General features: G+C 31.4%; 2 protein-coding genes across 2 annotated transcripts; one reads left to right on the top strand and one right to left on the bottom strand.

Moving 5' to 3' along the window:
- The first annotated feature begins 44,301 nt into the window (after positions 1-44,301).
- On the top strand, positions 44,302-53,866 carry LOC129285817 (DNA-directed RNA polymerase II subunit RPB2). Its single transcript, XM_054921734.1, has 25 exons — positions 44,302-44,728; positions 44,953-45,174; positions 45,273-45,563; positions 45,687-45,884; positions 46,021-46,085; positions 46,176-46,262; positions 46,341-46,461; positions 46,573-46,617; positions 46,701-46,838; positions 46,956-47,028; positions 47,518-47,594; positions 47,701-47,808; positions 47,893-48,009; positions 49,745-49,900; positions 49,982-50,086; positions 50,176-50,301; positions 50,379-50,456; positions 50,550-50,645; positions 50,732-50,847; positions 50,935-51,004; positions 51,085-51,138; positions 51,242-51,385; positions 52,075-52,374; positions 52,802-53,224; positions 53,364-53,866. The coding sequence occupies exons 1-25, from the start codon at positions 44,480-44,482 to the stop codon at positions 53,481-53,483; spliced, it is 3,579 nt and encodes a 1,192-aa protein (XP_054777709.1). The 5' UTR covers positions 44,302-44,479; the 3' UTR covers positions 53,484-53,866.
- A 1,856-nt stretch (positions 53,867-55,722) lies between these two features.
- Positions 55,723-66,493, bottom strand: LOC129286507 (uncharacterized). Its single transcript, XM_054922463.1, has 8 exons — positions 66,301-66,493; positions 65,911-66,079; positions 58,733-59,091; positions 58,441-58,609; positions 57,267-58,089; positions 56,952-57,153; positions 56,705-56,844; positions 55,723-56,595 (listed from the first exon to the last, which is right to left on the bottom strand). The coding sequence occupies exons 1-5, from the start codon at positions 66,491-66,493 to the stop codon at positions 57,966-57,968; spliced, it is 1,014 nt and encodes a 337-aa protein (XP_054778438.1). The 3' UTR covers positions 55,723-56,595; positions 56,705-56,844; positions 56,952-57,153; positions 57,267-57,965.
- Between the last annotated feature and the right edge of the window lie 5,596 nt (positions 66,494-72,089).

The raw sequence follows: 72,089 nt of genomic DNA, 5'->3' as shown, positions 1-72,089 counted from the left end.
TAACGTAGTGAAAACCTTAACTCCCTGTTCATTTAGTTTTTCTCTTCCCTTTCACGAGGCCGCCGATTGCTCTCCACACAAGTAACTCTTCTAGTTTCTCTTTTTTTCCCCTTAATCGGTTTCTCTTCCTGGCACGTCACTCATGTATATATACATATATGTTATATGAACACTCATAAAGCTGTCAACAATTTTCCTTTTCCCTGTAAAGTTGCCGTTCTTTTTTTTCCCTTAGTGATTATCTGCACCATGCTTGTTTGCTGATACAGTGAATGATGCCTAAGAAGATAATAATAACAATAGTTTTTCAATTGCTTTATCCTTTGGTCCCACGCACAAGGACTAAATCCTAATGTCTTCAATCTCTTATATCTGTAACCTAATAAAATAATAGTTTTAAATGATTTCATATCTATATTTGTATATATAGATATGAGAGACAGAGGACGTGAGAGTATGTATGGCCAAAGTCTTTCTTCTCTCCCCATATATATATATATATATATAACCTGATAAAACACATATATGTCACTGTCCCCTTCTAGCCTTCTGACGTTTATTATAGTTAAATATGTATATATATATATATATAGGCATATCATTATTACGTATTTCCAGAACATACCTATCTGTAGTATAATATTATATATACACACACATATATAAAAGTAGTTATAAAATAAGAATTTAGATTAAAACTTGAGACTTATAAGTTTAGAAACGTGTATAAGTGGATTTTGACATGAAAACTTGACTATTAATAAATTGATTAAATTATAAAGTGATATGAATTTTAAAAGAAAATTTGCAGCCCTCAAGGGTAGCACTAAAGTTTTGGAGTCATTTTGGAGTGACTTTTGGATAGCTGTAGGGAAATTCTTAGTAACTTTAAATTTTTTATTAATATTTTTATATGCACGTGATTTTTGAAGACTCTCACTGAGAGCTCTTCCTGCTTCATTTTGCTGCGTGGCTACTTGTGCTCAAGGAAAATAGGTAACTCAAGGTTTCCATATGTGTGCAAGTTGCATGTTTGATAACGAATGCGTATAATCATAAATTTAATTGTAAAAAATTCACATATTACTTGAATCATGTCAAGCATGCTTTTAGCTTGGCTCTATATGATTGTTACTATTTCTTTTCAAACATGCTTGTGAAAGCATATTAATATTTTTTATCTGATGGAAATTTTATATTATTTAAGAGTAGTTTATTTTTTTAAGCATGTTTGTAAGCTGAGTTGATCGAATAATATATTTCTATTTCTTTCCAAGCATGCTTGTTTGTGATATAAATGTTGTATATGTGCCGTATGCATTAATATTGGGGAATGGCTTGATAAGGAGATGATGATGTTGATGTATATATGATTTAGTGATCATGTGGTTTGCCTCCACTGCGTGCACAATGGTTGGCCTTTTTTTTAAAGCCTTGTTCCTTAATACTTACTTGGTTGAGTTGGTGAAAGGTGAATGTGGGATAGTGACATCTCCTAGTTGGGCTTTTCAAAGAGGAGAGCCATAGTCTGAGCTTGGGCTCTGTACCTTTCGCCAAGTATATCTTGAGCATCGGAGAAGCTTGGTCAATCCAACATGTGAGCCAAACCATATTTAAGCCTATGGTTTTAGTCAGTGGAATGAGGATGGATGGAGTAACAAGGGAGATTATTTGTATTGCATATTAACATGTTATGAGCTATATCTTGTAAAACTCTTGTGTCATAACTAAATGATTTTTATGAACTCACTTATATATTAGTTGTATAACTGTGTAGTTGTAGTTTGTACATATATGGTTAAATTTTGGGTTATTGAGATGTTAGTGCTCACCCCTTCTTTAACATTTTCGAGGTAAAGATCTGAGTAAGAATTAAAAGAAGGTGTCGGAGGAGTGAGCCTTTGACTCTTATACTCTTCACAGCACATGCAGAATTATATTTACTTTTTGCCATGACTATAAGACATTTTATCATTTTTGGACTATTACTTTTCTTTTTATTTGTCTTTATTTATTGGACTGTAGTCCATAAATTGGGTATCATGATGTCTATTGAGACTTCAAGAATTTATTTTTTTTAATTTGTGATGTCACAAATAATTATGCTTTGAATTAAATAAAGTAGGTGAGAGCCTTTGTTATTCAACAATTGTTTTGCTAAGTGTCCAGATGGTAGGAAGGGTGTTACAACATTGCCATGATATTTTCAAAATTTATATGTAATATTTTCAAAATTCATATATATTTTACATGTGATGTCTTTGAAATACATATATAAAAACTTGTTTTATATTCAAAATTTATATGAATATAAATAAGTTAATTATAGCGCATATTTTCTTCCATATGATGTGTGTTTGATATGTCAATATGATTGATAAATCTAAAGGGTATAAGGCAGCAATTTATTCAAGGAGAATAAGCTTTTTGAAAGCTCCGAGGGGCATTGTCCCTTAACCCTGTCTACTAACCGGCTAGCGAGATCACCATGGCTAAAGCTGTCAATTAGGGTCAGCCCTTGAAGGGCTAAGGCCTAAATGAGGTAGCCCAAATAAGCCCGATTACATGTCAAGGTTTCATTTTATAAGGCCCGACCCTAGCCCTCAGGGCTAAAGGGCCGGCCCCTATTTTTTTAAAATTATTTTTTCAATTAAAAATTATAAAAAATATATTTATAACCATAAAAAAAGTTATTATTCATAAAATTAAGTTTAAGAAAATAAATTCAAATCAATTTACACCACAACAATAAAGAAAACTAAAACATTTAGGTCTAATATCAAATAGCAACATCAAAGTGAATACCAATAAAAATTAAACTTAGCTAATATTATCAGTTAAATCTTAATAAATAAATGAGGGATGGATGAATGCATTTAATATGTTGATTTCTTTGAGTTATGTATTTAATCTTTTATTTTTTTATATTATAATTTTTAAAAAAATGATAAAAGGGCCCAAAAGGGCTGGCCCTTTTATTTTTGGGCTTAAATGCCCTTTTAAGCCTGATTTACTTTTTTAAAGCTAAAATAGAAGCCCGGCCCTCAATTTTTTTAGGCCTAAAAGGGCCGGCCCTACGGGCTCAACCCTAATTGACGACTCTAACCATGGCTAATTAATCATAGTGCAAACTAATTCACAATTTGTAGCTTTTCATTATATATGATTTGCTTTTAATTGTTGTTTCCTTGACTTGAAGTTGTTTGGGTATGGTGACAAATATGGCTTTATTTTTACAAGGGTTGTAATTTTTAAATACAGCCTAGGTGTCATGCCTCTCTCTATAAATTCCAAATGTGCATTCTCATCTCATCTCAATCCTCTCGTATGTATAAAAAGGTTTCTTTATGTAATTTATTTTCTTAGAGAGGTTCTCTCATTGGCTTAAGAGAACATAGGTTAGGTGAGCCATATTGTATCACGTTTAATTAGGCATTTAATTAGATCATAACATGCATAACTCTATATGAGAAACAAGCAAATTTTATTTTACACGATCTAAGCAAAATCTTAAGTCATAGTACCGTCAATTAATGAATACTTGTTAAAGTCTAAATTAGTAAAATGTAGGTTCCACTAAAGTGAATGCATCTGGGTTATATTGGTGAGACAAGCGTGAGTAATAGTGCTATTTATAAATACTCATTATTTTTTGACTTAATTGAAATTATCAAAATGATTTTAGATCTTAAGGTATTAGATGGGATTGAACATAGATCATATGATGACTGAATCCCATAAAGATCTTAGAATTACATGTGATGTAATTGGTGAATGAGTTATCTACCTAAATAACTTAATTTTAAGTGTCCTCCCAAAACGAACTTAAATTTAAGTAAAATATGGGTCTTAGCCCACTAGTCAATTTTGAGGGTTGTTAGTTTTAGTGGGAGATATAAAATTAATTTTGTGTATTTCATCATTATGGAATCATGTTGAATAGTAACATTGCTACACTATCATTGCGATCAGTCCTTGAGAAGGACAAGCTTAATAGGACAAATTTTCTTGACTAGTTGAGGAACTTAAGAATTGTTCTCAAGCAGGAAAGAAAAGCATATGTCCTAGATGAACCTATTCCAAAGGAACTTGTGGCCAATACTTTAAGAGCTTAAAAAGATGCTTATGTGAAGCACACCAATAACTCAGTGGATGTAGGATGCCTAATGCTAGCTACTATGACTCCATAACTTCAAAGAGATTTGGAACACATGGAGGCTCACAAGATGATTGTACATCTTAAGGAAATATTCCAATAATAGGCAAGGCAAGAAAGGTATAAGACCCCAAAGGCCTAACATTCTTGTAAGATAGCTAAAGGTCTATCAGTTAGCACTCATGTTTTAAAATTAAACATCTTGAAAGGCTTGAATTTCCCCTAAGCTAGGAGTTAGCTATAGATTTTATCTTGAACTACTCCCAAAGAGTTATGACTAGTTTGTTATGAATTATAACATGAATGACATGGTGAAATCCATTTCTAAACTACATGAGATGCTCAAAACTGTTGAACAAAACATTAAGAAAAAGTATAGCACTGTTTTGATAGTTCAGAAAGGAAAGCGTTTGAAAAAGAAAGACAAAGGCAATGGCAAGGGAAAGGGAAAAGGCTTAAATGGTAAGGCTAAAGGGTCAAACAAGACTGAAACCAAGCCTTTAGCTAAGAAGGCAAAGCCTCCAAAGGAAGGAGTTTGTTTCTTTTACAATAAACCTGGTCATTGGAAGAGAAACTGCAAGCTTTACCTAGAAGATCTGAAAAAGAAGAAGGATAGGATGGCTACTCCTTCAGGTATTTATATTATAGATATTCACCTTTCTACTTCTTCTACATAAGTATTAGATACTGTATGTGGTTCTCACATTTGTATAAATGTGTAGGGTCTTAAAGATAGTAGAAAGTTGATAAAGGGTGAAGTGGACCTACAAGTTGAAAATAGAGCAAGAGTTCCTGCTTTAACTATAGGCACTTATGAATTAGCTTTGCCCAATAAGCTTTTGTTAATTTAAACAATTGCCATTTTGTTCCTGCTTGAAGTAGTAATATTGTTTCTCTTTCTTATTTAAATAAGAAAGGTTATACTTCCATTATTGGGAATGGTAAATATTCTATTTATCGAAATGACATTTTTTATGTTAATGGTGATTTGTATTTTGGTCATTATCTTTTAAATCTCGAACATCTTACTAATGAAAAAATCTATAAAATAACTACCAAAAGGATCAAGTCGAATGATTCGAATCCAACCTACCTACGGCATTATCGTCTTGACCATATAAATGAAAAATACATTTCTAAGCTCCATCAAGATGGACTTTTCAACTCATTTAATTTGAATCTTACAATATTTTTGAATCTTGTTTATTAAGAACAATGATGAAAGCACCTTTTACTGAGTATAGTGAGAGGGCTAATAATTTATTGGGACTCATACATACAGATGTATGTAGACCAATAAGTACAACTGCCAAAAGAGATTATCTGTACTTCATTACTTTTATTGATGACCACAGTAGATATGGATATATCTACCCAATAACTACCTAATAAAACACAAATCTAAATCTTTTGAAATATTCAAGATATTCTAAAATGAAATACAAAACTAACTTGGCAAGACTATTAAAACTCTTCAATCTGATTGAGGAGGTGAATGCTTAGTCAAGAATTCATTGATCATTTCAAGAGCTGTAGGATAATCTCACAATTAACTCTTTCAAGAACACCACAATGTGAATGGCATTTCTGAGCAAAGAAATTGCACCCTCTTAGATATGGTTCAACTCGTGATGAGCCAAGTAGATCTTTCACCATCCTTTTAGGGCCATATACTAGATACAGCTGCATTCACCCTAAATTGTGTTCCATCTAAGGCAATTGAAAAGACTTATGAGATGTAGACTTGAAAGAAATCAAGTTTGTCTTTTCTCAAAATTTAAGGATGTGAGATATACGTTAAGAAACAAGCCTCAGACAAGTTATCATCTAAATCTACAAAGTTCCTTTTTATAAGGTATCTTAAAGAAACAAAGGGATACTATGCCTACAATCCCACCGATAACAAAATGTTTGTAATTCAAAACGATATCTTTCAAGAAAGAGAATTTATCTCTAAAAGGATCAGTGGGAGTAACATACTTCTTAAAGAAATTTGAGAATCACAAGATAGCATGAAGTTACAAATAAAAAACTAAGAAGACTCAAAAGAAGTAAGTGAGCCTATTCAAATAACACAAGGCCTATAAATGTCTAATAGGATATGACATCAGCTTTAAAGATTTGGATTTCTGATCAATGAATGTCATGATGTGTTGCTCATTGAACACAATGAGCCAACCACCTATCAAGAAGCCATAATAGGATAAAATTCTGAGAAATGGCTAAATACCATGAAATTTGAAATGCACTCCATGTATGATAATAAGGTGTGGACCTTACTCGATTCACTTGAAGGTATAAAAACCATCGGGTATAAGTAAGTTTTTAAGGAGAAAACTAACATGGATGGCAAAGTAAATGTCTTCAAGGCACGATTGGTTACAAAAGGATTCACCCAAACTTATGGTGTAGACTATGATGAAACCTTTTCCCAATCGCAATGGCCAAATCAATCAAAATTCTCCTTGCCATTACAGCATATTATGACTATAAAATATGACAAATGGATGTTAAAATAGTATTCCTTAATAAACGCCAACTTGATAAAGTTTACATGACATAACCTGAAGGCTTTATGCATCCAAAGGACCCTGGTAAGGTATGAAAACTTTAAAGATCCATTTATGGATTGAAGTAAGCATCTCGAAGCTGAAATCAACATTTTGATAAAGTAATCAAAGAGTTTGAATTCATTCAAAACATTAATGAACCTTGTATTTACAAAAGGGTTAATGGCCACAAAGTTATATTTCTAGTGTTATATGCAGATTACATTCTACTCATTAGGAATGACAATCCTACCTTGTAGAATGTCAACTCTTGGATAGGAAAATCTTTCTTTAGGAAGGACTTCGGTAAAGCCACTTATATCCTAGGGATTAAGATCTATAAAGATAGATTTAAGATAGGCCTAAGTCAGAGCATATACATGGACAAGATGCTGCATAGGTTCAGTATGCAAGATTTAAAAAAGGAATACATCCCCATGTCTCATGGCATTCATCTCAACAAAAACTAGTGTCCTAGTACACGTGATCAATGAGATTGCTTGAATAAGGTTCTATATGCCTCCGTAATTGGATCTATCATGTATGCCATACTGTGTACTTGATCGAATGTTTCATTTTCCTTGAGTATGTCTAGCAGATAACAAGTAGATCCATGAGAGGATCATTAGACTGCTATCAATAATATTCTAAAGTACTTAAGAAGGACTAAATATTTATTCTTGGTATATGGAAAATTAGATGACGAACTAGTTCTAACAGGTTATATAGATGCAATCTTCCAAATTGACCAAGATGACCTTAAATCACAATCAAGATGTGTTTATCTTAAATGGTAAGGCAATGAGTTAAAAGAACTTCAAGAAGAGCACAATAGTTGATTCTACAATAGAAACTAAGTATATAGTAGTATTGGATATAGCTAAGGAAGTTGTTTGGATCAGGAAGTTCATTACTAAACTAGAAGTGATGCCTAGCATCTCAAATCCAATAAATGTGTTCTATGACAATAATGGTGCAATTGCACAGAGTAAGAAGTAAAGGTCATACTAAAAGACCAGGCATATACTCAAGTGTTTTCACCTTATTAGAGAGATCAATGATAGAGGTGATATAGAAATATGCAAAGTAGTATGAGAAAATAATGTTACTAATCCTCTTACAAAACTTCTTGCACAGGCAAAGCATGAGCATCATGTCAGGATAATGGGAATTAGATAAATTAATGATTATACCTAGTGCAAGTGAGAGAATGTTGAAAATTATGCCCTAAGGCCAATCATTATACTATAAACATTTTTATTTAATAAATTTTTCTTTTGTTATCATATTAATTGCATGTTCACTGTAACATCCTGAATTTCTTAATCTTATAATTAGCTGTTAATCAGGGTAAAGTAGTAATTAGTGTGAGATTAGAGATTTGGATGATTACTTAATAGTTTAACTCATTGAGATGTTGTGAGAACAGATATGGGTGGAATGATCGTGTTTCGGGTCAAAGTGTGTGTGCATAGTGAGAATTTGGCAGCTAGTGCTACATGCACGGCGATGCATAGACAAGAAAATGACATCATAAGTCATAAAATTGGGGTGAATTTTAGAGAGAGAAATCAAAAAACACATAAAAGGAGAAGAGAAAAAGGGTTGGTGTGCTAGGGCAAGCCATTTCAAATCGTTGGAAGGCATAACTTATCGAGTAAGCTACATATAACCTTTACCTTCCATTCTAACCAAATTTCTCTGAATATGAGTTATAGAGAAATTAAATCGATGAAATTTAAGAAGTTTGATTCTCACCCAATAATAATAAAAAGGTTCTTGGGAGTTAAATTAGAACTTTGTGACTAGTTTATAGCTTTGAACCCATAGACTCAATTTGGCCCAAAATTAGAGAGGAAAAGGGGTGAAAATCTTGTTTAACTAAAATTAGACCGATTGAGGTGATGTAAAGTGGTAATCACATAGTAATGGACCTAGAATGGATAAATAAAAAAGAATAGATGGTTAAATATATTCATAAGTAGTAATTATGTACTTTTGGTCAAATTGGAATGAGATGGTTAATCGAGGTGACATATGCTATACTAATGAGGTTTGAAATGAGATATGTGGTATATGCCATGTTAAAAAATATATTATGCTTTACTTTCATATAACTATAAGTGATAGTTAACAATAGTGAGTGATTTCGTTACTAAGATTTTTAAGTTATGCCAAATTTGTGAAATGTGAAAATTAGCTGTTGAGGGGTCAAATTTTGATATATGTAAAATATATATATATATATATATAAAATATTATGGTTAATTAGATGTATTAGGTCCTTTTAAACTTAATTCAAGGTCTTATGTGGTCTAATGAGATAATAGGATCGATTTGAGTACTTGGGTGCACAAAATTCTTTGAAAACATGACTTTTTACATTCAGGTGTCTAAAATTTTAATTAGATCATTAGATTGTATCCAAACCTATCTTATTAGGTAGCTTATGAGATAAGCTTTGTGTAGGCACTTGAATCACTTCAATTGGATATCGTATGTGAAAACAGCGCACACCGAAAATTCATCATTTTTGTTATCAAATGACAATAAAAAAATTTAAATTGGTGCGCCATGGCGCATGGCATCTCATGCTGCAGTGCATGACACAAAAGGTCAAGCATATGGCTCTATGCCACATGCCACAGTGCATGTACTGCATATCGTGATGCATGGCCTAAATTCTAACCTTGTTTCTTTGTTTAAATGCATGCAAATTGTGTCATAAATGTTTATGGGATGTGTCCACTATGCATTATACAAATGTATTGTGACTGTGATAATTTTGCAAAACGAGTCTTAGGCCCAAACTTTTCAAACAAAGTATTTGATGTGATAAGTGTGGTGATTTGGTTAACCCTTCCTAATATCGAGTGAATATTGGAAACGGTTATATTCACTATGATAACTATATCCTTAGACAAATTATAGTGATTGTCTTAAATGTCTCTAGTCGTTCATCTATAAGGGATCATAGATGAAACAAAACTAGTATGATTTTAATTAATTATAGAGATATAAATCAAAGTTGTAATCACTTGAAAGGATTTGAGGTGCTAGACCGACCCACTATGGGAAAGTTGCTTGGTATAAATCATAATCTTATCTCATATGTAACCATACCATTAAGCCCTTTGACCTGAAATCGTCATGGATTTCTACATGATGACCATTGAACTTTGACCTAGTCAAAAGTCATCTTTGATCAGGTGATCATAAAGGCTATGATTGAGTTTAGTAATATTCCTGTAAAGGAATATGAGTGGTCAAGATAAAATTTGTCCCTCACATTAATTGAGAGATATTATTGGGCCCTTCACTGAGTAAGACTGAGAAAATATATGGCCATCCTATAATAGAAAGGGTTTTTCTATTGTTATAGTCAGTCCACTCAGAGATCGAGAAAGTAATGGTCAGCTAAAAGAGAATGACAATTTCATATCTCACACTTGACCGAAATATCACGTGACAAAAAGATGTGATATGATTATATAATAGGTCACATAGGATCATTGATCCCTATATAATTGGATAGTCACAATGTCTTGCTAGATATCACTTGTGACTTGTGGGCTAATAGCATTATTGGCCCACTGTGTAATGTCCGCCTTGACATTACCAGGACAATACTCTTACACACTGTTGTGATAATTAGGATTAGATAAAATCTTAAGTAAAAGTTATCACAACCTAAGAATTTAAGAGGTAATTAGTTTAAAACAATGGGATCTTAAGAAAATTCTTTTTTAAAATATTGTTTGAGCTCAAACCAAGTCTAAAATCAATCAAATATAGCAATAGAAACATGGAAATCAAATAGCACTTTAAAAAAAACAAGCTGATATAATGGAATTTTTTCAAAAAATTTAGCCTGTCCACCTCAACATGGCCCACACCCCCTGTGGTAAATGGCACAAAGGGACGAGTCCCTCAGAGGGCAATTGCATCATGGCACGCACTTTTTATCATGACAGCAGATCGCTATCATGACAGCACTCCAAACTTTCAGAGCGCGCCTTTTCTCCATCTAACGTCCAATTTAAATGGTTTAAGTGTCTACATGATGCTCTTCGAGCCCTCTAGCTAATAGCACTAGTCTCACACTCAAATGATCATCCGTTAAAAAGGTGGACACTCAAATCCAAAATAATTTGTTTTTACCTCAAAACACTTTCAAAGGTGTCCAAAACATACTACTAAATACTGTTGGCTCCAAAGTCACTTTGACCACTTAAATGGACCACACACAACATCACAAGCCAATTATATCACCCAAATGAGCATTCATACTCAAAATGGAAACCAAACTCCTAATTCACAACAACACAAAGGGGTGGATAAAACCTAAGACAAATATCATTTTGGTCATGTTGATACATAAATCATTTCAAATATATCATTTGTAATTGTATTTTAACCAAACACTCATTTGATCACAATAACATCAATCTTAGGCCAAGATACGCACATTTCATAAATTCTTATACAAGTGATAACAAAATCATGAAATGCTTCTAAGTTGGCATTATATTATAGCATATTCATTACAAATCTCAATAAGAGGAAAGAAAAGAGTTATATAATAATGCTCTTCACTGTTCAGTGACCCCTTCCTTCCCCTTGCCCCTATCTGAGCCCTCACTTATAAAATATAACCATGAGGTGAGATAAACATCTCAATAACAGAATAATTCACTACTACTAATTAAAATGCACAACCATATAGGAGTAAATCTTATATATATCAAAACATACTTTTAGCACAGTTCAAGATAGTCTTTTTCATAATCAATATTTATTTCTACTCTAGCATATTTAACAAATGCTTTTCATAAACACGAGTCATTTACTATTATATAATCATTCTACCATTCAAACCTCCATATCACCTTGACTGAAACCATAGGCTCTTAAACCAAGTTCACATTCATAATGGTCTGAGCTCACCTTCAATGGTAAAATCACCCAGCCAAAGGTGCCATATCCCACTTTCGAACTATGGTCTCCCCCTGTCACTCTAATACTGTATCATTGATACTAAGAAGTATCATTCTCCAATACCGTATCCTACATAGATACTAAGGAGAAAATCTCTAACACCCTACCTCACTAAATGCTAAGGAGATACATGCCATATGAACTTCCACTACTCCTTCCTACGGGTGAACTCACACCCCCTAACATGATCATGCTCACACTCACATATATAACACATATATGTTTCAAATTTCTTAACCAGTCTATATAAAACTTTCACAATTCTCATTATTTACAAATAGATTTACATGCGCAAAATCTCATTTTGCAATATTCAAGGTTATCAAATCTCAAGTAACTAATTAACATATCTACTCACAAATAGTTAAGCAATATAATCAAAAAGTATAAATTACTCTGTTGCCTCAACCCTTTATCAAGCAAAAGAGTTACCATGGCTCAACGTTAGCTCCGCACATTCTATATGCACGATAAAGCTCGAGCAACACTCAATCTACACAATCAAGTGACAATTGTCAATTATTACTCGGATAAACTCTAAATTCACTAAGTTCTAAGTACCCATAACACTCAAATTCCTTATCTAACAATACCAACCATTTTAAAATATTCTAACCATTCTATAAACATCCCCACATATCAAAATCATTATCCAATTTCCCACATTATTTCAAAACTTTCAAATTATGCTTAAGGTTCATCCGAACCCTTAACAAAAATTTTCAATCACCATAAAACTCATAAACTTAAGGTTAAAGGCTTGTTTTAACTCCTTAAAACCTTAAATAAGCCAATGCATTTGGTCTAAACTCAAGAAAATCAAGATCAATGCCCTCATTGTCCCAAAAGTCAGAATTTTTGCATAATGAGGAAGAGGGAGAAGAAAGGGAAGCTTACCCAATGATGATTTAAGCTCTAAATGTGTCTAAAATGGTCTAGAGATCATTCCCTAGCAAACATTGGTCTTTTCCCATCACCTCCTCGTGATTTTCTTTATCCCACTTTTGATTTCTAGTCTTTTTCATGAACTGATAAGTGCAAATTTTGCACATGCACCGCGGCGCATTGACACATGCCATAGTCCACTCGAACTTTGACCTAACCTTCTTCTAAGACTGTCTGAAGATCCAAAAACTATATTAGTCTCTCATAAATGTCATTAATGAATATTTTATCTAAATTGACTAAAATACCCTTGAAAATACTGATAATTCCTAATTTGAAAACTTAGGATGTTACATACTGCCAACTTCATATAGGCTTACAAGGTCACACACAAGAATAGCCAAATTCAAGTTCATTGAATTTGGAATGTGTCTAAGTTCAATTAATGTAATTTTTTATTTAGAGTGAATGAATTTTATACATACATAGATATATATATATATATATATATGTACTTTTGAATATTTATCTAATAAATATTTGTATGTATATTTATGCATGTATATGAAATATAAATTTAAAATACAATAATATATATATATATATATATTATTCATATGTATATATAATTATAATACATATCTGATGTATATTATATTATATTATATTATATTATATTATATTATATTATATTATTGTGTTAGTTTATGATAAATTAAGTTTAATAACTAACATAATATATGAAGATATCAATATGAGTTCTTTAATTTGAATGTATGAGATAAATTTAAATTAGATATGATATTATAGATTTTATTTATGAGATAAATTTAATTTAAATTTTCGTTGGCTTATTAAAGGAAGATTAAAAACCCTAATATATATCTATAAGGGTCGCACTTCATGAGATGAGTGAGAGTCAAAAAAGTCCTAATGGTAAAACATAGTGAGAGCCACAAAAACACCCTAGAGAAAAAGAAGTTCGATGTTTAAGAAAACGGACAAACGTTTCAAGTGCTAGCATGCCATTGGAGTTGGAGATCTATTCGTGTAGATATAGGTAGAGGGAGCTGATCTCGTTGTCAACTCTTGAGATCCAAACATTTGAAGGAAGGACTAAAGTTTGACATCTAAAAGGTAATTTTCTATCCACATTGACTTAAACTAGTTTGATTGGCCCGTGATCGTGATTAGGGATTAATTTTTTTTATTCTTCTACTGCACCTCCACAATCTAACAAAATTCTGAATAAATAGTTGTAGAAGAGTTATTGCATGTGAAACTAAGGTTTTACGACTGGTTTGGGGTTTAATAATGGATCCTTGAAGTTATATGCTCAATTTGACCTTGATTGAGAAGTTGATAATAGGTAGAAGCACATGATTAGTGTGTGGTGAGGGGTTTTAACCATTTTGATGATTTAAGGGTGTATGAGTGGGGTGAATGGGCTAAAGTGAGTCCAAAAGTATTATTGAGATAGGCATAGTGCTAAGTAGTATGACTTAGCTGAGTTTAATGTTTTGCATTGAGTTTGAAAGCTAACCAAAGGCACTTGTTTGTGTAAATTGAGTATTTAAAAGTTACTCATAGAAATCTACAAATCATAAAGTGCTTTAGTGCAAATGGTAACTCTTGGTAAAAAGGGTGTAAGATAACTGAATAAACCCTTTTATCTATTAACTTGTAAAATTATTTACAATTTCTTTATGTAAATTATTTATATCATGATTTCTAAATTGATAGAGTGGCCCTTATGTGAAATATGTTGCATGCAATGTGTGTGATAAGTGATGCAAGTGATACATGTGATATATGCGAAAAGTGATGCATGTGTTATAATGAAAAAGTGATAAGTGAATGTGCATGAGAAAGTGATACCCTAGTTTAAAATATAGGCTTATAGCTCTACTTTGCATAAGGCTAAGAAGTCCTAGTCCAAAGTGTTAATTGTGATCCACTAGTGGGACTTAGAAGTGCATGAACATATAAATGTGATTAGATGTGGGACTTCACCTTATGGAGATGTGTAAACCATGGTCTTTGCATGTGTGTCAACTATGCCCTGTGTACTATAGCCAATGGGTATGGTTGGGCTACTCCCTATCACTTTATGAGTAATTGATAAGGGGAGTATTCGATGCCTTGCCAATTGGTTAAAGAGAATCCATAGTTCAGAGGTGATAAAGATGTACTAGCCTTACTTCTTCCACTAATTGTGAGCTTTAACTGACTAGAGAGGTCTTGTTTATAGCCTATAGGTTTAATCGGGAGATCTGGAGGTTCGATAGATGTTAATGAAGCATAATCATGCATTGATATGTATGCATTGCACTATTACGAGCACACACACATATCCATGCTTTGTTTACAAAAGTGATGCTACTCTATCTCTTGTATGTAGTTTTATCTGTTAATCAATAAGAGTTTATCTAAGTTACTGGGACTTTTATCTCACTTTGTTACTTTATGTTTACAGGTGTTAAGAGTCTAAAGAGGCCAAGAAAAGAAATGTGGGAAGAGTAGCTACATCTATATAAATTGTAATGTTACTCAAGTAAATGAATGCATATTTGTGTAAAGAGTTTAAGTTGCCAACTAGGGTATATATATACACATATATATATACATACACACACACACACACACACACACACACACACACACATATATATATATATATGTATGTATGTATACACACACACACACACACACACACATATCATTTTAGGTGACTTGCTTGCACCATCTTTTGTGCATCTTTGCCAAGTGTTTATATGTGTGTAAATATGATGGACGGTTCAAATGCTATTACAGGTAAGCGTGTGAAAGAGAGGGGGGAGAGAGAGAGAGAGATCTTGTGAAATCTTGCTTCATAACATGTGATAAATGATTTTGTTTTATATAATATATTTTTCTCATAGTCTTAAAAACAAAAAGTACAACTTACGCAGAAATTATTAAAAACTTCGAACTAATCAAGGTAATGATTTTAAACTAATGGTCTAACCGTGATTAAATTGAAATCAACTTAATCATAATTAAAATAATATAATTTAATTAAAGTGTATAAAATATTTATATATAATCATGATAAGAGCAATATTTAAATAATTAAGACATTAATTTACAAGTAAAAGAAACATTTATGAATAAATTACACATAATATAATAAAACAGTAATAGAGCTACTTAAGTACAAAATTAGTAAGTTACTTTTAATTTTATTCTTTTAAAGTTAAAATAATATCTTATGCTTAATAGATTTATTTAAAAATTAAAATTAGTTTAAAAAATAAAGAAAAATATTTTTAAAAAGTTTCGGGTATTTAGACTAGCTAAATAAGCCTAAAGCCTTAAGGTGTTAAAGCTGAGCTTGGTCATATGGGCTTTCTAGAAAGGGTAAGACACTTTAAAGTCGATTTAATTAAGCTTAACCCAAATTGAGCCCGACCCACTTGAATTATCAACTCTACCTATAATGAAATCTAGACCATCCAGATTTTAATCTGGATGGTTCAGATTTAAAGTATTATTATATATTTTTATTTTATATTTATTAAAATAATTTTAACAATTTTTTATTTTTAATCTAATCGAGATTGAATATGAAGGGTCTAATTTGATATTAAAATTTTTATAATTATTATATATTAACTATCTAAATATACTTTGCACAGTTCAGATTTAATCTGGTATTAACCTGGATTGTACGGAGAACATATGAATAATTAATATAAATCAATTATAAAAATTTTAATATTAAATTAGACCCTCAAAATTAGATCTAGACCATATTAAAAATAAAAAATATATTAAAATTATTTTATAGTTTTTATAAATTTTTATTTTAATAAATATAATATATAATGATACTCTGCACCACCCAGACCAGGAAATCAATTCCTATAACTTACCAGAATAAACATTAAATCGAAATCAAAAAATCAATATTAAACAACAATACCATGCAAAGTCGCAAACCATAAATATAATCAAACAAAAATGGAAAACTAAGGTATATGGTATCATAACAAAAATCCAACAAAAAATCATAAACCTAAAATACCCAAGATGTTCTTATAAATGTACAAAGGATCAATAAATTCCCAAATAAAAGTAACAAAAGTAGATTAAAAGAATAAAGAATGCTCAAACTCTAATCCTACTTCGTTTGTGCTTCCATTCTCGAAAAAATATGATGGGCAGGAGAGACTAGAAATTAAGGCAGTGTACTTCAATAGAGCCGTCAATTAGGGCCGAGCCCGTAGAGCCAGTCCTTTTAAGCCTAAAAAAATTAAGGGTCGGGCCGCTACTTCGATCTTTAAAAAGGTAAATCGAACTTAAAAGGGTTGGCCCTTTTAAACCTGAAAATAAAAAGGTCGACCATTTAGGGTGAGGGCCGGCCCTTTTAAGCCCTAATGCATTTAAAAAATAACATAAAAATATATATAAAAAAAGAAGACACCACATCACTCAAACTTAGCACTTACTTTCTAGTCCAAACAGTAAACACGCACATTATTATTTGCTTACTTTGAATATTTTTGCATTTTTTAAATAACTTGAAATTATGATTTTGGTTTATTATTTATTGAAAATAATGAGGATGAAAAAGGAAGATATGAAAAGCTTAACATATTTGTCATTGATGAGGATCTACAAGGAGAATGATCAAATCATATTGATGTTAATGATGATAAAAATCATCAAGATTTAGCTAATAATGCTATCAACATGTAATTGATGTCAGAGTTGATTTTGAAATATTATTTTTTATTAGACTTAAATTTTTTGTTATGTAAATTGATTTTATTTTATTTTTCTAGACTTAATGTAATGTGTAATAACTTTGTTAGGATTTTAAATATATTTTTTAAAATTTTTAAATTAAAAATTAAAAAAATAAATAGAATCGAGGCCCTGAGGGCCGGCCCTTCAGCCTTGAAGGCTAGGGTCAGGCTGCTAAAAATAAAGCCCTGAGGTGTAATTAGGCTTAAAAGGGCCAGCCCGTTTAGGCCCTAACCCTTGAAGGGCCGGCCCTTTAAGGCCGAGCTGGCCCTAATTGACACCTCTATACTTCGATGAGCAAATTCAAAGTGACAGTGAAGATTCAATAGGTAGATTTGAGGCCACGATGAAGAGATGCAATATGATGAAGTTTTATCATTAAAAAGAAGGCGACGGTCAAAATGAGAGAGAAAAAAAGAGGCAGTAAGGTTGACAATGCTTTGAAGTGTGCATCATGGACTGTGAAGGGATTGGTTTCATTGCTCATCACATATGGTGTTTATCATGTGATAAAATCTGGACCATCTATATTTAAAATATAATCATATATTTTAATTATTAAAATAAAAATTATAAAATAATTTTAATAATTTTTTATTTTTAATTTGACTTAGATTTAATTTAGAAAGCCCAATTTAATATTAAAATGTTTATAATTGATATATATTGACTATCCAAATATATTTTATACAGTCCAAATTTAATATAATATTAATCTAGATTGTGCAAAGTACATCTAAATAGTCAGTATACATCAATTATAAATTCTTTACATTAAATTGGGCCTTTCAAATTCAATTTAGATCATATTAAAAATAAAAAATTTATTTAAATTATTTTATAATTTTTATAAATTTTTATTTTAACAAATATAAAATATAATAGTACTTTAAATCTGGATCATCCAAATTAAAATTTAGATGGTGTAGGTTTCATGACAATGATGAGATATAAGAATAAGTGCTGCACCTGGACTAGAATTCTGAGACAGGTGAGATGTGGAGAGAAAGAATGAAGGGTGAAAGGCAATGTTTTAAAACCCAGATTGGACAGCAAATTGGAAATGTCAACTGGTCACGGGTCTCATAGTTCAACCGGTCGGACCGATAACCTAATAATTAAATAAAAAATAACATATATATATATATATATATTTAAAATACCACCCAAGTCTTTAATACAACAAGCTAGCAAAAATATACCACCACCCAAGTTTTTCAAAACACCCAAGTCATTAATACAACAAAAACACCATAATATGTTCTGGTCAAGTCATTAACATAATGCAGCAAGTTCACAAGTACAACAATCTACAATCCACAAGCCTAACATTATAAGATAACTAATAATTTCATCACTTGCCAAAGATATTGATTAATCCAAGCATAGTTAGGCTCGAAAGCATCAGCATCTGCATTGTAACTATCATCATCTTCTTGACCAAATGATCCTAAATCAATCTCTTTATCCTCTACCATATTCACCCTTTGTTGATCATCTTCATAAACAAATACATCAAAGTGATCAAACTAGATTAACGCATTATTAAGAGCAATATAATAAAAGTGATAGCATGTAATAAAGCTCTCAAGAAAGTTCAAATTCAAACCTTCCTCTTCCTGCTATGAAATTATAGCTCTTGGTAGTGTTTGCTCATCATAAAGGAGATCTCTTTCTATCTCATCAGCATGAAGTAAAGAAGGATCATCTTCTTCTATTACCCAATACTCAATTTTATCAATACTTTCAAAATCAATAGGATCAATTGCTTTTCTCTTGTTAGCAACTCTAAAATACACATGACAATAGCAAACTATAAGAACTCATTCATCCAATCTTTATGAATGCAAATTAACACAAATCTTTAAATAATATACCTATTTTTTAAGCGAAAATTGTAATGAACATATACAAGATCATTCAACCTTTGATGCTCCAATATATTCCTTTTCTTGGAATGTATCCTTTCAAAGACACTCCAATTCCTTTCACAACCTAATAAAGATGCAGGTTGACTTAACAATTTAATAGCTAAGTTTTTAACATTCGGACAACTACTTCTAAAATATCGCCACCATTCATCTGCAATATTAAAGATAAAGTTATTAGAAGAGATGTTATAGATAAAATTACAAGATAATAAATATGAAAGATAAATATATAAATCTTTACTTTACCAAGTCACATTGATTTTACAAATTCAATAGCCAATGGATGACTGAAGCTACCACTCTTTTCCTGATATTATGTGCCTTCTTGCAAGAACTTAGTCTTATTAAAAGAGACTTTCTTATCTATGACAGTAAGATATCCTTATATAACCTCTGACTTTTGAGAAAAGTTTTCTTTATTATAAAGAAAAGCAGGATTGAAGACATAAGCGGCTACATGAAGATTTTGTCAGAGCTAAGAATCCCACCTTCTCTTAATAATCCTTATGTAGGGCTTGTATAAATATTTTTTCTTTAAAAAAGTATTCTTTATACCTTTCCTTGCCCTATACATACCATCATAGACATATCCAAGTGATGGCCTATCATCAGAATCAACAATTCTCAACAATCGAATAAGTGGTTTTACAATTTCAACAATAATTTTACAATCATTTTAAAATTTATTGTCTAACACAATCATTGTCACATCCTTAGCCTTTCGATCCTTAGAGTATCTAGAGTCTATAAATGTCTTACTAGTTATCAAGGCTTGTATATCATACTTGTGCTCATAGATACTCTTCAAAGTAATGAAAGTAGCGGTAAATCGTGTGACCCTTGGGTGAATGATTTCTACCCAACCCTCTCTTTTCCTCAACTAGGCTAGTAAAAATGCATGGTTATATATGAATTTTGAAACCACAGATGCCCGTGCTGATAAACTAGTAACAATCTCTATCTTACCTATGTCTACCAAAATCAAATTTAAGCAATGGGCAGCACAAGGAGACCAGAAAAAAGAAGGATACTTGTCATTTAATAATCTCCTAACAACTTTATAATTAGCTGCATTATCAATTACTAGATGAACAACATTATTTGCACTAGTAAATGCAACCATATCCATGAATAAAGTGCAAAGATTTGGAGCATCCTTAACTATATCTGAGGCATCAGCAGATTTAATAAAAACAATTCCTTTAGGACAATAAATAAGAAAATTAATCAACTGCCTATTTCTTTGATCTTGCCAACCATCCACCATTATAGTACAACCAGTTTTAGCCCAAAAACTTCTGCATTCATCAACTAGTAACTGAACCTCCTTCTTCATGTCTTGCAATATTTTACTTCTCATAGCATGGTAATTTGGGGCTTTATAACTAGGAACAATAGCAGCAATAGCATCTACTATAGGTTAGTAGTAAATGGAATTCATAACATTTATTGGAATAAAACAATCATATAACCACCTATCAATAGCTAAATCAGCTCTATGCAAAGCTTCTTTACCTGTAAATGCATTTCTTATTCCTGGTTGTGCACCCGGGGTTGTCCTTGGGATAAAGAACTTCTCTATAGATTCATATGCCTTCCTTTTTCTTGATTGAGAAGAACTTGGAACATTTGCTTCAATCACCCTTTCTTGAGACTGTCGAGGAGCCATTTCTTCCATATTTGAATCATTCCCCCCAAATAGACTATCCTCTATTTTTGTTAGGTTATCTTATTTTTTTGTTCTCTTTCCCTCAATCTCTTTCAAATTTTCCTCCAATCGAAAGCGAACATCATAAGGCACATTTTTACAACTAATGGCATCTCCTCTTTTCCCAGCAAGGTGCTGTTTCATTCTATTAATCCCCCCACCGGCAAATTTCTTTGCACAATACAAGTATTTTAAGCAAGGTTTGCCACCTTCCTTTTTGTTTGGTATTTGAGTGCAATGCTCCCATGTAAGATCTGATTTAGCTCTAATAGATTAAGTAGATGCAGCAGTAGATGTATGATCAGATGATGACATTTTCTACACCTAAATAAGTAAATTAACAAATTAAAAGCAGACAGAAAATATGAATATAGTCTTCCTATTTTGTCAATAAACAACTCTCGAGTCTCAAATGGATTAGGACAATATGAATATAATTATAACCATGTCCATGAATAAATTACAAAGCAGACAACACAGTACAAGACTCTCCAGTAGATCAGAATTCATGCATAATTACTAGAAAAAAAAAACTAAAACCTCTATTTGCAATAAATAACTCTTAGATAAAAAAAAAAATCCTCTTCATCCATTCAGCAATCCTTTATTTTACAATAATCAACTCAGACAATAAAAAAAAAAGTTCATCCATCAGCATTACTAATTTGCTATTCAGAACCATAGGCATTAGATTAGATTGGGCAGAGAGATAGATGAGGGAGATAGAAAATCTTACCAAGACTCTGAGAGAGAGAGAGAGAGCGATCAACGATCAATGAAGAAGATGAAGAATGAAGGATGCTGAGCTTGATGCCGTCTGACTGTCTTGGTGTCTTCAACAGCTACACGCCTGGGCAAGAGTCAACTAAGAAGAACGAAAGCAAAATCCAAATGGATGGGAAGGAGAGACGCAAGACAGAGAGAGAATAGAGAAGAGACCCACAAAAACAATGAAGAAGACGAAGAAAGAACCCAGACGGCTGACTAGTTAAACGACGAAGATCCACAGAAATGGAACCCAAACAACCGAGAATTGAGGAGGTGATGTGCGATAACTGACTAGAACGGCAAACCCACTGTGCGAGACAGAGAGAGAACAAAGAAGAGAAGACTAAAAATGAGACGCTAATTTCTTTCTGAGTCTAACTGCGAGGCTACGTGTGAGTGTTAAGGCTAGATCCGGGCGATTCAGGTAAGAACTCGATAAGGGTTTTTTTTATTTTTAAAATACCAACCTTATCCCTCCTTTTGACCCGCTTGTGACCCATACAAACCCGCTCCGGGTTTCGATTCTTTTTCGGGTTTATAAAACCCATCCAAGTCCAGACAATCTAACCCGGGTCAATAGCTAATACGGGTTAATTGGTTGGGCTGACTTTCTTCAACGAGCGATGATCCGACCATCCGGGTCGGTCCTGGTCTTTAAACATTAGTGAAAGGTTGTGTTTGCAATTAAAAATATGGGTAAACATAAATTTTGATCCCAATACTTTACTCACATTTGCTTTTTATGTCTATACTTTTTTTCAATATATTGGGTCCATACACTTTTGTTTTACATTACTTTGGATCCTTCTAAGGTCCTTATACTTTGCTCCTAGAGGGATTAAAAATAATAAAAAATAAAAAATGTAAAGACATAAAATACTAAAAAAAATATAAGGATCAAAAGTAAAACGTAAGTAAAATATAAGAATCAAAAATTATATTTACTTTAAAAATATTAGTCAATTGATTGATAGAGTCAATGACAATGGGCTCATGATCCACGTGCTGTTCTGCTTAAAAATTATCATCAATCATATTCTTTAATTTTGCTATTTTAAAATGAATTTTTATTAATGATATTATACTAAATATTCGTTATTTAAATAGTTTTAAAATTAATTTTGGGTAAAATATACTTTTAATCTTTTAATTTTATACAAGGATTCATTTCGATTCATTAATTTCATAAAATTTCTTTTCAGTATTTTAATCCCAACATTATTAGTGTCATCTTGTAGATATTGACAAAATAAACATTCCAAAATATTGACATATTGATTTTATTTTATTTTTAAATTACTATGATTGGCATAAGAAATTTACCTTTTTAGCCTTATTAATATTAAAAAAATTATTAAAAATAATTTTATTGGTTCTTATAAGAGGGTAGAAATGAAAATTGACAAACTTTTAAGACAATGTTAATGAAGTTTACAATTTTTCCTAATTTTAATGAAATATATTGAAATTAAAAATAATTTATAAATAAAAACAAAGGGAGTACATAAATAAAAAAATTTAAAATCAAATAATTTTTATTACTCATAAGCATTCTTTTATTAGAGAGAATTACATTTAAAACATGATCGGTAGAGCTATCAATTTGATGGACTTAGCCGTTTTAGGGTTGAAAATATCTATTCGTTGATCTTTTAAAAAAAATTAATTAAATGATTGATGTATATTATAAACTCTATCAAATATCACATTCAAAAGATGAATAATTCAATAAATTTTGTATATTAAATGATTGATGTATATTATAAAATCAGTCAAATATCACATCCATATTTAAAGATCATGCATGTATTATTAAGAAAGCAATGTAAAAATGTAAACATTTTTAAGAAGATAAGGTTTCAACTAACATTTTTTTCTAAAACATAAATAATCCTTAATTTATTATAGTTTTTTTCACTTTATATAGATTAAACTCTACTTCCTCCTAACCATAATATATGTCATTAGTCAAAATTTATGTTTTTATTGAATTAAAAAAGCATCTTAAACACATAAGACAAACAAATAAAATTTGTCTTTTACAGGTAATAAATTTTGAAAAAAAAATATATTGTTTAAAATTTTAATAGATAGGAATAAAAAAATTTTAAATAAATGCGTTCCTATTGTTATCTATACTGGATTTAAAACAGCATGGGTATAAGACTATAAAATTAAATATATCATTTATATTCTAAAGATGTAGTTCTCAAATTCTACTTGTACGATCAAAAGAGAAGATTAGTTTTGGTCTTATTTATATGATATTTTTATTATTTTGTATATTTATTTTTATTTTTTTATCCTTATTAAATATCAAAAAATTATTAAAAATAATTTTATTTGTTCTTATAAGAGGGTAAAATGAAAACTTACAAAATTTTTAGATAATGCTGATGAAGCTTAAGATTTTTCTTAATTTAATTAAACATATTGAAAATAACTTATAAATAAAAACAGAAAGAGTACATAAATAAAAAATTAAAATTAAATAATTTTTTATTACTCATAAATATTCTCTTATTAAAGATAATCCTATTTAAAATACAGTTGGTTAAGCTATTAATTTGATGGGTTTAACCCTTTTAAAGTTAAAAATAACTATTTATTGATTTTTTTAGACATCTAATTAAATGATTGATGTGTATTATAAAATCTATCAAATATCACATTTAAAAGTGGAACAATTCAATAAATTATATATATATATATATATATATATTAAATGATTGATGTATACTATAAAATCTATCAAATACCACATTCAACATACAAACAATTCAGTAAATTATAAATATATATAATTTTAAAATATGTGTAAAATCTATTAAAAAATTTTAAAAAGAAAAATTTATAAAATATATAAATCTATCCAATCTAATCATTTTGTAAAGTAAAATGATAGATCGCTATAAATTACCATAGCTATACAGTGGTCAATTTTTTTTTTAAATTAAATTATATTTTTAAAACTTGAAGCCGCCCGCAACATTCAGTGGTGACTGTGTCAAAAAAGTAATTTTTATTCTTTATTAAAGAAATAAAAATGGCTAGTTTTTAAAAAATAATTTCACTTTTATAAAAATGTCTTTGAGATATCTTTTTTAAAAAATATTTTGTCCTTGAAAATTTAATTTATAAATAATCATAAATTTTGATTTAAATGATTTGTTCTTTATATTTTTTGAAATACTTTTTATATTTTTTTCATAGCAATAAATTGTGGAATAAAATTAATTGTTTACATTTACACATATTATATGTTTTTAGTTTTCAACTGTAATAAATGTAAAATTAAAAAACTTTACATTTTTAAAATAAAATGTGTTGTTTGTTTTTTAAGACAAGATTTAGGTATTTAATCTTATAGATTTTATGTACTTTTATACAATGAAATTAAAATAAGTGAATTTTAATTTTTTAGTAATATTAAAAACAATAATTTAATATAGAATAAATAATTTATAAATGATACACATGTCACAACACTAAATGTATATGTTTTCTTCAATTTTTTTTTTTTTTAACCAGCAATAGATGCATTCATTAAAGGAAAAGGTCCAAACAAAAACGATAAAAATCCAGACTAAAATGCAAAAAAAAAAAAAAAAAAGCAAAACAAAACAAAACAAAACAAAACAAATACAAAAACAATGAATCGAGCCATTAGCCAATGCCATCTCTATCCTCCTCCTAGAAACGCTAGTCAATCATTGCCTCAGTGTCGTTACCACCTGCTTCCTGAAGTGCTAAAGGAGTTGGTGGTGCAAGAACTATAAACCATTAAGTTCCATCTCCCTCGAAGCCAAGGCAGCCAAACAATCGGCAGCTGCATTTCTCTTTCGAGAAATAAGAGAAAAAGAAACCATTCTTCTGTCAGTCAGCTTGTCAAACACATCAGCGAGAATCTCGTGGTATTTCCAAGGGCAAGAACTAAGGTTTCTCCACTGAATCGCTTTGAAAACCTCAGCACAATGAATTTCAATAATCGCTTGGGAATCCCTCCAATTGTCACAAAGATAAAGCGCCCTTTTCATAGCTAACAGTTCCGTAAGGTAAGCAAAGTCAGCATCAACTTGCTCTGCCCAGGCCTTCAAAAATTGGCCTTCAGAGTTCCTACAAATAATTCAAATGCTTGCTCGTCTAGATGTTGCTTCAAAAGCTCCATCATAGTTTATCTTTATGCAGCCTATATCAGGTTTTTCCCATAAAAGAACTGGTTCAAGCCCCCTGGAGTGACTATTGATATGATCAACCTTGTAACTAACCAATATTCCTGAGTATATCCAGTACCGAGCTCAATCGCCTTTGATGGTGATGGCACTGCATGCTAAAAGACACTACCACATCGTTCCTTCCGTATAAACCAGTACAGATTGGCAATGCAAGCTTTCAAATAATTACTTGCATTTGGATTAAACAAAAACCAACCACTAAGCCATCCAACGAGCCAGGAATATGAGTCGGGTTATATGGGTTGGCCCGAATAATCAATAATAAAGGTTAGGTTGGGTCGAAAAAAATTGACCCAAAATAAAAACAAGTTTTTTCTGGCCCGAACCACATAACCCATGAACCAAATGGGTTAACCCTGATGGATTAGGGTTGGCCTGTTTAACCTATATTACTTTTAAAAAAATTAAAAAAAGAAAAAAGGAAAAAATTTATAAATATAAACCATATTAGGCATAACTTACTTAGCTATATCAATTTATATATTTTGTACAAACATTATAAATTAATATTTTGATATATTTAAATTAAATCATAAAGAAATATCAAATTAAAACTCATTATTCAAGTGTATTTTTTAAAAAAATTCTCAAAAATAAATTTAAAGATAAATAAATGGGTTGGCGGGTTGGCCCATTTAACCCGCCAACCCTCAAAGGTTGGGTTGGGTTGGGATTTTTCTAACCCATATAAAAACAAGTTAAACCCAACTCAACTCATATTTCTTTCAACCTATATGATATGGGTTGGCCCATATTCCCACATCTAATATGAATATCCAAAGGATTGATCACTATCCCTAAAGGACAACCAAACCAAGCTACCCTAAACCATCTACAAAGCAAGAACATATGCTCGAGTGTCTCAACCTCCTTTCCACATATTTGGCACATAGGGTCAGGGGAACATTTTTTGTTAAAAAGAGCTTGCCTTGATGCTAAATCATGATTTAGAATTCTCCAAATGAAGTGTTTTATTTTTGGCATAACCTTCAAGGTCCACATGGATTTCCAGATTCTATCATCAATGCCAATTAAGTTGTTCATGTGCGAAATAGAATTTGCACACCTGTAACCCAACTTGACATGGTACTGTCCATCTTTTGCTACAGCCCAGATCAATTTGTTCCTTCTCCTTGTATCTGCTAGGGGATATCATTAATCACCTTAACATATAAGGTTCAACATCATTGCAAATTCCCTACAGGTTCTATTTCCTATCACTAATAAGCCCAACAACACTCAACTCATAATCAATTGCTGCATGTTCCTTTGCCTTTAGCATGTAATTCTCAGCCCCAAGGATCCATGGGTCCTTCCAGGCCTGGATAAAGTGACCAGTACCCCCTTGCTAGCAGATATGCTTATTCAAAAAATCACCTGTTAGGATGCTATCCCACACCCAAGAGGCCTTATGTCCTTTCACCGCATTCATAAATCACGTGCTTGGGAAATACACATTTTTCAAAAGCCTGACCCATAGACTGTCCAGATATTACAGGATTAACCAACCTGTTTTTGCCAAGAGAGCATCATTAAAGCCCATGAAATCCTTAAACCCCATGCCACCTGTATCTTTTGACCCTGTAATCACACTCTATCCTCTCCAATGAATTTTACCAAAGTCCGTTGAATTACCCCAGTTGAAATTAGAGACTGGTCTGTCTTGAGCAATACAAGTTTTCTTGGGGAATTTGAAGCAGGACATAGAAAAAATAGGGATAGCATTCACAACAGATTTAATCATTACCTCCCGACCTACATGCAAGAGAAGTTTCTGCTTCCACCCTTGCATCTTCCTCCCCACCTTGTCCTGGACATATGCCAATGCTGCATCCTTCGATCTCTCCCATAGAATTGGTAGTCCTAGGTATTTACCCAGATTGTCAACTTTGAGGATATTTAAAAAAGTAGCTACACTTTCCCTAATGTCATCCGATATATTTGCTGAGAAGAATAGGTTTGATTTTTCGAGGTTGATTTGTTGCCCAGAAGAGTTACAATAAACATTAAGGATATTTTTCAACACCCTACAATTTGAGAGCTTTGCATTCATAAAAATTATAGTGTCATTTGCAAAAAGAGCATCAAGCTCCGTCTAGTAATTCTTATAACTCTCCAATAGCTGTGTAGGTTGATAACATGCTTGAAAGAACTTCTAATGCCAAGATAAATAAATGAGGAGAAAGTGGGTCCCCTTGCTGCAGCCCCCTCTAAGGAGAAATTTATGATATATTCTTCCCTGAAAGTTGTGCATTGAATCTCACACTAGAAATACATCTCATAATCCAGTTAATCCATTTATGACAAAAATTCAGCAAGACCTCTTTCAAGAAGGCCTATTCTAAACGGTCATAAGCCTTATTCATGTCCATCTTCACAGCAAACTCATACTTGTTGCTATTCCTTGCTTAAGATAACGGAAAGCCTCATGCACTATAATAATATCATCTTGTATCAATCTATTAGGCACAAAGGCATACTGGTGCTTTGAAACACACTCCCCAAGGATCGATTTTTGTCTATTGGCAAGAATCTTGGCAATAAGCTTGTAAGTAAAGTTACACATGCTAATGGGTCCATATGGAGACACTCTTTTCGGATGGTCCACTTTTGGAGTAAGAATGAGATTAGTTTCATTGAGATCCATATTGTCATAACCATCCATAAAGAAACTATAGATAAGAGCAATAAGATTAGATTTTATCTCATCCCATGCAAACTAGTAAAAATGATTATTGAATCCATCCAGACCAGGGCCTTAAAAGCCCCCAACTGGAAGGTTGCCTGCTTCATTTCAGATTTAGATATTGGTAAGGTCAGCCATTGATTTTGTTGTTCTGTAATCCTTAGCTGTATATAATCCAGGCCTCTTCCATGTTTACGGGATCACAAGACTGGAAAACATTTTAATAAAAGTTTGTAACCAACTCCGCATGTCTTCCTCCTTTTCAACCCAATCACCCCTTGCATTTTTTAGCTTTACCACCAAATTTTGTTGTCTCCTAATCATTATGGATCGTTGAAAAATTTTTATATTCATATCCCTCGCCTTAAGGTAGTTGTTTCTTGACCTTTGCCACTGATAAACTTCTTCCTGTCTCCAAACACTTCCCAATTCAGCTATGAGGGCTTATATATTTCGCTTGCTCTCATTTGTATACTCCCCCTCCTTCAAAATTTTGATTTTATTAATAACATCAGCTATCATCCTCCGATTGTTTGGGAAGGCTATCCTGCTCCATTTTATTAATTTCTTCCTATACCTATCAAGCTAGTGAATAAAAGCTTGCACCCCAGTCACCTACTCATTATTAGCGACAGAACAACTTTCAATAATATTGAATATTTCAGGATGAGTTACCCAGTTCGCCTCAAACTTGAATCGTCTAGGAGTTTTGAATTCCTGATAGCATAAGTTGACCAATAATAAGTGATGATCTGATGGTAATGGTTCCACACGAAAAACTAATGCTTTCAGAAAAGCTTCTTTTAAATTCAAGATTATCGAAAGCTCAGTCAATCTTTTCTTTAATATGAGCATTCCCAATCCTCTGATTGCACCATGTATACCGATAGCGCGACCCCTTTGCTTCGAATTCAATTAAAGTGCAATCTGAGATAAATTGTTGGAAATTATAAATTCTACACAGGGGTTACCTCTAAGCTTGTCAGTCTGTGATAGGAGATCATTAAAATCTCTTATGTATAGCCATGTAGAGCTTACCGAAGCAACCACGGCTCTTATCTGATTCCAGATCCTTTGCCTGTCAACTTCTACAGGCAGACCGTAAATAAAAGAGATCAAGGCCGGAGTTTCCCATATGTTAAGAGGTTAATTTAGTATGTATCACATTCTTAGAGCTACTCATGATGTCGATAAAAATACCTTTGCACCACCACAGCGCTAGCCCTCCAGACCACCCCATCGGAGCTACATACCAACACTTATCAAACCCACACCTTCTATGAATCCTTTCCGGATAGCTGCAATTTTGTTTTGTCTCCTCCATAAGGAAGACGATTTGGGGCTTATTTTTCCTGACCTCCTGTTTTGACTATCAAGGACACCCCTAGTCCTTGACAATTCCATGAAAAGCAAATCATGATCCTTGGGTGGCTATTGTAGGATAGCCACTGCAACCGCTAACATCTAAACCTCTAACCTCCACTTCCTTACTCCTATTCGAGCAGAACCAACTTTCTAGAAAATTGATTTCCCCAATTGTTGGAGCCATATCCAATTTGCCATTACTAATTGGTACCTTTTGTCTAACTTCCTCTTTGATTCTACAAACACTCTTTCTTCTCATGGCCTTCGTTATTGATTTTTGACTCCTTTCTTCCTTCGAAGACTCGTCAGTAGAGTCAGGGATAAGAGTCGGATTTGGAGAGTCGAGTTTGGAGGCCTGTTTAAATAAAGGTTCGGATTTTGAAAATATTTTTTTTAAAGTAATCGGGCTTGAGGGCTTGGCCCTGATAAGCCTTGTAAAAAAAGACTCGGGCTCGGGTAGCCCTTCAAGCCTTGTTATATTATTATTATTATTATTATTATTATTATTATTATTATTATTATTATTATTATTATTTTCTTTGGTAAAACACGTGTTTGAAGCCAATGACCTACTCATCTGATCCTACACTCATTATATTATTATTAATTTTAATTTCTTCTAAAATTGATTTAATATAATTTACTAAACATTAGTATATAGTATAAAATTTCTGATAATTTTTATTTTTCTATAATTATTATGTTTGTATATTTATAAAAAATAAATTATTTTTTAATTAAGATTTAAATTTTATTACTAAACTTCTAAATGTGTATTGTTTGATTTTTAAAAAATTATGAGAATTTTATTTTTTTTAATTTTTAAAATATTTTAATTAATTTATAATGTTTAATTTTATTTTTATTTTTTTATTTTTTTTAAAAAAGGGCTTACGGGCTCGGCCCTGAGCCCTTCACATAAGGGCCGGGCTTAAGAAATAAGGAACTGGACTTTAGGACTCAGGCCCTTAAAGATCGAGTTCGCCTGTGTTCCAAACTCTACTCTGCAGTAGGCATATCTCTTTTTGTCAGCTTTGGGGAGTTAGGGTCCACCGCAAATCTCGTAACATTCACATTACCTAACCTTTTAACCACATCTGACATTGGAGATAATTAAACTCCTAATTCACAATCATTGTACTTCACACTTTGCAAAATCGTTGAACTCCCAAATCACAATCATTGTACCTCACAATTTACAAAATTGTTGAACTCCCAATTCACAATCATTGTACCTCACAATTTACAAAATCGTTGAACTCCCAATTTACAATCCTTGTACCTCACAATTTACAAAATCGTTGAACTCCCAATAAACATTAATATGAAAATCTACCATTATTGTTCTCAAGGAGAATTTTGTATCATAAGGCAAAAACTCACAAACTTATTTTAGTGGATTTCTTCACAAAATAAGCCACAATTGCATTTCTTTTTACTTTATACATTTCAATGATAAATCATAAATTAATAAACTAATAGACACACACAAACATAAGATAAAATTCCCCCAATTATCTCAAACCTTTGAGAGGTCAAAGGTTTCACCCCTCAACTATTTACTCCCAAAGCTTTCAAGAAGCTAGATTGGTGCCAATGGTAGTTTCACTACAAGCATTTACCATGTAAAACATCAATATCCATTTTAAGCTATTTTTCACTAGCATTTCATCATTTCTTAATATTCAAGATTTATTCTAGACTCATATAGAAGTACTCATAAGGCTTCTTAGCTTCCTTTAACTCTCATTAATAACATTGAGATCTTATATGAGTATTAATGAAACCACATTATTTCCAAACTACTAAATTTATGGGAATTTTGGATATTTAATGTCCTCCAACCATCAATCATCATAAAATCATAAATTTCAAGTTTACTTAGCTCAATCTACTCCCATTAACTCTATTTAAGTCAATGAATTTGGGCCCTTAATTTTTATGAATCAAAAATCACCATTCGCAATCAAACCCTAACCTTTACCATCAAGAAAATGGAAGAAGAGAGGAAGATTTAATCAAGGAAGCTTACTTTTGGTGTTTATGAGCTCTAAATTACTCCCAACAATCAGTTTCTTCAAGCCCTAGCTCAACTTTTCACCACTCTCTCATTCTCCTTTGTTTTCTCTTCTTTTTCACTTCAAATTCACGACTTAATACTGTAAAAATCTGACCATACACCGTGATGGACGCACAATACACCACGGCACATGGCACAGAGAGCCTCTTCTAGGTGTGTTATCACACATGCACCACGACGAACCAACCATAAGCCGCGGTGCGTGGCATTTCCTTTAGAAATTCTTCCTCTTCTATTCTTGGGTGACTCGATTCTCCTTTGAACCTACATTTAGAATTGAAATTGAGACCAAACACACCTCTCTGGCCACACAACTCATAGAAACACTTTATTAGTCTATTTAAGCTTAATTAATCTGGATTTAAAATTGAGGATGTTACAACAGCAGACTTCTATAGGGACTATACCATCAATGATGATTGGGACAAATAACTAAATTCCACTAAGATTGGACCGTCGGCATTGACTGGGATAAGACTGCTAGTACCAACCTAGATTGGACTGCTGGCACAGACAGGGACTATACAACTGCCTACAATCAGGATCTAATGGTCGGCTTCTACTATGATTGAGAATAGACCAACAGCCCTTACTTGGACCACACTACTAACAATCCAATCTCAATTGATGTTGTCAGTCTTGTCCTAGTTGGCACCAATAGACCAATCCCAGTCAAGATCGCTAGTCTAGTCTCGATCAAAGTCATAAGTCCCATTCACTATAGGATTCGACCATTCGATCCTAATTGCAAGCGACTGTCCAATCCCAGTTAGCACCAGAGGTCCTATCCTAGTCTATACCAGTAGTTTGATCCTAATAGAAGTCAGTTGTTTGTCCCGATCAGCACCAGTAATTTGGTCCCAATCGTCACCTATACTCCTATCTAGGTTGGCACCAACAGTTTAAGCCTAATGGAAGTCGATTGTTTGGTCCCAATCGGCGATGGTGGCCTGGCCTTAGTTGGAGGCGGCGGCAATCTTATCCTAATCACTGTTGACGATCTAGTCCTGTTCAGCATTATCGACGGGCCAATCAAATTATAAAGAGATTAAGGTAGGATTTGAAATAATAGGAGATTAGAAAGAATTTTTTTTAATTACAAAAAAATTGAGGTAAAACTTAGATTTGGATTTGACGTAAATTCAAATTCATACTTTTTTAATTACCCAAACAATTAATTCGGCTCAAATTTAAATCCATAAGCATCCAAACATAACATAAATGAATTCAATAGATATTGGGCTTTTTAAGCTGACTCATAAATAAATAATTGACTAAATCCTAATATGCAATAATTGACTAAATCCTAATATGCGATACTTAATCAATTAATGGCACCTAAAACTTAGAAAAATAATTAAAAAAATCATTTTGGGCCTTATTTAAACAAGTTCAGCCCATTAAAAATTAAACACAACAGAATTAGCACTTTTTTTTTTTATAAAGTAAGAATTAGCACTCAAAAATAGACATTAAGGACTTCAATTGTGTTGGGTTTGATGAAAACTGATCCAAGCCCATCTCCTCATGTCACTGCTTGCCCTTTTCATGTCTATTGGCCCATTTGGAAGCTTCCTTCTCTTATCTCTCTCCAGTTTGGACTCTCATAGTTGCAAGCTCAGCCTCTTTAATGCATAGATAAGTAATAACTTGTTTCTACATCTTGGGCCTCATACAGCACTTCTTTAGCTTATATATCCAAAATGACTCCTTCCAAGGCATCCTTCATGGCACGTGTTCTTGCTTTTGCCATTGAACCTCTAATTCCTCTTAACGGATCATGCAATGCAGGCATTGATTCTAGGCTCCTTGATCTCCATCAAATACCATGGCTTCAAATACAAATTAAGTAACCGATAGTAAGTTCGAAATTATGGCAAGGGGGGAGAGAGGGAGAGAGAGAGAGAGATTTTCAAATATTGGAATAAGACGCAGAGAAGGAAAAATGCGTTTTTTGGAGCAATTTTCTACGTTCATTATCTTTTTTCAGATCACAAGCAATCTCTTAATCAGACAATGAACATTATTCACACCAAATTTTTTGAGATTTTAAAACTATTTCTTCATTTCGTAGGATTTTTGAGTAATTAGAGTCTTTGTATGGGACTCAACAATGATTTTCCCAAAATAAAATAGTGGTTATATGTGATTTTTATTTATATATGTATTCATTACTATTTCTTTGACAGACTGAAGTTGGTCCTTGCAATAACTATTGAAAAATTTTAAAATAGTAATACGAGGATTAAATAACGACTGTGTTGCAATTTGTACATGACCTTTTGTCTTGGGAGCAAAACTGACTTGTTTACTTTTATAAATATGTCATATAATTTTTTTGCTAACAAATATAAAATAAACGTTTGGCCAAAAAAATATAAAATATAAATAACATATTAGGTGTGAGTACATACAATAATTAGAAGAAAAATTCAAAATGGACATGACATGAAACTCACAACCGATGAACAATGCAATTTTTTTAAATAAATTTTATAAATTAAAATAAACATCATGAGCACACTTCATATAATCATATATCTTACACACACACACACACAAACTAAAATATATAAAACTTCCCTCAGCTTTGATCAAGTCAATATAACACTCCTGATATTTGATTATGCATGTCACTAAATTATACAGCAGATGCGGTAAAGTACGTTAGTAGCTTAATAGTTAAGTCCATTGCTTCTAAATCGGCTCAACCGTTTTATGTGGCACTTGCAGAAACAATCCAGATGAAGGAACTGTTTGCGCTATAGAAGCAGGTTTGGCATGTGTTAACTAGCTAGCTTCTATTGTAGTGAGTTCCAATTTGGATGTCATTGCTCCCCCGTGCTAGCATGAATCCAAAAACTTGACCTTGTTGTCATGTTTTTCACATGCACGCACACTGGCATCTTGGTGATTGGTGCATGCTTCCAATTGCAGACCTAGATGAACAGGTGGAAATTTTAAGGCAGAATGGAGAACAATCTTTAGGATTAGACCCGAATACTTTGCTCCCAATGAATGTCATAAACACTCATGAATTTTGGTTTGTGAGATTTGGAAGAGAAAGACATACCTGTTATGTTGCACTAAATGGAAGATCGAATATAATTAATGTGGGAACAAAGTTATCGTATCGAACTCAGTCCATGTTACACAACAAAAGCACAGAGGGGAGAGAGAAAAGAGATGGGAGTGAGTTATTTGAGAATATAATATAAAGTGAAAGCGTATTCTCTCTAGCCTTTCCTATAAGCCACCCGCACGGTGATAATGCGGAGAATGTGCATGCGCATAGGAAAAACTCTTCCCACTCAGTTTCAAAATGACAATGGGAATATTATGCTTATGGCCTCAATTTTATTACACGTTCAGTCTCAAACTTTCTCAATATTTTGACAAAGCCCCCACTTTAATTTGGGCTTTGATCCACCAAAAGTGGATAATCCAACATCTCTCACTTACACTTACACTACAAAAAATTATTACAATAGACATGAAAATTAGAGATGGTTGGAAATAAAGACTAATTATATTTTTAAAGATGAATTTAATTAAAAAATATTTTAAAATATAGAGACAAATTTAAAGATGACTTATATACATCTCTAAAAAAAGCATTGAAAACTGTCTTGACTTTTGTCATTATTCATTAAAAATTTAATTTTTAAAAATAAAAATAGCAGAGACAGGTTTAGATATGAATACATTCTATCCCTAAACCAACCATCTCCAAATCCATCTCTAATATTATTTTTATATTTTTTTTATATTTAGAGACTAAATTTCATATAGATTTTTTTATGAATTTAGAGATAAAAATTTAATCATCTCTAATTTCCTCTCTATATTTCTTTAAAATTTCACAATTTATTTTTATCAATTTAAAGACAAAATTAGAGATGAATGAAATATATATATTAGAGATGGAATTGTTTTTGTTTCTCAATACATCTCTAATTCAAAATAGAGATAGATTTAAAGACGGAGTCATATTTTTAAGTTTTTTAATTTTTAGATTATCAATTATTTTGATATATGTTTGAAATATATTAAGATGCAAATTAATTTCAAAAGATGTAAAAAATATTTCATCTTTGTTTGGTGAACTTCTCACTTAATGTGAACAACAAAAATTGGAGGTTTTGTTCAAAAATATTTATTTTTAGAATTTATAGGGTATGTGAAAATATTTTACACGTCATTTAAATCTTTCTCTTCTTCTTTCCCTCTTTCTCTAAGTTTAACCATTTTTATTTTCTAAATTCCTATTTAGTATTTATTAATTTATTCTATAACTATAATTGATTGTATTTTTTTTATCTCTTTTGTATTATTCATATTTTACTTCAAAACTTTTATAATATTTAATAAATTTTTATCAAATAACAAAATTATCTTAAAAGAAGCCACTAACAATATTTTATAACAATACATTATAATAAGAAAATAAAATCAAAACTTCAAAACATCTATGAAATTGAATATTAAGAATTTGAATATTAAGAATGATTAATAAAAGTACATTTGAAATGACTACAAATAATATTTATTACGATGAGAATTAATTATTTTAGTACAAAATATCATTTTTAATGATCATTATATATATATCACTAATTCATTTTTAGCATAGGAAGGAGAAAAGAATAATAAATTTTGAAGTATATAAAAAATAATTATTTTATTGATATATAGTATAACATAAAATTATATAAATATAAATAGAATAAAGTATTAATATGTGTGCGTGTAACATATTTATAAGATTTAAAATTTTGAATTTTTTCCATATTAAATAAATTTGATAAAAATAATTTTTAAATAAAAATGTATATAAATATATTTAAATTAAATATTTTTTATTTTTAAATATATTAGTATTCATTAAAAAATTAAAATATTTTCAAAAATGACAATTAACAAAATTTATATGGTTAAAATTAATTTTTTTATTAAAATAATTTTAAAAAGTATTCAAAAATTGTAGATAAAAATTATTTGTAGGAAAAGAATGGGAAACATTTAACCATTTTAGGAGAAATAAATTAACCATTTATTTATTCATTTTTAGAATAATATACAAAAGATAAAAGTAAAATATATATAATATAAACTAAAATAATACATATTTTTAAATAAATTATATATTTAATTATTATCATTTAAAAATAATATTTTTATATTATATTTTTTTCATTTTAAGTTGATTTTCCTAATAAAAATAATATTTTTTAAAATATAATAAAAATAGTCATATAAATAATTTTATCATATTAATAATTGAGAATAAATATAATATATGTATATTTTCTTAATAATATAATAATTATAAGTACATTTTAATTCAATTAGAATTAAGGAGGATTTAAGGCTTTGAAAATGGAGAAGTCAAAAAATTAAATCTTAACCTTAAAAAATTTTTGTAACAAATATATAAGATTAGGTTAAAATCTATAAAATTCTCTTGAATTTTAATATAATTATATATAACTCTTCTCTCCTTTAAACTTTTAAAATTAACCTCTTTAATTTTTTTTTCAAGGCCCCATACTATTAATGACTTTATTATCTTATTAACAAAATTTGTCACATCAAATTAATGAATATGTATATGGCACCTAACATTGAAAAATATTTAATTATTTTTAATACATTTCAAGAAAAAATCATATCAATAAAAATTTATCCTTCCTTTAAAATGAGACAGGTATGCACCCATAATAATAAAAAATATAGATAAAATTTTTATAAAGTTTATTAGCTTATATGGAATGTCACATGAGGTGCTATATATATCTTTTCTTAATATGAATGACAACTTCTGTTGGTAAAATAGTTAAAAAATATTAGTAGGGAGTTTGTGATTAAAAAAATAAAAGGTTATGGTAGTTAATTTTTAAATTTTTAAAGGGAGTTCTACTATCTCAAAATTTAGGAAAATTTTATATATTTTAACCAAATAAAATTATAATAAAATATTTTTTTAACTTCTCAAATAAAATATCAATTTTTATTTTGTAAATAATAATAATGTTAGGTTCTTTAATTGTTTATATTGAAAATATTTATTCTAAAAGAGTATGATTATTTTCATCAAAAAAGAGTATTAGCATATGATATTAATATTTACTACTTATTCTATTATTTTCAACACAATTTTGTTTATATTAAGATAATTTTATTTTTTTAAGTTAGTATAATTTTATATTTTTATTGTTTATTTTTTTATTTAATTTAAAAAATTTATTTTTATTATTTAAATAAATATTTAAAAAATATTAGTATTTGTTTATATATGTTTTGCCCCTAACAACAAAAATTCCTATATCCGTCACTATATGATGTGGCGTGGTGGCTGACATGGTATGACGTAGTGACTTGATGTGTGATGTGGCATTAGTTGACCCATACATGGACATGTGAGTTGGCACGTGCATAAAAACATGTGGCTAGTGGGGTGTCAAGTGATGTGGCATTGGCTGATTCATAGGTAACAAGTGATGTGCTACTATCATGGCAGTGGAGACTTGATGAATTTAGTTTTCATTTTTTAAAGATGGATTTAGAGACTATTTTATTTTATCTCTATCATTTTATATAATTTTTAAAGCATTTTATAGTAACAAATTTTTCAAAAAAAAATTAGAAATGACATTTTTTATTCAGAGACAAAATAAATCCATCTCAAATCAGCGACATCTTAAAAAATTCATCTCTAATTATTAGCAATGTCCCTTTTTAAGACACTATGATATTCTTTTCTAAATCTGTCTCTACTTGTTTGGAGATGGATCTTTCACTGGTTGGAGACGGATTATTGGATGTCTCTAAATGACATTTTTTTGTATTAATAGAGAATATCTTATCAATCTTGTTCCTTTTCCTTCTTCTTCCATACAAGGTGTTTTATTGTGACTGCATAGCTTGACATCTCCTTTTTAGATATTTGAACTAGAAATCCTATTAAAGACCGATACAAATAACCCTTATAATTTAATTTATTCTTAATTACATTTATGCCTTGAATGTCCTAGATTTACCAATATATAGTTTTCTCACCACAACTAATCCGATCCCTCTCGAGTCAGTTTAAAACTCAAATAGTCTCCCTTGTATATATAATATCCACACTCATGAATCAATAAATTGCTTCATAAGGGATATGTCTTGGACATTAGTATAGATGTGCATACTTTAAATAATCTTTCTTTTACCCATATATCACTTTGACAGGAAACAACCATTTTGTTAACATTATACATGTAGATCGTATCTATCATGATCATGGGACATATGTCAAATAGCAAACATTGTGATATATCTCCATGATAATATCAAAGTCAAAGGACATCATTCATTGAAATAATTTTTTCTTTCTGAGACTCATGCAGCAATAAAGTAGGGATTTATTCACTTACTTCCTACTTGCAGTTCTTAATTAAGCACGTGTGGTATGAAACACATGATATGATGTTACTCTTATTTATAAGAGCAAATGTTGTTTTCATTTATTATTAACATTATACAAACTTAAGTTTAGATACTCATCGTACTTTGGCCAAAAAAGATATTCACCAAACCTAAATTCAAATTCTTCTACTTTATTGATCTGGCATGACATCAATTCAAAATAATTTGTTGTTTGGCTATATATAACTTGGAATATGGGGATCCATGATTCGATTCAAGTATACTTATGCATCTTGTCACACCTTAATACTAAGGATATGACTGGCACATAAGATGAGATAAATTCACATTCTATAAATCGTAATTAACTAGATATTAAGATGAAACATCAATAAATAATCCCTACTAGTCAAAAAGTCTATAGTATATATAATTATAAACTTGGTAAAATCTTAAACATTTTGTAAAAATGTTGGTAAAATCTCTCCTATAATTAGGACTTCCCAAACTTTTTATAGTAGCAAAAACTATTAGCCAAACCAAGAGAAAACTTAGCTCCACACCAGTAGATTTTACAACGACAAATAAGACTCAGACCTAACTATGATATATGTAGAGCACTAAGTTACAGTTTCATACTATAAAATATATGTATATCAAAAGTAATTAATACATGCTTCCACAGTTGCTAAAAGCAATTGTGTCCCTTAGTTATTAGTAGGAAATGCAAGGCCAATTTTAATATTGAGACCAAATTTTTTTTTTAGTAAATAGTGTCCCAATTCACAATTAAAGGAAATAATGGAAAGCAAATCCATGAATCAATTACAAATTTATGAAAATAATCAATTAAAAATAATATAAACACACGCTTCATAAATATCAACATTAATAATTAGGTAACTGTATAAACCATGAATATATAAATCCAAATAAAAATTATTAGAAGTTCAAATTTCTTTTAGCAAATACTTAAACGTATTAGGAAATATATTGCTCAATATGAAATCTATATATAGTAAAAATAGTAGTTTGCTTCTTGAGGTTAAATTTAAAGAAAATAGTTTTAAAATTTCTTCTTTAGCGGGACTTAATTAGAATGACTAACAAGCATGGACACAATATCCATGAGAATAAGTGGCCAACAAGTGTGGACACACGATTCACAAGCGTAAGTCATCGACAAGAATGGCTTAGAGCCACAAAATAATCAATCGTGGCTAAAAGCCACGAAACAAGTGCAGGCATGAAACCTAAAAATAAGCATGAGTACCATGCTCACGAATATCCATCCCTCCATTTTACTTGTGTTAGCCTACCCATGAGGCTAACACCTCCTACAAACACCTTACTAGCTAGGTAAACTATGGCATGCTAAGGGCTAATAGAACTGTTATTAGCATCCAACATTCTGAACTCAGTTCCCCTAATTAAAATCAAGCGTGCATGGAACAAGACTAAAATTTTCATTTTTTCACTTTCAATTATACTGTTTAACTATCATTTTTTATTTCTTAATTTCATTTTCCTATCCTCCATGCACAAATTGTTATTTTAAAAAAATTTCATATCAAACATAGACTTTATTAAGTAAGTTACTTTTGAGAAGTAATACCATTTATCATATATCAACTTCAATTATTACTCAGCAATAACATAAATCTTAGGTAAAATTAAGAAATGATCATTTATAAAATAATTATTATAAAAATAGAATTTCATAATAATGTTCATACAGTCTACAAAAGAATAATATTAAAATTTAAACAAAGAAATTTCTTAAACATTTTTCTAGAAACTTATTCGGAATGCTACTTACTTACCTGAGAGTTTTTCAAGAATTCTAAAATTTTCTTCTCTTATCTTTTCACTTTAACTTTAATAATGCCCTTAATTTCCTGACAAATCAATCATAACTCTAAAATCATTTATCTATAAATTTTCATGCACTTATTGAGTATTTAAATTCAATCTGAATGATATCACTTCATTCTCATACCTCCTTTTAGCTTATTCTCAACTATAAATCTCAATCCCTTTTAGGCAAAAATGACTACTTTGCCCCTATTTTATTATATCATATTTATTCATTTCTAAATGCTTTTGTCATGCATAAATACATATGTTTTAGTGTTTTAATATGTTACTAAAAGATTTTTTAGATCCTAACCATTTTTAAAGAATTATTTTTTATATTTTTTATACTCATGAATTGTGGTAACTTAATGGTTTGAAAACTCCTAATTACTATTGTGTGTGTTAAGCGTGGGTACAAATTGGTAATGTCAAGACGGACATTACATTAACAGCAGTTACTGGTGTGTGAAAGCTAACTTTATCAACCTGTACGACATATTAAACATTGTATATTCTCACGCTAACTTTATCAACCTGTACGACATATTAAACATTGTATATTCTCTCACACACACGCACACACTCATATGAAAGAAATGAAAAATGAATAATTTTTATTAATATAACCAAAATATTACATCAAGTTTGTCTTTCCACAATCTAGACACGCTAAAAGATTTTACATGTTTCTCAAATGTCTCCTTGTTTATGGGTTCTGTGAGGGAATCTGCTACCATATGTTTCTTGAAAATGTATTGTATAGTGACAATTTTTTGCACTATAAAATCCTTTTCACAACTATACTTAATGTCTACATGTATGGTTTTTCTATGGTATATAGGATTTTTGGTATAAGCTATGGTTGTAGTGTTTCTTGAAATGCACATTTGCTTCTTGCTATTCTAATAAATAGCCGTATTGTTCAACAAGTATAGCTCAAAGTCAACCTTTGCTCATTTTCATCTTTGCCCAAATTCACATCGAGTATCTTATCAAGTGTATATTACTCCCTTGGTAACACAGTGTAATTAACAATAACTTCAAATACCTTAAGATTCTCTTCAAAGCCTTTCAATATTCCTCACTGTCGTTAGATTGGGAATGACTCACAAGTCTTACTGTATAATAGATGTCTGATCTTATACACATTATTGCATGCATTAGACTTCTGACTGCATTGGCATATGGAACTACTTCCATTTTCTATCTGTTTATCTCAATTATAGGACCCATATCAGAACTAAGTTTTACACCTAAAACAACTAGCGTATCCATGGATTTTATAGTTTTTTTTATGTTAAAATGCTTAAAAATTTTCCTTATATATTTCTCCTATGAAAGAGAAAGGAGTTTTTTAGAATGATTTTTTTGGATTTTAACTCTAAGAATGAATTCTGCTTCACCCATGTTCTTCATTTTAAAAGTTTAGTGAAAGCTATTCTTTAATAGTTATTATCAAATCCAGACCATTTATGGTTAACAGAATATCATTTATATAAAGGGGTAATATTGTGAAGTTCCCTTTGAACCTCTTGATATAAACACAACAGTCTTCTTCAATCATTTGGAAGTCATAAGAGGTTATCACTTTGTGAAACCTCAAATACCATTGTCTAGATAATTGTTTTAGTCCATAAATTAATCTATTTAATTTATAAACTTTATCTTTTTTCCCCTTTTCAATGAAATCTTCATCTAGATCACCATTTAAAAAAGTAGCTTTTACATTTATTTGGTGTAACTCTAAATCTAAAATATTTACTATTTCTAGAATTAGTCTAATAGAATTAAAGTACACAACATGAGAAAAAGTATATTCATAATCTATTCTCTCCTGTTATATATACCCTTTCCCAACTAAGCGAGTCTTGTATGTATCAATTAATCCATCCATTTTTTTTTAAATTTTGAGAATCCATTTGTTTCCAATAGCCTTTCGGCTATTTGGTAAATCAACTAAATTTCATACTTAATTAGTTTTCATAGAATCTATTTTATCTTCCATTTATCCTTAGTAAGTCCTAACAGAGATTCATTTACAAAACATAGCTTATCATTATCTTGAGGAGTTATCATAAGTGCTTCACCCTTAATTTGGAAGCATCTTTTAGGTACACTTTCTTTATTACTTCTCCGAAGTATAATTTCATGTGAATTTTGATTCTTTTTATGTCTCCTCATAGACCTTTAAGAGTTCCGACTCAAATTAATTAGCATATTTCGACAATTCAGGCATATTAGTTTGTTCTATATTATGTTGCTTATGTGTCTCATAAAGAGATACAATATGGTTAACTTCTTTATCACTAAGAAACTCATTTTCTAAAAATATGACATTCATAGATTCAATATAGTTCCATCATCATTTTTACTAATGAAAATATAATCCTTTGATTGTTTAGAGTATTTTATAAAAATATGTTTTTTCTCTCCTAATTTTTTATATTTGTGGGAATCATTATGAATATATGCAACTAACCTTCATGATCTTAAAATATTTAAATTTGATTTGTGTTTTGTCTATAACTCATAAGGAATGATTGATTTTGAAGGCACACAATTAAATTAAATATAAAGGCATCATATTAATTTAATTTTTAATTAAACTCATAAGATATTAAGAACTATAAAAGCCACAGTAATTGTATTTATTTTTAGAGAGAATTATAAACAAGTCTTTTACAAGATAATTAAATATCGCAAAATCTTCTCAATAAAGCTTATGACATTCAATGCGTTGCCGGGGATTATAGCGTAATTCTCTCTTAATTTTATCTCTTTATCCATTATTTATTATTTATTTTTGATTTTCCATTAAGTTACTTGAATCTTGACCGAGCTGTCCCCAGTTTCTTCTATTTAAACCTTCGGCCGTTCAATCCCCAGGGTTTCTGTATGCTGTCTGTCCCTTCTATCCTGAATGCTTCCTGCAGCAGTACCATAGGGAGAAGAACAAAACGAACACCGAAATAAGAACAAAAGAAAAAAGAAGCGATAAGGATTTAATTGATTCGAATACAGCTCAATTAACTTCATTTTAGATACCGCTTTTGAAAGAAAATCATGGATGAGGATCTCGAGTACGATCATCAAATGATTGAAGAAGAGGATGACGAAGAGGAGATCACCCAGGAAGACGCATGGGCTGTCATTTCTGCCTACTTCGAAGAGAAGGGACTGGTCCGCCAGCAGCTCGACTCCTTCGATGAGTTCATCCAAAATACTATGCAGGAAATTGTCGACGAGTCTGCCGACATTGAAATCCGACCTGAATCTCAACACAATCCAGGTCACCAGTCCGATTTTGCTGAGGTACTGTTTCCGGGAGGAGAAATTTTCGAACCCTAAATCTGTTTTCCTTTTGTTTTCAATATTACTTTGTTGTTTTTCCTATGGCATGAGTTTCGGATTGTTTGACTTGCGCAAGTATCTAAAGTGTGTTTCTTTTCATTGAATTTTATGTAAGTTCAATGAAATAGAAGTTTAGCGTGGTACATGTTGTGCTTTAGGTTTACTGATAATGGGTTTTTCTGCAGACTATCTATAAGATCAGCTTTGGTCAGATTTACTTGAGTAAGCCCATGATGACCGAGTCTGATGGAGAAACTGCAACCTTGTTTCCCAAGGCAGCCAGGTTGAGGAATCTTACATATTCAGCTCCTTTGTACGTGGATGTCACGAAGAGGGTTATAAAAAAAGGGCACGATGGTGAAGAAGTTACTGAGACTCAGGATTTTACCAAGGTTTTCATAGGGAAGGTGCGTCATTTATGAAGTCTAGTTTTAGACGGTGTAATTCATTTTGGGATTGGCTGCTCACATCTTTCTTGTTACCTGACTCCTATTATCTTTGTTAGGTTCCTATAATGCTTCGGTCAAGTTATTGCACTTTATACCAGAATTCAGAGAAGGATTTGACTGAGCTTGGAGAGTGTCCATATGATCAAGGGGGCTATTTCATTATAAATGGAAGTGAAAAAGTTCTAATTGCGCAGGAGAAGATGAGCACTAATCATGTCTACGTCTTTAAGAAGAGACAACCTAACAAGTATGCCTATGTGGCTGAAGTTAGGTCTATGGCAGAGTCCCAAAACAGGCCACCTAGTACCATGTTTGTGCGCATGCTCTCTAGGACAAGTTCCAAAGGGGTAATGTGAATTATAGTTGTAGTTTTTACCAGGTGGTGTTCTGCAAGACAACAGTGAACATTTTTTATAATGACTAAATATGTTCGTAGTAACATTTAAACATGTTTCTCTTGTTTGCTTCAGGGTTCTTCAGGACAGTATATACGTGCTACACTTCCGTACATTCGAACTGAAATTCCCATTATAATTGTGTTTCGAGCGTTGGGTTTTGTTGCAGACAAAGATATACTTGAACATATATGTTATGACTTCTCTGACACACAAATGATGGAGTTACTTCGTCCATCCCTAGAGGAAGCATTTGTAATTCAAAATCAACAGGTGGGTTCTACCATTATTAATAATATTATTATTTGCTTGCTTCCAGGGTGCTGCTTGCGAAGGGACTTGAAACTGATTGGTATCGGGTCTATTCCCCCCCCCCCCCCCAAACTGATTTAGTCAAATTTCACTCCAGGTTGCTCTTGACTACATTGGGAAAAGAGGTTCAACTGTTGGTGTAACTAAGGAAAAAAGAATTAAGTGAGTAGCATATTGACAGAATTCGGGGGTAATTTATCTGTTGCCTTGATTGATCAACGGTTTCATCTATTTCTTATTTAAAATATGCAGGTATGCTAAGGAGATCCTTCAAAAAGAAATGCTTCCTCATGTTGGTGTTGGGGAATTTTGTGAAACAAAGAAAGCTTATTATTTTGGGTAAGGTTACTCTTGGTAAATGTTAATTTCTTCTGTCAATTTAAATATTTATTGTACTTATTATTGTCCTACCTACAGATATATCATTCATCGTCTTCTTCTATGCGCACTTGGTCGGAGAGCTGAAGATGATAGGGATCATTATGGGAATAAAAGGCTGGACCTTGCTGGACCTTTACTTGGTGGTCTCTTTAGGATGGTTTGTTTCTCTTGTAACTAATAATGCCTGAGTTTTGATATTTTTCTTTCCATTCTTTGTGTAAGCATTTTTGTGTATCTCAATTTCTGGTTATTGTATTTTGTAATGCAGCTCTTTAGAAAGCTCACTAGAGATGTAAGAGGTTATGTACAGAAGGTGTGCTAAGCAGCATTAAATTATTTCTCTTTCTATATTAATGCTTCCAAGGTCTACAACCTTTGATTTTGTGAATGGTGCAGTGTGTTGATAATGGGAAAGATGTTAACCTCCAATTTGCTATCAAGGCAAAAACCATCACTAGTGGCCTCAAATACTCACTTGCTACTGGTAACTGGGGCCAAGCAAATGCTGCGGGCACAAGAGCTGGAGTTTCACAGGTTCAATTATTTATTGTTTGTTAGTTCATTCAAGAGTCTCTCTCTCTCACGCACATGCACACATGCACCCACAGAAAAAATGATATTTATATGTTTATTTGTTGCCTTGCATTCCAGGTGCTCAATCGCTTGACTTATGCATCCACATTGTCTCACTTGCGGAGACTAAACTCTCCCATTGGGCGTGAAGGTAATGTTACTTCATAAGCCAAGCATGATCACATCTGCATTTTTTTTTCTTGGTTAATCATGGCTTTTAGTTTAGTAGTTAATTCCCAAATTTTGGCCTTACAAACCCGGGTCATTGGAAGCAGTTGATGAAATCATGAAACTGCTGACCTTGTTCAACCATCTTCCAAAATCCCTGCAGCTTCACTTGACCTAACTCCTAACCGATTCTCACACGAACAAATTCCTTTTACCTTAGCCAAATATTTCATTAGAGTGTAGCCTAATCTTTACTATGGTAAACCTTATGCTATCCAATGTAATGCAGTTGAGCTCTATGTTGGTATGCCTTAACTGTAGAGGGCCAAACAATGGTATTCATTATAATACCATTATGTCAATATGGATGTATAAACTCAGTATTTTATAAGAATCGATGAACTAAGTATTATGTCTCATGTAGAATGATTTTGTGTTTAAGTCATAACTTCTCTCTTTCTTCCTTATTTAGGTAAATTGGCTAAACCAAGACAATTACACAATTCCCAATGGGGAATGATGTGTCCAGCAGAAACACCTGAAGGACAAGTGAGTATTTTTCTCTTGATATATTTTCCTGTCTTAGTAGCTACTAGTTGTCATGAGGAGCTCACTTTTTATACATGTAAATTATTTTGACATGGCTATTATATAGGCTTGTGGACTAGTGAAGAATCTGGCATTGATGGTTTATATAACAGTTGGTTCAGCAGCATATCCTATCCTGGAGTTTTTGGAAGAATGGGGTACAGAGAATTTTGAGGTGCATGCACTTTGCCCTTCATCTATATTTGGTTCTATGCATATTTATGTCTAAATTAATTCTATTTTGATTTTTATTATGTAGGAAATTTCTCCTGCAGTTATTCCCCAAGCTACAAAAATCTTTGTAAATGGTTGCTGGATGGGCATACATCGTGATCCTGATATGTTGGTGAGAACATTGCGAAAATTGAGACGGCGAGTAAGTGTTTATTTCTTAGTGCTATATTTTTGTGATAGGATAGGAACTCTTATTTGTGTCGTACAACATTTGAAGCTATGTAGGTCATATTTTGTACGTCCCTATGTTCTGTGTTGGATTTTTTATCAGCATCAATGTTATACTCCTTCTTCCAGCCCTCCCTTAGGGTATGTTTAGGAGTTGGGACTTGGGAGGGAAAGGGAATGAAAGAATCCAAACAAAATAGAAGAGAAATGAAGCGAAATGCTTGATAAAAGCTGATTCTACTTCTTGTGGGGAAAACTTTGTCCTCCAAAATTTATCAAATTGATGTAACTTAAAATAGAGAGACAATATTGGAAGGTTAGTTATAGTTTTGCGTTCTCCTCAGTCCTCCCTTCCATATATTAAAAGCCCAAACAAGGGGAAGATTTCAATGAAACTTATCCTTTATTTTCCTTCTGCACTATTCTTCATCCAAACAGACCAGTACATAATGTATCTTAATACACTGCATGAAATTATTTGCAAGCTGATATTACACTTGTTAATTTTTTGGTGTTCTATGCCTCCTAACTTTAGTTAGATTTGGTGCTTGTGACTATTCTTTTACTGTGAAACTCTTTGAGAACTTGATATGAAGGGAACTTAGAGCCAAACTAAGGGAGTAGTGGCGTTATCCAATTATCTTTAAAGATCACGTTTCTTGCTATTTATTGCTGACGATGCTAGTATCTATCTTTGCAGTAGTTTTTCTTTTCTTTCTTGGTTTTTCACTGATATTCGAGTTTTTTTCCCCTTGAGAAATTCACTGTTCTGAAAAATAAGCTGGACTGGATGGTTTAACTGGTTGAACCTGTCCAGTTCTTAACCTTAAATAATGGTGGTAATGAATGGCCAGAAGCTTCATTAAGCAATTGGTTTTAAATGAACAAGCCAAACTGGATTTGCTTTAGCCGGTCAACTGGTTCAGTACTAATGGGATGTGGCAGTTGAGCTTACACATTGTTGAACCTCTAAATTATCGATGTTGAATTGGATTCTGTTGCATAAAAAATTTGCATGGAAGATTCAAGCCTGGCACTTTTGGATCCAAAGGAAGTTGGAACTGTTAGGCCAGCACATGCTATACTCTAATGTAGTTACTACACGTATGGCAATAGAGAATTTAAATTAAGGGTAATATAACTCAGTCCCTAAACTTCTTATCAATTATCGATTTAGTCCCTAGACTTTACCTTGATACAGCTCAATTCTTGTGGTTTGTTGAGTTAAGAAATTAGAGGGACTAAGTTGTTCTGAGTTAATAAACTACTAGGACTGAGTTTTTCAAGTTAAAAAACTATAGGAACTGAGTTGTTCTAAACCAAAGTTCAAGTATCGGATCGATAATTGAGAAAAAGTGGAAAGATCAAAAATTATATTTTTTTCTTTAAATTAAATATGAATTTATGTAATGGTTGCATTATGTTTTGCATCTTAAAGCAAATTCTTAACTTATTAATGTTTTTTAATAAATGGGCTGGATTGTTGTTTAATTACCTGTTAACTGGCCTTCCTTTTTTGGTTTAATGATTGGCTTGATTTTCAAAATATTGAATGTATTATATGATGTGATGCTGTGATTGATTTGAGTTGCAAAAAATGTTTCATTGGTAATTGTTGAATATGTTATTTTCTTTTGATTGATTTGTTGAATTATTTACATATTTTGATGATAATGTTCCAATTGGGTGCTTATGGCTTGTGTTTGCAGGTTGATGTTAATACTGAAGTGGGAGTTGTCAGAGATATCCGCCTTAAAGAATTGCGAATATATACAGATTATGGTCGCTGTAGTCGTCCATTATTTATTGTGGATAAACAAAGGCTTCTCATAAAGAAAAAGGATATTCATGCTTTACAACAGAGGGTGAGCAGTAGAAACTGTAATTTATCTCAGTAGTTGACATTGTTTCCTGCAATTTTCTCACTAGTTGATTTATGTTACCAGGAATCCCCAGAGGAAGGTGGATGGCATGATCTTGTTTCCAAGGGGTTTATAGAATATATTGATACAGAAGAAGAAGAGACCACTATGATCTCCATGACCATTAATGTTGGTGTTATAAATCTGGATTTGAACATGTAAGTGCATTGAGTTATTATGAAGCATTAAGGTAGCTAATGGTTAATAAAATGTGACAGGATCTCGTTCAAGCAAGGATCAATCCAGATGAAGCTTATTCTGATACTTACACTCATTGTGAAATCCATCCATCATTGATCTTGGGTGTATGTGCTTCCATCATACCCTTTCCTGATCACAACCAGGTAAATGAGTTTATGGAGTCCTCTTAGCAAAATAAATTGTGTTCTTCATATTACTTATATGTTGTTGATGCGATCAGTCGCCGCGTAACACATATCAGTCTGCTATGGGAAAACAAGCTATGGGAATATATGTAACCAATTACCAATTTCGAATGGTACACTTTTAGCTGTCATTTTGTCAATATTTCTTTCTAGTCTGCATTTATTGTTGATGCAAGCGATCATTGTTTTCTTTTGCTTTCGTTTAGGATACATTGGCCTATGTACTATATTATCCTCAAAAGCCACTGGTCACTACAAGAGCCATGGAGCATCTCCATTTCCGGCAACTTCCTGCTGGAATTGTAAATTCTCCTTTGTCTCTTATCATTTTCTCGTGATGACTTCAATAGGTTCCTGATCTCACATATTTTCCTCCCATTTATCTTAGAATGCAATTGTGGCCATTGCGTGTTATTCTGGGTATAATCAGGAAGATTCTGTCATCATGAATCAATCTTCAATAGACCGTGGATTCTTTCGGTCTCTGTTTTTCCGTTCATATAGGTGTGTATGTAACCAAAATTTTAATTACATATATATATATTTTGCCTTCTTGTTTTTTCTAAGAGGTTTCTTTTTAAACTTTTGAAGGGATGAGGAGAAGAAGATGGGAACTCTTGTCAAAGAAGATTTTGGTCGACCAGACAGAGCTAATACCATGGTGAGGATTTAGGCTTTGCTTTTGCTTTTATGATTCTTTATTGGCTGTATATAGGAAATAAACCAAGTTTTATTTTACAGGGCATGCGGCATGGCTCTTATGATAAGCTAGATGATGATGGCCTAGCACCACCTGTGAGTATATTTATTTAACCTGTGCTGTGAGAATATCCTATGCTGCTTGTCCTGAAATTAAGCTTAAATGATGGACTCAAGCAATTTAATTCCTATGTAACAGGGTACTAGAGTGTCTGGTGAGGATGTTATCATTGGAAAGACCACCCCAATCTCTCAAGATGATGCGCAGGGCCAATCTGCACGTTATACGAGACGTGATCACAGTATAAGCCTACGTCATAGTGAAACAGGAATTGTTGATCAAGTAAGTTTTACCATAGTTCTTTCCTTCATTTCATATTGTCCTGCATTATGGAAGCTTAATGATTCTCAGATGTTCGGAAATGAATAATCATTTTGGAGTATGCTATTTGGTAATTTGGTTTCCTAGATTAGAACTGGGATGATCCAACTGATGTTGGGCCTTCTCTGGCAGTCAAGTTTAGGGGTTTTGGGAGGCAAAATGAGCATAAAGTAATTCGGAATGGTGAAAACTTTGCTGGTTTGTGGCGTATTTGATTAGGATGGAATGCTATAATGTTTAACCTGTACTTCCTTTCACTACATCTTTGGGATATGATTTATTTGTGTCTTCTATGTGAAGTTCTGTAAATGGTTTCTTTAGAAGTTGCCCTTTGTAAATATTTGAAGGAATTAAAATGATCTTATGAAGCATGGCCTTGTCTTTATTATTCTTGTTTGTTTTTGGGAAGGATCTTCGGTCCTTTGTCTTTATACATTGCTTCATCTTTTTTCCTGTTATCAATAAATTATTTTTCATCTGAAGAAAATGGAAGCTTAGCGATTTCAGGGGGAAGGGGGTAATCATCAAATTTGAATCTTGAATGGGAGAGAGAATTCATGTATGCATTTGAAGTGCGAACATCCAAATTACCTTAAAGTTGAATCTCTTAATATGTTTTTTCACTACAATGGACATTGCTTGTTCTGTAGGTTCTGCTGACAACAAATGCTGATGGTTTGAGATTTGTGAAAGTACGGGTGAGATCTGTTCGGATACCACAGATTGGTGACAAATTCAGTAGTAGGCATGGTCAGAAGGGGACTGTTGGAATGACTTATACCCAAGAAGATATGCCATGGACTATGGAAGGCATCACACCTGATATCATTGTCAATCCACATGCTATTCCTTCTCGAATGACAATTGGTCAGCTTATTGAGTGCATCATGGGAAAGGTTGCAGCTCACATGGGAAAAGAAGGAGATGCTACACCTTTTACAGATGTTACTGTAAGTAACTCCCTCGTCACACTTAATGTTCCTCTCCAATGATTGCCAACTATTTTTGTTGAAAGTTGGAGCCGCTTGTTTAATTGAAGTATATCCAGTACAGATGCCTTTTTTTTTTTTTTGATGATTACCTTTTTTGTCATCTGGTAAAGATGTATGACTACAAGGTTAGTCATCTGTACTGATGTTCCAGCTACAAGTATCTTGTATCTGTTAATCCAGAACAAGCTGTTTGCCGGAATTAAACAAGCTGTTCTACCTTGGTTGTAATTGTGGGGTGGTTGTCACAAAATATAGTGTAAATGGATTTCTACAAAGAGTTGATAAAAATTGCATTGCTCGTCTCCTTTTGTATGATCTATATCTTTTTTCTTTGCTAGTAAAGATACCTCAAGTTAACTTGAAAATCTATTTCTGCACTGTCCAGGTGGACAATATCAGCAAAGCTCTACATAAATGTGGGTATCAGATGCGTGGTTTTGAGACCATGTATAATGGTCATACAGGCAGGCGCTTAGGTGCCATGATTTTCCTTGGCCCTACATATTACCAAAGATTGAAACACATGGTTGATGACAAGATCCATTCACGTGGACGAGGTCCTGTGCAGATCCTCACGAGGCAGCCTGCTGAGGGGCGATCTCGTGATGGAGGTCTCCGATTTGGAGAGATGGAACGAGATTGCATGATAGCCCATGGTGCTGCGCACTTCCTAAAGGAGAGATTATTTGATCAAAGTGATGCATATAGAGTCCATGTGTGTGAGCGTTGTGGTTTGATAGCCATAGCAAATCTTAAGAAGAATTCTTTTGAATGCAGAGGCTGCAAGAACAAAACTGACATAGTTCAGGTCAGTAACACTACCTATTTTGTTGGTCCAGTTGATAATATCATTTTCATTCTACTTTTATCATGTCAATGCATGTCTGCAGTTTTTCCTTCGTGCTGAAATGCTGGCATTGTGTTATTGCCTTTGATTATGTATGCAGGTTTACATTCCTTATGCTTGTAAGCTACTTTTCCAAGAGCTCATGGCTATGGCCATAGCCCCAAGAATGCTGACGAAGGATATTAAATCTTCAAAAGATCAAAAAAAGAAAGGAGCCTGAGATGGAAGTTCAGCAAAGCTGCTAGTCTTAATTTACAACCTGGCTGACTATTAAAATAGTACTTTATACTAAAACGGATGTGAAAGTGGGTTTTAGTATGGGGACTATTCATTTTTGTTGTATTTCTATTTCACTGTTTCCTAGTTCAGCAAAGCTGTAGATGAACCTAACAATACCCACGGGCCTTACAGCTGAGCAGTGAGTGTTAGAAGGCTTTGTACAGATTTCTTTAATGTATTATTGTTTTATAAGAGCGAAGGCAAAGAACTAGAGCATTGGCGGATTTTTTATGTACTTGCTAGCATAAGCAGATATGAAGTAAATGAAATAGTTACAATGGTCCTCTTTCATAGTCTGTCAAGCAGACAGAAATGGAAGTGTAAGCGCAAGGTATTTTGTTCGGGGAGTCGATTTTTACATTTCAAAATTACTAAATTCTTAAAATGAGAGAAATATCTCTGCTCTTTATTGTTACGAAGTTCTCTCTTTTTTTTTCAATTGGGAGTTTGGACTTTTTATTTCTCTGTCCTACAGCCACCTTGTCATTGGAGCTAAAAGCCTAAACTAAAGGTGGCTATGAAGTTCTCTCCTCTCTATAGAGATTTCTATGAAGTTCTCTCCTCTCTATAGAGATTTCCGTATTTGCGTAAGTCGCTTAATGATGTAGCATTGACTCTTGCGTAATTGTTTGTCACGCATTTATGAAGGTGCAACTCTTACTGTCTTGCAAGAGAAAGATTACTATTTGAGTGTCTTTACTATCTAAATGCATTCTTCAAGTGACACCATGTTCTTGAAAATGTTGAGAGTGGAATGTAAAAGAAATAAGAATAAAAATAAAGTGATGAAAATGTGAATGAATGATAGGTTAGAAATGCTCACGAGGGATCAATCTTTCATAACCCTTAGTCCAAAAAATGAAGTTGATAAGTGTTTGATTTATAATTTAAAAGATTGTAAGATCAAATCTCACTACTGATATGAAGATTGTATTGGTAGATAATTTGTAAGTGTTTTTTGAAGTGTTCTTTAAAATAAGAGAAATATCTTGATCTTGGTGAACTTTTTAGATCCAATTCATTTAAATTTTGTTCATAAAAAAGAAGAAATGCTCATGAAGGAGGAGGGATTATTTAGTTCAAATGAGAATTTAGAGTTGGAAGTTATGGCCAATGAGCTTGTAACCTAGTGTCACACAAGCTTCCTTGTAAATGAGAGGTTGTGAGTTTAATCTTGCTTATAATCTTAGGCCGTTAGTGCCTACCTTTCTAATTGTAAGAAGAGTTGAAAGTCATGATTCATAAGATTTTTATGGAAAGGATGATGTTAGGACATGTAAACAACACATCATGCTTAAGTATAAGACATTCTCATTAATGTAGACTCCAACAACCAAATGATCCTCAGTGTTTTTTTCCTTTTTGGAGACTCTGGTGAAAGCAATTTGGTCCATGCTTCTTCAAACTGTCTCCTCACATGCATTTCTTGAACTCCCGCGAAAAGTGTGAGCCACCCTTCAGTAGAATTTCAAGATGCCTTGTGCCATTATGCATTAAATGTAATGTAAGTTGTGCTCCTATTTGGTATAACCTCCTGCAAAGCTCTAACCATGGTTTGGTCTTGAGATGTAGAAATTAAAAACACAATTATTGGACATTTTTTGTTGTGATCTTCCAAAATGTTCCCAACAGAAATTTAAATGACGTGGCTTCATTGCATGGCAAATTTGGTCTTGATCTGTGTAGTGACCGTATCTTGGGAAAGCAAAGAGAGGCTTATGGGCAAAATTGGCACTTTATGTTGTGTCCAGTATTAACCTTACCAAAATACGCATGGTAAATTAACATTCAACCATGTACCTAGGTCCAAGAACACATTACTGCTTTATTCAGCCACATCTAGTCTGTTCATTAAAAAAATGTAAACTAACAAGAAAAATATAATTCTTAATCTTTTCTGCAAGAGGAGCAATCGAGAGACGTTCAAAGTTTAGATCATCTAAATGTCATTATTTAGCTTGTATTTCTTTTTTTTTTCATTCTTCCACTTTTTTCTTTTAAAAAATATTCATTTTCAATTCAACAAATACTAAACATTAAATAAAAAATTTTCAACTGCTAACTTAAACCAAAATAATTTGAATTATATTTATAGAATATAATCAGCTCAAATTGAAATAAAAATTCCATGAACCTGTTATGCACATTTTCAAGTATAACTGATGTAGTGACTATAGCCCTGCACCCTTCAATATTTTTCCATTTATTCAAAACAAGAAAGTTCCACAATACTTTAGAAAAGCATGATTCGTATTCCCAGTTCTAATAAAGTACTGGAACTTCATCCTCATCACTGTCATTGACACAGTACACACAATTCTACATTTGAACATTACAGACTTAGCTTCCAAGCTCCAAGCGTGCAAAATTGATGCCACCCAACAAATTTGATGGAAACGACAGAAAATAAAACTCCAAATGTGGAGCGGATGACATATCAATAGAATGGAAGCCCGTTTCATGCACTTGCACACAAATTGGGTTAATCTTACACATCCCATTTCCATTGTCCATTCAAGAACAGCACTGAGTCGAAGCGAACTGTAGTGTCTCTAAGGATTTACAGTAATTGGCATTCTGTAGTCTGATGTAATTGGAAGATACTTCAGCTTCAAAAGACGCTCAATGCTTGCAAGCAATCCCTCCATAGCAGTTCCACCAAGCCCATGCCCAGAAGGCCAAAAGTAGTAACTACTGGCAACTATTACTCAGCCCTGGTTATTCTGGAGATCACAGACTATCACAAATGGATGAACCAAGAGGCCTGCAACCTCAAGCATTACATCTTCCAGTAGATCTCAAGTCATCCAATATGTTCAGAAGTTTCAACAAAGTTTTGCAGCAATCTAGATAGAATGGTTAATCTTGTTCAAATGCCCAATGACCAAGGGAAATTCATCGATAGCTGTCCTAATTCAGTTCAACTGTATCGCATACTCTTACGTCAGTGAAAATTCCAAGCCTTGAGCATTCAGAGGTTGAGATATAATGATAAATGGCCATGGAAACATGGGGAGCTCTTTCAGGTGTTTGAAATTCCCAAGCTCAAGTTCCTGTGAAGTCAAAAGATTAAGTAAAGTTAGAGAGAAAGATCATATCATATGGCTTCTCAAAAGGTTGCTTTAAACTCTTAAATGAATAGAAAACCAAACAAGTACTTACATATTTACTTGGACCATATCATATTTTCTTCAGAGAAAATTCCAAGTCTTGAACATTCAGAGAGACTGAGATGTAGTAACAAATGGCCATGGAAACATAGGTAGCTCTTTCAAGTGTTCGAATTTCCCAAGCTCAAGTTCCTGTAAATCCAAAAGATTAAGTAAATGCAGAGAGAAAGATCATATCAAATGGCTTCTCAAAAGGCTGATTTGACTCTTAAATGAATAGAAAACCAAAAAGTACTTACATACTTACTTGGACCACATGCCAATGTTTTCTGACACAGCTGGAACTCAAGCATAAAGAAGATTTCAGCCAAAAATATGCACAGCAATAACATGAAAGGGTAAATTTCCCAATGAAGATATCTTATTTCTTTCAAGATGATACAAGGCCCTAAAAGGATGATAGTCATTCTCTTCATGGTTAGAGCTATTGGCTTGTGCATCCTAGTAAAACAAGAATAACCAAAATCAGTAAATAATTCAAAACAGTGTTAAATGACACATTCCATTGCTTAAATGTTTCTCACAAAGATAGTTCATATAAATTTGACTCTTACCATGTACTTGACAAAAATATCCTTAAGACTTCATAATCAACTGTTCTCCAAGATCTTCCATAGATTTCTTAAGAATGTCTTGATCAATTTCTTGTATCAAATCATGCATTGATATAATTGATTCTTAAAAATATGACACTTCAGCTCACTCAACTCATTTCTCGTATCAAATCATGCATTTCTATAGTTCATTCTTTAAAAATAGATAAAACTACTCTTTTTTAAAGATTTTTACCTCATCCAACCCATCTCTTCTATCAAGTCATGCATTGATACAATTAATTTTTAAAAATAAAAAAGTTAAGAAGGCTTTGTTTTAGCTAAACAAAAACCTTTTTAACTACTTCAAGTCATTATCTTGTATCAAATCATGCATCAATGCAATTCATTTCAAATAGTTAATTGGAAAAGCTTTAATCTAATCATTTTACTTAAATTATTTCTTGTATCAAGTCATGCATTTAGATATCTCAACATAATTTAATCCATCAAAACTCACTTTTAATGCATATTGACTTTCTATACAAGAAATTTTTTAAGCTTTTCCAATTGGCTTTTCCATTTATTTTTACTTTCATTAAAAAAAGAAAAGCCAAACTTCTAATGCTAATGGAAGGCCATTAGCATATCTTCCTAACTTTATTTTACAGTTATCCATTAGGATAACTATAAAATTTCATTTCTCGATTCCACCCATTCTTAAACTGCAAATGACTCATCACTTAATAATGATGTTCCATGTGCATTTTGTTTGTCAAGATGCATAGCATCCAACTTCATCAACCCAGATCGGGCAGTTTCTCCAAGATGCACAATTTCATCTCTGCACATGAAAAAACAGTCAAAATATAAAATTTAAAACAGTATCATCAATCTTATTTGCAAGATTTAAAAAAAAAAAAAACTAAACTTCTCATCGTTACAAAATGATTATTTTTCCATTAAAAATGTGCTTCTTATATAAGAGCCATTCTTGCTATCCTCTCTCCTCATCAAAAAGACAATATAGGCAACCATAACTAATTAGATGTGCATCTATAATTAACGAATAATGCAGTACCTCTCTAACCTTCAAGTGAAATGTAATTTAGCTAGTGATATTCCAAGTAAGCACAAAAAGAAAAGTAATTTCGAACAAGTAATTGAATAGAGCTGTATCTCCTAACTGGATTACCTGTTGTGATTACTTTTTCTCTGTTTTGCGAATTCCACCACACAACGGCCCATCTGCTTCCATACATCTGATCGATCTATCTCATATACCATGAAAATAACAAGATCTAGCTGCGGATCTGAGGAATACTGAAGAGTTTTGGCAAGCTTGTTCAAGAACAAAGTTGAGCCTAGAGTAACCAAAGGAAGAGATGAGCACAGCCGATTATCCCCTGGTTTGAATTTGTTAAGGCACAGAGCAACTTGAAGTGGCCTCATCTCTGAAGATGTGGATGCGTACGACGAAGCCTTGCCTCGTTGGACAAGCGAAGATCGGAAGATGTGCTGGAGCCGATTCGATTTAGGTAAGCGGTTCGATCTCTTCAAAAACCTCCCCTCCACTGTTACACCTCGTTGAAATGAAAGCTTTATGGAGAAGACCCGAATTTTGATGAGGACATCTGTACTTAAACTCAACGCAAAAAGTCTCGAATGTGCTTCTGTTCCGCGAAGCCGGATCCTCTCAAAAGCTTGCCCCTCAGCGTCTCTCGTCGGCTCTCTGATCCGACAATTCAAGCTATCTTTCTGTGCAAGACCATTCAAGCTGTCTAAGATCCCATGTTTTGCCACGTTATCCCTTAAGGCCAAAAATGTTGGCCTTGTATGATGTATTCTTGCACCGCAATGGTACTTAATTAATAATTCATGATTTCTAAATAATATATTAACTGTTAAAAAAAAAGTGTATATATATAATATTATTTAAATTTTTTAAAATATTCCTAGGACCCATCATTTCATTTTAATTTTATTAAATATACTGTACAAAAATTTTGATAATAGTAATTAAAATTTTAATTTATAATTTTTATAAAAATAATAAATGAAGTGAAGATATAATTAAAAAAAATTAAAAAAAGTTATTCAATACTCTATATATTATGCCAAATAATTTTTTTAAAAAATGCTCTATACTATGATTCAGATAGAGTAATTAAATTTTATCAAAATGTTACAATAAGTAAACAAGTTTGTAAGAATTTATAACTTAATCTATTTAAACTTTGGATTGATCTATTTAGAAAAATTTATTTAAAAAAACTGTAGAGTAATTCTTTAGAATAAATTTTGAACAAATTTTTGTTAAATAGTCAGGCTAAAGTTTAAATAAAACAAACTTTATATCCCTACAAATATATTTACTTATTTTAATATTTTAATAAACATTAATTATAAATAATTTATTTACATCAAACAGGCCATGTAAGGATATTGGATAATTTCAAAAAGCAAACAGATTTTTTTATCATTTTTATTTAAAAAATTGCTCTAATATTCACTTTGCTGATTTTTTTAAAATAAATTTTTATTACATAAGTCAGGTTAAATTTTAAATAGATTAAATTATAAGTTTCTATAAGTCTATTTATTTATTGCAATATTTTAATAAAATTTAATTATATCAAATAAGGCCAAATTTTTTGACTGTAGGGGATGATGTGGCAAAACTTGGAAAATTAGATAGCTTGAATGGTCTGGATCAAAGAGCCACTGAAACACGCCGAGAGGCAAGCTTATGAGAGAATCCGGATTTCCACCTGTTGCCCCTTGTGGAAAAAAAGAAAGAAAGAAAGAAAAATCTGTTGCCCCTTGGAAATGACAGTTAGAGTTGGTAAACGGGCGAGTCTAGTTTATATGAACTCAACCCTTATGAGCCCAACTTTTATGGGCCCGACCCTTATGGATCTAGGCCTTAAAGCTCGGTTACCCTAATTTTATCTTAAAATTGAAGCTCGACCCTTATTCATAAGGCTCAGGGTCGGGCCCATAAGCCCGGATAAAAATAAAATAAAATAAAATAAAATTTAATATTAAAATTTATTTAGAATATTTTAAAATTTAACATATATCAAACCAAAGTCTCACATAATTTAAAAAATAAAAAAAAATTTAAAGGTCCAAATAAGATGAAGGCAAACATCATCATCAATCCTAATCAAGATCTCCCTCATTATCATCTATAAATAAAATATTAAAAGCCTCAGATGTAGGTCCACTTGTGAAAGATGAAGGTGGAGACTCAATATTAATTATTTCTGCAACTTCTTCATCATCACCTACAATAATTATGAATTAAATTGTTTTATTATCAAATATATATCTATACATATATCACAAGATAAAATATAAAAATTACTATAAAATGGCACAAAACAATTCAATCAATTGCTAGTACAAAACACAAATTAATGTTTGCACATTATTCGGAAAGAGGTGAAAATAATACTTTGTGAATAGTAAAACGCGCTTCACAGGCCGCCCGGGCCAGAGCCCGTTTTTCTAGGGCTTAAAAGGGCCGGGCTTTGAAGCTCGATTACCCTAAAAAATGTCAAATTTTTAAGTCCAAACCCTTATTAAAACGGGTTTAAACGGGCGGCCCATCAAGTCCGGCCCTTATTCCCAACTTGGCAGTCACATAACAGATAATAAAACATCCGGCCAAAATACTTACACCTTTTTCTTTTTTTTTTTTTTGCTTTTGACAATTACACCTTTTCCCTTTTTTTTTTTGGTTTTTCTTGGGCCCAGGTCCACAACACATCTACGGGTGCGTTTGGATTTGAATAGAAAAAATTAATTATAAAAAAATTAATTATTAGAATATGATAATATTTGAATAAATCTTTGAAAATTAATTTTGATAAATTGAATATATTTAAATGATTTTTTAAGAATAAATTTTGAATGTGCAAATAAATGATACAAAAGAAAAAAAAAGGAACCAAATGAAATTTTGCAAATGAAGAAAATTTCAGTTTTTTTAAAATAAAGTTTCCTAAATCAAATGAAGTTTTATAAAATAAGAGTATTTGGATATATGTTTGCAAAATCATGATTTTGATCTCAGAATTGGTTCATAACGAGTATCCAAACAGACTCTACATACACATGGAGATAGACAATATCATTTAAATAATTTAAATAAAATTTTGTATGATATTTTAAAAATTAATTTTATTCTTATAATAGAATATATATTTGATTTTTTATTTTTTCTCCCTATCATCATTAATATTAAAATTATTTTATATTTAATATTATATAAATATTATATTTTCATTAAATGAATTATAAATAATGAAATGCATATAATCTATTTAAGTATTTTTCCGTGCGCGTACACACGTACATTCATGGTGCATGCAAACTTAATTCTTAAAAAAAAAAAAGAAGTGAGTTAGATCTATGAACTTATAAGGATTAAGATATGTCTCTAAATTTAAAAAAATATTTATAAAATTATTTATAGATCACAATCTTAGCAAAATTTTTATATTAACATCAGAATTTAGTATTATAATCTTATAAATTATAGCTCAAATATTTTGTTAAATGGACCAAGTTTTATTTTATTAATAAAAAAAACGATGGCTATTACTCTTTAGTTCTAGGTCACGTGATCCTGTACCTTATAATTACTAGGCTTCAGTATTGGAAAGGTTGGAAGTTGAAACATGTTGACCATTAAAAATCAGTGGGAAACGTGACTGAGGATAATTTAATGCGAGAATCTCACGACTGTCAAAACATAAAAATTTACATTGCAGACTCGGTAAAATTTAAAAACACACTATGAGTATATTTGGTTGGGGGAAGGGCCGAAGGGGGAAGGGAAAGGGGAAGGGGAAAGGGCGGGAGCCGTCCCTCCCTTTGGTTTGATGGAGGGAAGGGAAAATTTTTTTCCTTCCCTCCAAAACCTCCCCCCCACCCCAAAAAATTAAAAGGGAAATTCTCTCTTCCTTTACCTTTCTTTTTTTTTGAACCAAATAAATCTTATAAGTCTAAGCACTCTTTTTACAAATTTTATTGTAAATAAAAAGATATATTTGTCTTTTTCTCACTAAAACGTGCATGTATCAATAACATAATATTCATAAATTTTTAATATAATATTTATAAATACACAATACATTTAGTAAATATTAACTTAAAATATATTATTTTAATGAAAGTATATTGCTCATTATGAATCTTATGTTGTACAAATATCATAAGTCTATATATGTTTATTGTGTTGAGAATTGATGGATATTGTGCTTTTTGAACATTTCACTTTTAGATCATGTTCATCAAATGTATTATATATTCATAAATATTGTGTTGAAAATTTGTAGAGATCGTATTGTACATATATAGACATATCCTTAAAACAAAAGCAATTGCATCTTTTTGTCTATAACAAAATTGGGCTTATAGTATAAATTTTTATATTTTAGAATCTCTAAATGAGATTTTTTTTCTAATTTAATCAACAGACAAGGAAACAATTATTTTTGAGAACATCACATTTAGCTTTCTCTTAAGAGAATTAATTACAAATAAGAATCAATAATAAGTTTTATTTAAAAAAATAAATTATGTTTTTATTTTAATAATAACTCGTTTTACATTTATCTTTATTTGTTATTAAATTTTTTGGAAGGTGTTGGATGTAATTTTTTTATTTTTATTTTCCCGAAAAAATGTGCAGGTAGGGGGAACACTACCATTTTCCCTTCTCCGTAGCCGTGAAGGAGAGAAACTGGAAAAGACAGATATCGGACACATGGAATCAACGATGTTCACTAGTTTTATGATGTTAAATCCGCCTCGATGAATTCTGGCCAAATAATAATAATAAAAAAAAAATATCTGCCTAAATGAAAGGGTTAGAACCGTCCGAATTGTCCTGGTTACACTTGCCACTCCAATAATAGCAAATTGAGTTCTTTTTTTTTTTTAGCCAGCAATTGAGTCTGTTCATTATCAATTCAATTAGAATAAAAAAATTTAGTATTTCATAAATATATCTTCATCAAGAATATACTTTAGGTCACGTTTATTTATTATAATAAATAAAATAAAATAGATTGAAAAAATAAAAGTAAAAATAAGATAATTAAAGAGGATAGGTGAATACATTTATAAGAGAGAGAGGTAATTTAGTTCATAGGGTTGAAAATTATGATTCATAAAATTTTTAAAAGGTGTGATTATTCTCACATTTGTAGTATATATTAATGAATTTTATTATACTTATTATAGGGGAAGGTAATTGAGTTCAATTTTATTTTAATTTTTTTAATCCAATCCATTATATTATATTTTAGTAAGCAAACATGATCTTAATGAGTAACCTCATAAGGATAAGTGTATGAACTCAACTCTCAAGTGTTTAAGGTGTATAAATTTTACTCAAGTTCACTTAGGGTCCATTTGTTTTTCTTGCTTTTCACTTTCAGAAAATAAAATTTTACTTTCAGAAAGCTGAAAGTTGTTTAGGTAAAATATTTTGTAAGAAGGCATATCCTGAAAGTACATTTAAATAATCGCTGAAAGTGAATTTCTGAAACATAACTATTTAAAGCTTTTAAAAAGTGAATTTAAAAAGTAAGATGTTATTTGACCATACTACCCCAAATTTAATCTCTTATTTTTTTATTTAAAAAATAGTTAATTCATTAAAAAAATAATTATTATTTCAATAATAATAATTAGGTATCAAGTTTTTAGCATTGTAGATTAAATAATTAATCATGTTAATTTTTAGCATTAATGTATAATAAAAATTATAAATCTTTGTCACATTTTTTAAAATTACAAATTAAAAAAATACAAATAACTAGAGATTAAATTTTTAGCATTATGAATCAAAATTTATGTTATTTAAAATCTTTATCACATTTTTAAATATTTCAAATATATTACATTTATATAATAAAAATTATAAATCATCATAAGTTAATGTTATTTTTGATAATTGTACATTCAAAAGTATATTTCACTATCACAAATCAAACAATTTTCAGTGTATCAAACTGACTTTTGAAAAAATGTATACAAATACAAATTTCATTACAACTAACTTTCACTAAATTAATTTTTACTAAATAAACTTTTGACAAACTAAAAATCAAATACACACTTAATCAATCATGTTTCTATAGGTTTGCAACTTTTTTATATTTCCACTACTACATAGCACTTACATAATGAATCAAGAGAATTCTTAGAAATGTATTGTGGCTTAAGAAAGGATAACTAAAAATACATGTAAAAAAACAAAAATTAGGCGCAAAATAAATGCCAATTTCAAAATTTCTTCTCTATTCACAAGACATAAAGTAATTCAAATAAAAAAAATCTTTTCAATAAAGTAAAAAATATTAAGAAAAGAAGGGGCGTTTTATATTAGTTAAGCAAACTTTTATTTAAATATTTTTTCCACTTCTTTTCTTCTAATATTTCTTTTGTTTTTCTTCTCTTTTCATACTCTTTATATATATATATATATATATATATTTTTTTTCTCAATCTATATATTTTTTTCAATCATTTTTCCTTTGGCTCTTGTTTCTTTTAATTTTATCTTTCTTTTCCCTTTCTTTTGAAATTGCTCCACCTTTTTTTTTAAAAAAAAATAATCCTTGTTCCTTGACAGTGGATAAAGTAACAAACTATAGAAATTCACTTTTTTCAGTTTAAATCATGCCGAGCATATTGAGAAGCAACAGAAAGTAACATGCATTTCTTAAGAATGAGGGATTTAAGTGACATTTTAAAAGAGTTAGTACAAAAGGCTCAAAAGGGTTAAATAAAGGATAATCATATGAAGGTTAGCCTTTTGGTCTCTAGCTCAATTTATATAAATTGCCTCTATATTTCCAAGCAACAAGTGTAAGATATAGCCTTGATCAGAAAAGAGTCAAGTTCTAGAAGGTAAATTAGGTAAATAAACAAATCACACAAGAGTTTATAAGCTTCTTCTGACAAGGATAATTTGATACTCATATCCAAGGCTCCTTCTAATAAAGGTAATTTGCTACTCATATCCATTTATTCAAGATAAAGACAAGCGCACTTCTCAACTATTTAAACTTCATAGCAATTTCCTACCAAGTCTCAAGGATTCAAATCAAATCAAAAAAATAAATTTCATTAAATAACTTCAAACAAAAACAAAACAATTTTTTTCTTTTCAAAAATTTTTCCAAAAACCAAAAGATAACAAACTAAAATATTTATGTCTCTCTCCCACACTTAAAGCATACATTATCCTCAATATATGCCTAGACTCATGATATAGCAAGGTAAAATGAAGATGAATGCACGCATGATAAAAAATATTATGCGAGTGCCTTAAAAAAGGTGTTTGGTTGAGACAACCAAAGTCATGACTTTGGTGAAGACCTTAAGAAAATAAATGCAATACAATCTCTTATGGAATGAACAAATAAAAAACAACAAAATCTACCTTTTATTAATGGAGACATTTCTCCTCCTATACTTGCACTTTACTCAATCAACAAATCAAAATAATAGGTAAAGTAAAGTAAAAAGCAAGAATGAAGAAGATGCAACTTAGTTTAAATTTTACAAGCTCTTCAAGTTAAAATTTTTCATATATTTGAGGAGTAGCATAAAGCTACTCATTGTAATCTTCTATCCAAACATCTTGGGTGGAAGCTCAGAATCAATTAGTAATAACTCCAAGATGTAGAGTCTAGAATCTTTCATAACTTCATGTTGTTCGTCTTCTTCATTATTAGCCAAGGTCTCTTCTATTACAGTGATAAATTCTCTAAGTTCATGAAAATTCTTGGCCATAGCATCTTGTATTCCTATAAAAATCAACAAAAGACCCTTCTCTCAAGCATAATTGGTTTCAAAGAAATGCACTCATGATTACTCCAAATAAATATACATCATGCTCATCATCAACTATTTCATCAAAATGAATGAGTGCTACTATTTTCAATTACAAATGAATTAATTTCTAAACAAATAGAGTATGGAGAATCATGTGAACAACAAAAAGTGAACAAAGAGTTATGATAAGTACTATGAAACAAAGCCAATTCATTATTAAGTTCATCAAGCGTAGAATCAATACCATTTACATTACCATTGGGTTTTGCAAAATCATTTCTTTGCTCCCTAACCTCTATGTCATCATGAGTTACTTTAAATTCTTTATGCAATTCTTCACTAAGGGCCACAGCCTCCTCAAATATTTCAATGGAATGCTCGGCCATATGTATTACAAATGCATAATTTTCTTCCACTAGTTTGGGAATCTCATGGACATGAAGTTCGAGTGAAGAAAATTCTTTAAAATTAATCTCTTTTATGTTTACACCATTGGGCTTTGCAAGAGCATTTTCTTTAACTTCAAGTTCCTCACGCTTTAAGTCCTCCAAACTCACCCTTTCTTGTTACTTATCCTCAATTTCTTATAACCCTTGCACATTAACCTCTTCAAATTGATCAAGTTCCTTCTTGAAATCAAGAGATGGTTCAGCCACATTATCTAGTTCACCTATAAAAGAAGGTAAACAACCTTTCTCAAGTGAATCATGGTTAGAACAAACAAGTGCATGTGCATTATCAACAACATCATAAGAAAAAATTAGAATTTCATGCACAGAAGATATATCATCCCCACCATCAACATCCATCTCATTTTTTACATTCAAGCTAAGTGAAAAATCAAAACTTCCAATGATATTTGACTTTAAATCAAGAAAATTATAATGTGAACACAAAGTGTTTTTCTCTCAAGAATATACTTTTTCACAATATAACTCATGCTTAAACATCCAAGATGATTCAATTATAAGTTCTTCATCTATGTCATCATCATTTAAATCATTATACTCATCATTAGAAAAAATCAAATGTGAAGAAGAATTAACATTAATAGAAATAGGAGAATTGTTACCTAAAGAAGATGACTCTTGGTTTAGGAAAGCTTGCAATGAATTGTTGATTTGGAGAAGTATATCTTCATACAATCCCAAGATTGTAACCCTTATGGCATATCTTCTTGAGCATTTAATATTCCTTGAAACATTTAAACTTCTCCTTGGTTGCAATCCATTTGTGGTTCTCCCATTTGATATTCATAATGTGGTGGTGAATATTGTAATTTCTCCCTTGCCTAATCACATTTAACACTTAAATCCAAGGTAATCTTTGGATTAACCCAAATTAGATCACTAAGTTTGTAATTTGTAGAAATGAGATCTCAAGTTTTGATAAATCAATTTCACTAAACTATTACTTACTAAACCTCAAATTAAAGTTAAATAATGTTTTAGAAACATGGGATATCTTAGAGAAGTGAAAAGATTTAAAATCTGTTGAAAAAAAATCAAGGAGTAAGAAACAAAATAGTGTGCTGTCGCTTGTGCATATGTGCCACAGCTATTTTGCTTTGTGCCACGTGCCGTGGCATAGGCAACATGCCCCATGGTGTGTTGCACATTTTTAGACAACAACTCAGGGCTACTTCTAATGTGTCTCTTTTCTCCATTCGATGTCTACATGAAGAGATCTAGGTGTCTATGAAAAATTCTCTTCATAAACTAGTTAATGGCATGAGTTTTACTTCTAAATTAAGCCACACAAGGAAGTTGAACATCCAAACACATTTCACATCTTTTCTCACTTTTCACAAATCAATTGTATCCAAAACCCTACACATGTACTAAAAGCAATTCCTAACACCTAGAACACATTCAACAGACTTAGGATTACCTATGCAACATACCACACACACATAATCTCAATCATATTAAATTTTTACTCGTCAACCCCTTTAATATAAAAAATAGAAGGGAAAGTTTTAGCATCACATTTTATAATCAACATCCATAATTAAAATTAAATTAATAACCCTATAATTGCACTAGTATTTTAACCTTACTAAACACCTAAACAACTTACAAACAACATTCCAAGGCCCAAAATATATTTCAAAAATCATAAACATCAATTAGTACAAGTGTATGCAAAATATAATCCTAATAGGCAATATCCAATGCATTACACAAAATAAATGAAATGAGAAAGCTTTACAGTAGGAATTTCATGAATTCTTAAGCCTTCGGAGTCTTTCCATTTTTTGCACCAAAACTAGAGTCTGTAAAATATTAAAAAAGAGGGGTGAGTCTAAGCATTCAATAACTAAGGTACACCTATCCTATATAGTTATATATCAATTGATCTAAACACATAAAAGTGAGTTAATTACTCAAAACATTCAATTACATGTGATACAAGTTATCATTTCACAATTTAACTAACTTCCATACTTCTCATCTCAAATCATAGGGCATATTGTCACAAGATACACAGATATGTGATAATGACCCAATTCATTAATTCCATACACATTACCACAACATAGATGACTATGTGATAATGGCACACTCACTATCACGACTTGCCACAAACTTAACAACTATGCGATATGTTAAATAAACACATGTGCATGATCAATTCCACCTTATACCGTCTTATATCTTCTGATTGAAACCGTGGGCTGTAATATTAAACAGGGCTCCATCATGTGATTGGACTATCCAAGCTCACCAATTGTGAGGTGTAACCCAACTAAAGATCATAGAACTCACTCTCAGACCATGGCTTCCCCCACTCTCGAATCTCTAGAATGTTATATACCCTAAGCTAATCTCCTCAATAAACAGGTAGAGATAACTGGGTTCTAGTCCCTCAACAAATAGTGGGATAAAGCTATATTTTGTGTATCGAAAGGGAGCTATAAGTACTGTATGGATTTTATTTACTTCTCTCTTTAGGCAAACTCTCACCAAATTATCATGCAATATACAATACGTATTCATTTCACAATTTCATTTACTCAATATCAGACATTGGGTCTGCGACATCAAGCTACCCAAGTGAGCATCCATATTGTTTTCACAAATGTTCTTCACTTTACTAAATCATCAATTTTTTCCGTAACACATAATCACCACATTACATTTCATCACACTTCTCATTCCAATATATGTATAGATATTCATAATTTTAAAAATTCACTTTTAATTTAACTCCACATTTCAAGTCAAAACGAACAAATATATAAATTCACAATTCAATCAATCATCAAAGTTTAGGGCATGCTTTCACATTCACAATTAAATGATACATGCCAATATGCACATTTTCACAATTAAAACTCAATGAACAAACAACCATCTAAAATAGGGTTTTCATGGTTGCCTCAAATCTTTAAGAGGTCAAAAGTTTGCCCATAAATAACTAGCTTCCAAGCTTGCTTTTCAAGCCAAATATGGTGTTCGTATGATTAATCTATAATTAATCAAGTCTAAACTTATTCTAATGTTTAATATAAATTAGTATTTTATTTTGTTTAATAAATGTAAATAATTTATATATAATATCATTTAATTATTTTAATCGCACGAGTTTAATTAAAAATTTTAAATAAACAAATGTTTCTAATTATTTTGATGAAATTTTTTATTATTATGTAATATCTATAAATAAACTAATCTAATTAAAATTTGTTTTATTAATTAAAAATTTATAATTTATTGAATTAATATAGATACACACTTCTAACTCTCCTTTTCCATTTCTAAAATACCTAATGCCTTTACTTTTTACATTTAGGCCTATCCATTGAGTTTGCTAACTCTCTTTATTTCCCAATAGCTTCATTAAACTCTCATATTGTTATTAATGGCACAACAACCTGCATAATTTCATATTTTATGCTTATTTTCAGACATTAATGGCTCTCGATTACCATTAATGTCTAAAACCCTTTATTCAATTAACTCTATCTAGCTCAATGAATTTGGTCCCATAACTTATATGGATTAACAATGATCTCATACTATTAAAACCTAACAAAAATTTCAAGAAAATAGGTTGGGGAGGGAGAAGAAGAGGTTAGGAAACTTATTCTTAAGATTTGATAGCTTCAAAATACCTTTAACTTTCTTGAAATTGAAGCCATAGTAGAGCAAAGATGAGCTCTTTCATTTTTCCCTTCTTCCTCTTTTGATTTCTATCTCTCAGTCTGTAACTTATTTCTACAAAAATTGTACTGTGAGCCGTGGTGCATGTCCCCACATGCCAGGGCATGCGGTACAGAGAGGGCTCTTTGTGTTCTGACTGGCTAGTATGCTCATGTGATACAAGGCTATTTCTTTTTGTTTTTCTCAGTTTTTGACATTCGGGTGGCCCGACTTCACTCGGAACCCAATCACCATCCAAAACATCCATTAGCTCTTTATAACCACACACCACATTACCTTAGCATTCACTAACTATTCTCTAACTCCATTTAACAGATTAAATCCAGTTATCCCACTAATCAACTAAGAATTAAAATCTAGGATGTTACAAATATCATACAAGCAAAAGACACTCAAAATAAAATTGGTAAGGAGACTCAATGCACACAATATTTATCCTTTTGTTGGTGAGTAAAATTGTATTGTGGTTGAAATTAGTTAGTATAATAAGGTGTACTATCATAATTATGAGGAAACATGATTAATCAAAATACACAAACAAGCTCCAAAAACAAATAACAGAAAACACAAAAAAATTTCCATAAAAATTCCAAATACTCAACCAAAAATTAGAATAAGACAAACAACATAAACAAAATTCAAACAAGAGAAAATGTAACCTAACAATGGCTTTAGACTCAAGAAACAAAAATTAAACGAACCTAAAATGCTAGAGCAAAGGAATTTTTTTTCTTTTTTTGGAACTTTATAAACAATGAAAAACAATCACACAAACAAACAAAAATCACACAAATTAAATGAGTAGAGAGTTAGGAATTCTCATTTGGAGTGTTGTCCAAGTTTTTGGAAATCCTGGAGCTTGCTTTTTGGAGCCAATGAGCTTGTGAATTTTGTATGAGGAAATCCCCTAATCCAAATCCTTTGAAAAATTTATATGATACATCCAAGATATAGAGGATGAGGTGATAAAAATTTCAGCTAAAAAATCTTTCTCAATCATTCCCAGAAAATCACACAAGTTGGTCAACAGCTCTGGAAAAACAAAATTCCAACTAGATGACCCTGTAACTTTCTAGCACTCTTTCAAAAATGTGGATGACACAATTAGTGAAAATGTTAAACAAAGAAATAGATGTAAGACAACAAGGAACAATTTGAGACCAAAATCAAGCAATTTGGACACATAGAGTGAGATATAGGCTCACTTAAACTTGCCATAGCGTTTTAAAATCCATTGTAAATGCTTCCTGAACCTTGATGACGTGTAAAAAGTGCACAAAGCAGCTCCCAGGTCCAAAATTAACAAAACCAATGTTGAATTAAAGATAAAGAGTGTAGCTTTCAAATGAATAAGTCTCAAGTAAAAAATCTTCAATAATAATTCCTAGTGAATTTTTGAAATCAAATCAGAAATGTTGGAAACAAAGTGATGTCTAGCTCTTCTCTTGACAAACTAAAAATGCAAACTCTTTTTCTTTTCAAACTTTTGACACAAAGACAAAAAAATCACATAACCCAAAACAAGATTAAAAATCCAAAGTTCAAATCTTCAACTAAAACAAATACACAAGACACACTAAAAATTAAAAATAGAATTTTTTTCCTTTATTTTTTCAAATTTTCAAGAAAATTCCAGCAACAAATAAAATATTCAAAAATGAAAATTAAGGATTAAATTAACCTCAAAATCAAACTTAGCACACTCCCTGAAAACAATGGCAAATTTTGATTGAGGATAGTTGCTTACCTAATCAAAATAGTTATTAGAATTAACTCTAATGTAGCATAGGACCAACTTAGGTCATCTCTCAAAGAG

This window comes from Prosopis cineraria, unplaced genomic scaffold (genome assembly GCF_029017545.1).
Source record: "Prosopis cineraria cultivar Desert tree isolate PC_DT_omini unplaced genomic scaffold, ASM2901754v1 PC11, whole genome shotgun sequence".
Classification (NCBI taxonomy): domain Eukaryota; kingdom Viridiplantae; phylum Streptophyta; class Magnoliopsida; order Fabales; family Fabaceae; genus Prosopis; species Prosopis cineraria.
This window is presented reverse-complemented; position numbering and strand designations above follow the sequence as displayed.

Coding starts and splice junctions, on each gene's coding strand:
- LOC129285817 (XM_054921734.1), top strand. CDS start 44,480: ATGGATGAGGATCTCGAGTACGATCATCAAATGATTGAAGAAGAGGAT. Junction 46,263..46,340: donor AAGAAAGCTTATTATTTTGG/GTAAGGTTACTC, acceptor TCCTACCTACAG/ATATATCATTCATCGTCTTC. Junction 53,225..53,363: donor ACAAAACTGACATAGTTCAG/GTCAGTAACACT, acceptor TTATGTATGCAG/GTTTACATTCCTTATGCTTG.
- LOC129286507 (XM_054922463.1), bottom strand. CDS start 66,493: ATGGCCGAGCATTCCATTGAAATATTTGAGGAGGCTGTGGCCCTTAGT. Junction 66,080..66,300: donor TGAATTGGCTTTGTTTCATA/GTACTTATCATA, acceptor TGATTTTTATAG/GAATACAAGATGCTATGGCC. Junction 58,090..58,440: donor AGAAAAAGTAATCACAACAG/GTAATCCAGTTA, acceptor TTTCATGTGCAG/AGATGAAATTGTGCATCTTG.